Source organism: Amblyomma maculatum, chromosome 6 (genome assembly GCF_055883805.1).
Source record: "Amblyomma maculatum isolate TAMU_Amacu chromosome 6, ASM5588380v1, whole genome shotgun sequence".
Taxonomy (NCBI): Eukaryota; Metazoa; Arthropoda; class Arachnida; order Ixodida; family Ixodidae; genus Amblyomma; species Amblyomma maculatum.
The window spans coordinates 67,692,894-67,764,243 of record NC_139349.1 but is presented as its reverse complement, the minus strand read 5'-3'; the positions used below and the strand labels follow the sequence as shown (position 1 = coordinate 67,764,243).

General features: G+C 45.7%; 4 protein-coding genes across 7 annotated transcripts in view; 3 read left to right on the top strand and 1 right to left on the bottom strand.

The window, feature by feature from the left end:
* The window catches only part of CdGAPr (GTPase-activating protein CdGAPr), a 236,132-nt gene extending 217,692 nt beyond the window's left edge, over positions 1 to 18,440 (top strand). For 2 of the 4 annotated variants that reach the window (XM_084606871.1, XM_084606872.1), the window contains exons 9-17: positions 1,190 to 1,339; positions 3,309 to 3,411; positions 4,208 to 4,352; positions 5,570 to 5,757; positions 6,372 to 6,517; positions 7,422 to 7,617; positions 12,636 to 12,798; positions 13,576 to 13,717; positions 14,109 to 18,439. In XM_084606871.1, coding sequence (XP_084462997.1) covers positions 1,190 to 1,339; positions 3,309 to 3,411; positions 4,208 to 4,352; positions 5,570 to 5,757; positions 6,372 to 6,517; positions 7,422 to 7,617; positions 12,636 to 12,798; positions 13,576 to 13,717; positions 14,109 to 17,377 — 4,502 coding nt within the window. In that variant the 3' untranslated portion in view covers positions 17,378 to 18,439. Of the gene's footprint in view, positions 1 to 1,189; positions 1,340 to 3,308; positions 3,412 to 4,207; positions 4,353 to 5,569; positions 5,758 to 6,371; positions 6,518 to 7,421; positions 7,618 to 12,635; positions 12,799 to 13,575; positions 13,718 to 14,108 lie in introns of all 4 variants that reach the window. The other 2 variants (XM_084606870.1, XM_084606873.1) reach the window with 2 other exon arrangements.
* A 19,865-nt stretch (positions 18,441 to 38,305) lies between these two features.
* On the top strand, positions 38,306 to 43,459 carry LOC146185947 (tsukushi-like). The gene is made up of 3 exons (XM_084606868.1): positions 38,306 to 38,377; positions 41,208 to 42,249; positions 42,836 to 43,459. Exons 2-3 carry the CDS (start codon positions 41,210 to 41,212, stop codon positions 43,104 to 43,106), a joined length of 1,311 nt encoding a protein of 436 aa, XP_084462994.1. The 5' UTR covers positions 38,306 to 38,377; positions 41,208 to 41,209; the 3' UTR covers positions 43,107 to 43,459.
* Positions 43,460 to 44,413: 954 nt separating this feature from the next.
* Positions 44,414 to 55,705, top strand: LOC146185946 (uncharacterized). The gene is made up of 3 exons (XM_084606867.1): positions 44,414 to 44,709; positions 49,835 to 50,923; positions 54,487 to 55,705. The coding sequence occupies exons 2-3, from the start codon at positions 49,842 to 49,844 to the stop codon at positions 54,791 to 54,793; spliced, it is 1,389 nt and encodes a 462-aa protein (XP_084462993.1). The 5' UTR covers positions 44,414 to 44,709; positions 49,835 to 49,841; the 3' UTR covers positions 54,794 to 55,705.
* Positions 55,706 to 69,304: 13,599 nt separating this feature from the next.
* Positions 69,305 to 71,350, bottom strand: part of LOC146185945 (uncharacterized) — a 4,302-nt gene continuing 2,256 nt past the window's right edge. Inside the window, exon 2 of the mRNA XM_084606866.1 lies at positions 69,305 to 71,350. This exon is cut by the window's right edge and continues 255 nt beyond it. Within this exon, the coding sequence (XP_084462992.1) occupies positions 69,533 to 71,350 (1,818 nt within the window). The 3' untranslated portion in view covers positions 69,305 to 69,532.

The following is a 71,350-nucleotide window of genomic DNA, read 5'->3' as shown; positions in this document are numbered from 1 at the left end:
AACTTATTTTTGATGCCCGCTTCTTCTTTTTTTTTTTTTCTTTAATTATTGGTATTCATGTTCATAACGGATAAATTCATAGGTATATTTCATGCTGTAACACTTGTGTGGGTACAGTATTAACATCATATAGATGCAAGTAGTACTGCAAAATTATTCTGCAAAATTGAACATTTAGCTGCTATGTATTACAATGTATTTCTCTTGCTGCGTTAGCGCAGTATTTGTCGTGCAGTAATGTTGAGCTGAAGATGCTTTCGATACAGTGTGCTAGATTTGCCTAAAGTACTATGGCAAGGGGTATTTGAGTTACTATATTCTATTGAGGTTAGTATCATCTCATTCTCATTTTCCTTTGAATAAAACATTTTTATTGTCATCATTGTCATTTCTGATTACTTAAAAAATTTAGTAGCTATGCATTGTCTCATTTTTGCGCAAGTTTGCCATTTCCATAGCCTCAGCTCAGATGATTTCTAGGGGCAACACTATTTACTGCATCACAGGCATCAACAGCACATTAATAATCGTTTGCTGCAAAATTAGAGGCCTATGCTCTGTCATCTCTGTCATTTCCTGTCACTGTTTTCAGCAACTGCTACAGCCAATATGTGCATATGTAACTTTCTGGTAATTTTGTAATGTTATCGCTGTGTCTAGCAAAAAACATTGTTTTAGGCCACATACTGAATTTGACTGCTAATTTTTCGCTTTTTGAAGAATTCCGCTGGGTATTTTTTTAAATAGTTCTTTGTGGCAGCGAGAGGGGGCACTCCCTTATTGAAGCAGTTGTTTTGCATATCTATGAAACTTTAAGTTTTCCCAAATGTTGTTTACCTTGCTTGTTTTGAGCCTTGAGAGTTATTGGTTGTTTGACCATTTCATGCAGCTGTCTAATCCTGAAAAACTGTTTTCGTTTGAAATGAGCTAGTTACCTAAATGTCATTTTGTCAAGCACCGTGATTGCAGCATGTGGTAGCAAGCATGGCTGTAGTGGATTGTTCCTTGCACAAGGCAGCAGAGAACAAGAAGAGCATTCGCTGAAGAGGCAACACCAAAGAGATGGCCCAAAGATATCTTTAGTGCCTTTAGTACTCCATCTTTTCCCACATTCAGTGGGTCAAAGACTACTGTAACCTATTGTGCGGCATTTGTCTCTTTCTTTTTTTCCCCCCAACAAATTTTGCAGTGTTACGGAAGCACGGCAAGCTTATTGCCTTTTTCCGGTCATTCCTGCTGTCGCGGCCCTCGCGGAGGAAACTCAAGCAAAGTGGGATCTTGAGGGAGCGGGTTTTTGGCTGCGATCTTGGCGAGCACCTCACCAACTCGGGGAGAGATGGTGAGTCCATTTTCATCAAGCTTTGGTACCCGTTAGTTTGCTCCTTCACTGTGCACAGTTGGGTGGTGTTACACTTAACACTTCTAAGACATTCCCGGGGTCTTAACTTTGTGTAGTGCAGTTTCTTTGGCATTATATGCCAAGGTGATGGGCTTGTTGTTGAATGAGCTAAACATGTGCATGGGTTTGAAAGTATTCTGTGCTGTGACACGCTGCAGGTCACTGTGATTGTGATTTGGTTGGCGCTGTTTGTTTCTCTTGCAAGCTTTTTTGTTTATATTTCTTTTCTTGACCACAATACCATGAATAATTAGCCGATGATAGCACTCCTGTGAAAAGTGTTTCAGGCATAATACTATTGCACGCTGTACTGACTACTAAATGAAGTGTTCTATAAACTAGAAAACATTTTTAAAGGGCACCTGTCATATTAGTCTGTGAAAGTTCAGAAAAAGTTGTTTATTCAAAGCACTCTGCTAGAAAGGCAATAGAAATAGGCTAGATGCATTGCTTATTCACTGTGTTGCAGTTAGCACTGTACTGTAGTAGTTTAATCCCACATGAAACAAGTGAAGAGTGGTGTCCACAAACCTTCTTTGTTTGGTGTTCTGGGACAAGGCAACAAAGCATCGACACTCTGAAAACATTTCTGATGTTTTCGTTTTGGTTTCACTGTGTGTGTGGCTGGACATGCAACACTGTAGAGCACCTGAAAACCATGTGTTACTGTTATCAAGCAGACAAGGAAAAGAGGCCATCAGTCATTGAATCCAAGGAAGGCATAGATTAGCGGAATGTCTTTCTGTTTTTTATTTGTGGTATTGATAAATGGGAAATTAACAGTGTAACCATTTGTTGGCTTATTGAAACTGAAGCTTAAAGGTAAACTTTCATTGCCAGTGCGTGCATTGTTGCCTAGCAGCAAGGTAATTTTTGGAGTAAACTTTTCTTTTTCTTTTTTTAGGAATGGAAGTATGCAGTAACTTTCTTGTCGACACACTCCTCAGTCGTAGTGAAGGCCTCCGGATTAATTTTGACTGCCGGGGTTCTCTAACATGCATTGTCATAGTAAAGCACATGGGCACCTTATGCTTAAAGAACAGGGTTGCGCACTTGTTTAGTATGCACGACTGAAATTGCAGTCAATTTTTATGATGACCCAACTTTTCAATGCATTTGTACTTCAATAATATCGAAACTCGCTGTCCAGACAATGGACCAGGTTAGAAATGTACAGAGCCCATTAGTGTCCATGTACATTGCCCCTTTAGTGGGGACAGCAATGCAAACAAAGCATTGACTGCCCCCACCATATTTTTCTTTTCTTGTATTGCAAATGGAGAACATCAACAAAAGGTATTACAAAAGTGGAAATGCCTCATGATAGGCTTTGTGATGAATGGTGAACTGACTGATGCACTTCTAGCTCAAAGGGTTCTCTTCGATTTCAACTTCACTGCTCATCGTGTATATACAGAGCCAGATCTTAAGACATTTTTTTCTTAACATGCTTCTTTTTTTTTTTTCTTCACTCATTATTGTGGATAGTTTACATTATGGACAGTTTTCTCTGCTTACCAAAGTCTCCATATGACAGTGCATATATATCTTTACCAAATGCTGCTCGTATGAACCACCCAATCCTCATTTGCATCTATACTATTTGAATTCTATCCTTATCATACTATTACTCTCGTATCGTCAGTATTATGCATGTTCACGCAAATATAGCTGGCAATTAAATTGCGTCTAGTCGTAGCTTATGCTTGTTGTTTGGATATTAACTTTTGGAAAGCAGTCATACACACATATAAATATTAAAGATGTCATTAATGTAAGTGCTGCCTCTAGTGCTTTCATTTTGACATTTTTGCAGGATTTTGTTCATTTGCTAAATTGTTCATATTTTGAAACCCATATTGTTGTTTGAACTAGTTTTACAATTAAAGGTAACTTTTTTTTCTTTCAGTGCCCTTGGTGCTCACAAGTTGTGCCAAATTCATTGAACAGTTTGGCATTGTGGATGGCATTTATAGGTTGTCAGGCGTGACATCTAACATCCAGAAGCTGAGGTGGGTCGTAGCAACTTCTTGTTTTTATTGTTCTTTTTTTTGTCATATGACTTAACTTCTTGGCTTCTCTGCGCAGCTGCTTATCATGGTTTACATGATGTAATTTTTTGCATTCAAACTCAAGTTCATTGAGTTGACTTGTTTAATGGAAAAAAAAAAAATTCATTGCTGGTAGTGTAGGAAGGTGTATGCTGAGGTGCCTCTGTCTTCTTTGTTTTATATTCTCTGTTACAGGAAAGCAGCTCCGCTATGGTGGAATCTTTATTCATGGCACTTTGAAAAGTAAACCTGTCAAACTCTGTTCATGCTGCAGTTTTTAACAAAGTTCCTCCAGCAGAACTGTATTCGACTGCGAAATTTATCTGAACGTGATGAGCACTGTGTATGTACTTTAACACATTAAAGTGGCTTCATAGCAGCAGTTTTATTCAAGCGTAATAATATATGTCATGGTCTAAAAAGCATATCTGCTGGTGTGCTGTATTGTGGTGCATCTTGTGCTCTTATGCCCTTTGCTTGGCCGTACTATTCACTATCGCTGTACCTCTCACTTGTCACCTTTTAGTGCCATACGTTGAGGCAGGACAGGCTGAGGAAGGTTTTGTGTGGTCTAAGTGCTGACTCAAACATGTACTTCATTTCAACACCAAAAGGTATAAAGCTAGGATTTGGTCTGTGTTGACATTTTCTTGAGAGCTATTAGTTTGCTGTCCATTGAAGATGAAGGGAAAAGGTTGTACTGTGTTTCTTTCTTTGGCGTCGTCACATAGCTCTTTCTTTCTCCCCGGTGCCACAGGGTAACCTTTGATGAGGATCGAGTGCCCGACCTGAATGAGGAGGAGATACGCCAAGACATACACTGCGTTGCTTCCCTGCTCAAGATGTACTTTCGGGAACTACCAAATCCACTGCTAACATACCAGCTCTACGACAAGTTTGTAGTAAGTGGATGTGCCCTGCCCTCCCGATACATGTTGCACTGTTACACCTTTAATGCATACCTGCCAACCCTCCCAATTCTTCTCTGAATATTTTTTGAACTTTTTGCGATGTTATACTTAAGGCGAGCATTTTGCACGATGTGTGGGCACGACGTCAGCATGTCACATGGTGGCAAAGGTGATTTGAAACTGAAATTAGAAATGCATTGAAAGTTTAAGCAACACCCCTCCCTTTCCCCCTGTTGGCATGAGTAAACATTTTCCTGATATTCGACCTCGCCGGGTTGGCAGGTATGATGCTGCTGTTTGTGATGGTAATAGAGTTAGTTTTACACAATAAGGCCGGAGCCAAAGCCGCACGCACCCAAGATTGCGGATCGAAGACTCCCTGATTAGGGCTGTGAAATGGGAAACCTTGGAATTCATTTCCGCTGCATCAAAACGTCAAACTGCTGTGAAATTATGTACAAATTACGACAAAACTGAGGAGACCATATCATGAAAGTTAGACCAAAGTCCAAGGAGCTTCAATGCCGAAGCTGCTCGTTAAGAATGTCTTTCGAGAAAAAAAAAAATATACTATATATAATAATATATATGTGCCGGAAGCTTCAAGTTTGCCTTTTGTCCTACAGTGATCCTGGAGAATAATTTTTCCTGCGATTTGTTCAGTTGACATTACCATTAGTAATAAAGATGCATTCATAGTTTGGATTAGAAGTATGCTGATTGTTGAACGGTTTTCTACCTTTGGTGCGAGTGCTTTCACCCATAATTATGCAAGAGCGAAGACAAGTCCCCTTGCCGAAACGTTGGCTTGGCTTGCGAACTGAGGCTCCCACTGCGACTCTCGTTCAGTGCTCTTTCATACTTTGTACCCATCTTCTTTCTCTCATTCTGCCCTTCACACATAATTGCCATTAAATTTTTGCTTAGAGTCTACGAACAAGTGCCTTCATCCGCTCTAGGCGGGTAGCCTTGCTACCAAATAACATGTCTTATGCTCTTCCTCTCTTTCTCTCTGAATATTATCTGTTCACTATGAGTAGAAAGCTGGATGGGCTACTTGCAAATTAGTATTTAGGCAAACAGTGGTTGTTCATAGTTTACCGTTTCATGGAGCCAGAATATGCGCTGCGCCTTTTCCTATGGTGCCAGAATATGCGCTGTGCCTTTTCCTCTATGCTTAATTAATGGTGCTCGCCGTGTTGTTGCAGGCGGCCATGCAACTGCAGGGGAACAACCAGCTGCTGCGCATCCGTGAGGTGGTGAAGGAGCTGCCGCCTCCCCACTACCGCACACTGGAGACGCTGGTGCGCCACCTGGCAGTCGTGGCTGCTCACGGAGACCGCACGGGCATGACCGCCAAGAACGTCGCTATCGTCTGGGCACCCAACCTGCTCAGGTAAGGCGCGTGCTTACATACTTGAATGTGACATGTTGGCTGGACCTCTCTCACTGGTGCTTGTGAACTTGGGGGAATACCTGACAGATTTGGTTATATTGCCCATCCTGTGTGACCAACAGCTCGGTACAAATTTTGGGGGTCTGCTGAACACTGTGAGGAAAGTTCTCCACCCATTCCCCTCTCCACATCTTCTTCTAGGAGATGGCGCATCCTCACGGGTATGTTCATCGGTTTACTTGTACAGTCAGGCATGGCAGGCGCATGGTTAGAAATATTAGTGGCAGAAGCAATTCGCATTTGAAAAATTAAGCAACATATTTATACATAGACCTGGAAGGAGCATGGACAAACTGAGTTATGCTGTTCGAGTTATCCAAGAATATTAAATTGTTCAATTTTAATTTATGAGTTTCCTCTGTAATAGGAGTGCGTTTTGTGGATGTCGCTGCTTCTTTGAATGAACTCCATTGACCCCTGAATTCTAGCAAAAGGATTCCCACCCAGTCTAACGGGACAGAAGTTTCACTTATATTGTTTTTCTCTCTCATAACTTCTTTAAGCTTACTGAGCAGTTTGTCATAACTGGCCTGATGTTGGTAACTGTGCTGCAGGTCCAAGGATTTGGAGGTGGCAAGCGTTGGTGCCCTGCACGTCATAGGTGTCCAGGCGGTGCTGACCGAGTACCTCATCTGCTACGTCGATCTCATTTTCAATGACAAGATGCCCACCTACCCCAGCAGTCCCGAATCTCTAGAGAGTGAGCCTGACCTCAATTTCCTCCTTGCCATCTTTCTTCTTTATCATTTTTTCCATCAAGTCAGTAATCCTCATCACCACTTTCTTCATCAAGTCACTAATCTGTGTAGAAAGTTGCACACTTTAGTTTGTAAAAGGAAAATGCTAGCTATGAGAGCGATAATGTGGCACACTTAAGAGGACTTTGAGGGGAAATTTAAATTGGCCTGCACCATTATATCGCAGCACACCAATGACAAATTGATTACTTTCACTGGAAATGGGGTTTTACTAACTCTAACGACCAAAAAAAAAGTCAAACTTTGATAAAACAAACATGCATAGGACGAATTATTGGCTTTATCAAACTCTTGCAGAATATTTTTTACAAAATTTTTTGTTACAAATTATGGATATAACGAACCATCTTGAAATTTTTCTAACTGTTCATTATAACGAGGTTTCACTGTATTGCCACCGCAGGCAGTTTTCACAAACGGCTGTATGTTTATGATAAAAGGGATAAAAGTAAAAATTATGTATGCTAAAAGTGAAGTGAGTTGTTAGTGCCCTTTAAAAATAAGTATTGCTTAAAGTCTTAAAGTCACTAGTCTTAGTGCTTAAAGTTACTAGTGATTCAAGCACAAGTGGAAAAGGAAATAAAGAGGGGGAGAGAAGAATTGGCTGTTACGATTCTTATTAAAACTTCCTGCAAAATTTCTGAAATGAAAAAGAAATCTTTTGGCGATCACTAACAAGAATAAAATATGACAGCTTGCTTTGCATTCATGCTGTCCTTATACATTAGAGTGCGGGTAGGGTAGGGGGGTGTGTCTTGGACCCCTCGAGACCCCTCCCTGACTTTCAGCCTTGGAAATAGCATTAGCTGATGTCCTAATTCTTGTGCATTGGCTTGTGGCACGCAGGCACCCCTCGAAGGGGTAGCAGACCCAAGTCTCTGGCCATCTCGACACCCACTAAGCTGCTGTCTTTGGAAGAGGCACGCTCACGAGCATTGTCATCCAACCTTCCTGGTAACCCGCAGCAGAAGTACATTGACGTGGGTGGAGGACCCGACAGCCTTCCTGCCAAGTACCACACAGTCATCGAGCTGCCTCATGGGTGAGCAACAGCATTGCATTTACTGTGGTGGCACCCGCAGTGAGAAATGCGGGTGCCACCTGACGATCTTCCAATATGCAAACAGCAACACATACCACAAAGGGCGCTAACGCACAAAGTAGTGCAGGACCCCCTTGGCCAAGGTTATCTCCCCTGTAAACTTGCTTAATGCATTACAGGTATGCATATTGCGCGAGTAAGTATGGTAGTATTGAGATTGCACAGCCATCGAAAAGACTGCTTTTGACGCAGCTTGCGTGCACTTCCGTCACTGCACGTTTAAATAGATGCCACATGTGCATTGAAAATAACAGTCTGGACAAAGCGCCATAAATATGTCTGCTCTGACTATTTGAAGAGATTTTATGTTAAGCACTACAGCCATGCATGCGACATGTGTTCCTGTTCAGACTCTATTTTACACTGCCACTGTTTGGCAGCAGTGTCTGTATTAGGCAGTCACATCATACAGAGGGGGGAAAAAAATGAAATCAAGCCTATGATTTGCCTGCAAAACGTATGCGAGACATAAATGTAACCACAATGGTGGTGCACTTCCTGCGGCGATGTGCAGCCCAGCCCGCCAGGCGACACTGCGGCACAAGCTCCATGGTGTTAGCCCTAATGGGCTCCTCCCCTGACGTAACAGCGGAAGGCACTTTCTAACTATCCACCGCACATCATAGACAGATGTAACCATGTTATCACCGGCATACAGTAACTTCACGTTTTGTGAACATAAAATTGATTTCTGTGATGACTTCACGGGCTATGTGCAGAGACCCGCCCCGCACCAACGGCCATAGGTCTCACACGTGGAGTCTGAGCCATCGGCAGAACTGTCACTGCAAGCCATCATATTCTGAACTGTATCGATGCGCGCACTTGTCCCCTTCTTAATTGCAATTCGAAACAGTGATGTGACGCCTGGCAATGAAGTGCTCCGCCATTTTCTCTCATTCCAGACAGTTCATGTCGGTCATTGTACGAAGGGAGCTGTGCTTAATTTTTTGCCGCGTAATCGAAGGTTTTTGTGCATTATTCTTATGAGGGATTTGCTGGGTCCGGGCCGATTCGTCGTAAAATATGTGGATTGCCACATAAACGGAAGACTCATAATCGGGGTTTTACTGTAAAAGTTACCTCTGAGATAATAAATGATTTTCCCAATTGACCATATTAAAATTTCATTGGTCAACACAAAAGATTTAAAGGAAAAGAATAGAAACATTCTTCTATGTTATTCATTGTGGATTGTGAGTTTTATTTCAAAGGGAATATGGAGTGGATAGCTATTCGTTTGGACAGTTTCGAAGCGAACTGAATAGTTTGTGACTAGAAATATAGTACTAGTAAAAAAAAAAAAAAAGAAAGAAGCAGTTCAGTAGCATTTCCTGCGGCTCCCCAGCTATGACAGAAACACCGACAGAGTACTTGCATCAGTCAGAGTGGCATAGCTTTGTATTCTTATTTTTTTCTTCTTATTTAAGGCCTTCTGTGCAGCGGGTGTAACACGGTTCTTGCCGCGGCATACTTACTTTCTTGCATCTGGACCTTGTATTCGTCCCATGAAGTGCACTTGCCACTGGAAGTGCTGAAGTGTGCAGCCATCGAAAACAGAGTTGCTGTCTTCGCACCATATGCGCGGCACGTGCAGCCATTGAGAGTGCGGAAGTCGCAGAAGTGTCAGGGCGAACATAAAACAACTGACAGCTTCTTCCAACAGTTTATTTTTCTTAATCCTCGAACTTCAAAATACTTTGAAGCATATTTGAACTTCAGAATACAGTCAAACCCGGTTCAATCAAACTCGCAAAAAAACAGCAATTAATTCAATGTAAATCATTTAAAGAATTTGACAATGTACAAACTACACCCCATTAAAAAGCGTTCTTTATTTATTAAATACATGTACCGTAGGAGTATTAGCGCGAGAAATAACCGCTGATCTTCTTCTGCTTTTTAACTTTGAAAGTGTGTGTACTTCTCAGTGTTGTCAAGTGACTGAGAACAGCTGAGCCCACAACCTTCTGTGCACGCACGGTGGCGGCAAACAATGCTCAGCGCATGGAGTGCATCGGAACATGATGGCGGGTCGAAACTCGTTGGGTTCTCGCATTTACTGTTGCCAGCCAAGATCCCTAGCCAAATCAGCAGCGACGTCTTCGTCAAAGAGCTCTCCGGTAGTCACAACATGCTCGTCGACGCAGATGAAGTCTGTTGCTGCAGTCCCATCGTAAACAGCACCTTGGAACTCGGACAGCTGGCCAAACAAATCATCAAGTTCCTTGAGCGGTTTGCTGCTTTCTAAGGGTTCATTGCAATTTTCAGATGAACTCACGCCAGCCTCGCCGGAAACGCAGAGTCCACAGTGACGGAAGCAATGCTGGATTGTTTCTTTTTTCTCGTTGTTCTATGATACATTCAACATCATTGTTGCACCCAGGATGTCAATTTTCAATTCCCGGCCAGTGCAAAGGTTTAGCAATAGCCAGAGTTTTGTTTGGAAGCATTTGCCAGCGCAAAGCAGTCTCATCGGCATTAAAAATATCACGGGAATGGCATCTTGTCGTAATGTCACTTCATTTTTCTTCAGTCCACTTGTTCGTGCTATCGACGTTCACCGCGTGGCTTTCAACACTGACAGCGGTGCTGATAATGCTGTGGTGCTCTTCGAAACGCTGCAGCCAACCTGAGCTGCCTTTGAAGTCGGGTCAGGTTGAGCATGAAAGTGAAATCCTTTGCTTTCTCTTCAGTGGGCCTGAAAAAGGAATATTTCTTGAGCTAACATTCACAAACCGCTTATACACTGCTGCCTCCATGTCTTCATATGCAGCTGTTTGTACTCGTCGAGCACTGGTTGCAGCAGGCCTCTTGTCCGCCTTAGCCCTAATGTCTGCCTTATTTTTCAGTATCATACTCTGCATGCTTCTAAGGGCACTGTACGCTGCGGCGACATCCGGCTTCTCGTCTCCACGTTCAGTGAACACGAGAGAGGAAGAGAGCGGTCGAACTACTTTTGCTAAGGGTGGCCGTGTGGCTGTCTGAGGGTGCAAGAGCAGCGCCGCACGAGTGCAGGTGTGCTAAACCACTTTGGTGAAGGGGTGGGGAAGTGCTGGCGAAGGTTGCCTGGTCGCTGCATGGGAAAGCCAACTTCTGGGCACGGTTTTGCGCTGCTTAAAGTTTGATATATTGCACGCGGCTGCTATTTTTGTTCGATTTATCCGTACATTTTGCTATATATTGTTACGGGGAAGATCCACAGTTCAATAGCTGTCCGTACAACTAACGCTGATGACAGCACAGATCTCGGCGTTGTCGTCTTCTGAAAGTCTGTCGCACTTTATCATCCTCAGCACAACCAGCGAATACTGCTAAGTAACACTAACCCTTCTCGGGAAAAGCACAGTCCTGGTGCGTTCTACGTTAGTGAAATAAAACATGCATAATAGGGCTTTGGACGGGACACATGCACTATTTCGGAGTGTGGCGCTGTGGACGAGAACTTTGGATACACAGATTCAACTTCGTATGCGACGTCTGTCACGGGGCGCAAAACACTGTAAGGGCCTGTGTAATGGGCCAAAATTTTTTCGCACAACCCCACTCGACGGTACGGGAGCCACAGCGAGACTAGAGATCCAGGAGTGTAGTGGACATCACATAGGCGACTGTTGTACTGGACTTTTTGGGGGTCTTGGGGCGCAGAGAGCCTGGCGCGAGCTATCCAGCGGGCATCATGAGCACCCGATGACGGCATCACTGGCGTAAGTACTGGTGGCGTCTGCCGTGGGTAGTGAGGTGTCGATGGGCAGTAACGGGTGTCGGCCAAATAACAGATATAATGGAGAGTATCCAGCGGTAGAACGGACAGATGAGTTGTAGGCGAATGTCACAAAGGGTAGATGAACGTTCCAATCCTGGTGGTCGTCAGACACATACATGGCCAGCATATCTGTGAGTGTATGGTTTATACGTTCCATGAGGCCGTTGGTCTTGGGGTGATAGGCGGTGGTGAATTTGTGGCGGACGGAGCACAAGCGGGGAATTTCGTCAACCACTCGCGATAGAAAGCAGCGGCCACGATCAATGAGTAGTTCACGAGGGGCACCATGATGAAGAAGCACGTTTTCTAGAACATCACCTCCACCAAGTGATGTTACAGGGAAGATCCACAGTTAGTTAACTGTCCGCACAACTCACGTTGATGACAGCACAGATCTCAGCGTCGTCTTCTTCTGGGAGTCTGTCGCACTTCATCATCCTCAGCACGACCAGCGAATACCGCTAAGTAACAATGTTCTTATTGTAACATTACGGTGTTCATAAATTGTTCGATGCACGTAAACGTGTTCAATATAGTCGGGTTTGACTGCTATTCATTTCTAAGCCCAAATCGAATAGCACCCTGCTGCAGTTGTGCAGTGGTCAAGATGCCCAACTACTGTGAAGGGGTTCCCGTGTTCGATCCCGACTGCCGGCGGCTGCATTTCGGTGGAAGCGAAACGAAGAGGCGTCTGAGTGCTGTGCAATGTTAGTGCACATTAAGGATCCCCACGTGGTCGAAATTACTCCGTAGTCCTCTACTACGGCTCCTCTTTCTCTCCCTCTCTTTACCACTTTCACTCTGACCTTTCTCCCTTCCCTTACGGCACGGTTCAGGTGTCCACAGAAACAAGTGTGACAGATACTGCGTCTTTCCCTTCCTGTGAACCATTTGTTATCGTTCGCTACGTCATTCGAAGCATTCAAATATTTGCGCAACCTACCTATATGCTTTCCTCAGCTTACTGCTCGCTTTCTTATTATACGAAACTAATAAGCACTGATTCATGAGACAATCAAATGGATCAGAGCTTAGGCACGGAATTCGCTGTGCAAGATGCACTTTGAGAGTACAGGTGACGCATCATCACAATGTTGTACATTCAGCCTTGTGCAAGTCTCACAGGTTATTGGCTTGGTTTTCTTTTTTTTCTCTCTCTCATTTTTCTCCGGTCCTCTTTTCTGTGCTGCAGCAAACGGGGTAGTGGCAAGCTGAAGAAGTCGCCTATGGGCTGGAAGTCATTCTTCGCCCGCGGCTGGCACTCGGGCAGCACCAGGGAGAAGGACAAGCACGGACCAGGACTTCGCAAGGCCAGCACTGGGTCACTGCCACACCACCAGAGCCTGCCCATACAGGTAGCAGCAATCTCGATGAAATCCAGTCACTGCTGTGTGACAAATCTTTCATTGATCTAGATGACCATCAGATTGATGGTCCATCTTCACACATATGACATATTAAAGAAAATGACTCATAAGATTGCAAAATAATAGGCAGTGTGTATTGCTCTAGCAGTTTATTGTAGAACACATTTACTTAGTCACAAAATAATGCTTCATTAGCTAAAGGAAACTGCAATTGAGCAGGTTCATTGTTCTTTTGCACATCTTGTGTCATGCTTCATGAATTCGTTGAATTTTTGCCCTGGTAGCATCTGCTTTTTTTTTTTTTTTTTTTTTGTATTTACCATACTTTTGGCTTTTGCTTCCTGTTTTCTTCCTCAAACTTGTTGGCGTGAGAACCGCAGATGAAACTCGTGTTGAATCCTTATTTGGAACTGCTTTCAGAATTTGTTGGCTTCAAGTTAGTGCTAAAGCAACTGATCTATACGTTCAGAAATTAGTGTGTCCACTAAGTTCTGGTACATACCACAGTTTCTGCAAGACTGCCATTGGGTGAATGTAGAAGGGGAGGGGGCGTTCTGTTTCCTGCTTCAGAACTGCTCTTGCTTATGAGAAAGATGGGTGTTCTCATTCAGAGTTTAGGAGGGCAGATATGTCGGCCAGTTGATAAGACATCCGAGATTAAAAACTGCCGCTGACCTCATTCAGAGGTCAGTGTCAGTTTGTTGCTATATGCATGCATTATCTCACTGATAGTTTCCATTCCTTTTTCATTTTTTTTTTTTTCAGGACAAGGCACTCACAGAGGCAGACCTAACACACAGTGCTTCCAAACAGCTGAGGAGTGTGAAGAGTGCCGAGTCCCTTATATCAAGTGGAGGCCACTCGGGTAGAAATTCTGATGTCTTGGACTCATGCAACTCGTCTTCAGGTAAGGACAAACTGCTCACTTTTTGGTTTGGCCTTGGGATCTTCTGAACTTTCTCAGTTTTTTTGCAATGATTTAAATCTGTTTTGTCTGCCAGTTTGTCTGTTTGTTGTAATTTCTGGCCATAGAAAAAAAAAAAAAAAACTCTCCAGACTGCTTGTAACATGCTCTTTCCAAGCACCATTAGTTATGAGAATAGTGCCAATTTAAAGTATATCGCTGAATTAGGTTGCCATAGCTACTTCACAATGCAGCTTTCTTTCCTTTCTTCAAAGCATGTTGGCATGAAATGAGGAGGTGCTAGAAGTTTTGATATTGCGCAGTTTTAAGTTTGGTATCATTGCTGCTGCTACGCTTTTCTTTAATCTGCAACATCACATGTTCCACTTTGCAGACGCTTCAAGAGTGCAGCCATTCCAGTGGCTCCCAGAGGGCACGCCGGCCTCATCCCCAAGTGGCCTACACAAGCACGTGCGCTCTGTATCGCACGACTCTTACTTCGAACGGGGTGGGCTGGACATGTCTCTGGAGGACGTGCACGCCGCCTTTGGGCTCGGCTCCCAGCTTCCTGCTGGGGCGCCAGGAGTCTACAAGGCAGCGGGCAGTCAAACCACCATTGGCCCACACAAGTCGCCACGGAAGCAGAAACTGTGTTCCGACAGTAGCGACGGTGCCAGTCCCAAAGTGCAGCGGCTCAGCGATTGCACCCAGGCACCCACATTCCACTCTAGTCAGGAGGCCGCTGTGGAAGGCACGTTCAACAAGATGGACACTGCTCCTTCCAGCGACCACGCTTCCTCTCATCCTCAGTTTTCAACGTATGCAGCAGTCTCCAGCGAACAGGGTTCCGACAGGCGACAGCAGTCGACTCGTTCACTGACCCCTTTTTCGAGCCGACAACCAATGGCTGTGTCCAGCCCTGACGATATCGAACCGTACACGTCCCCATCGCCGCAAGAGCACTCGTCGCAACCACCAAGCCAGTTTCGAAGTGTGGTATCGCCAACTCATCTTGGCAACGAAAAGATGGTCCTAGTGGAGGTCCATGCGACCGAAGAAAGTAACGACCAACAACGAGAAACTATTGATGGTGGGCTGGTCTTCCATCGCCCTTTTGTCGAGGACGTGGAAGATGCGGATGGCCCTTGTGGGAGCACCGGTGGTTCGACCGAATTTGACGAATCCGAAAGTCACGCGGGAACGAGTTTGTCTCTCGCTGAGGACATTGCGACATCGCTTAAGATGAGCTGCTGCCAGTTTGACACGGACTTCTTAGTTGGAGACTCCTGTGGCCAGGGTCTCGAAACTAGCTTTCTTAACCGCATGAGTGCCTCGCTTCCATACATAGAGGACACTGACACGTCAGCGTCACCATTGTCATCACCATGTGCCGGCTGTGAACTGCTTCCTCTGGAGATGTCAACAACAAGGTCAACACCGTCACCCTCTGATGTGCCGCAGAGTGGTGCTTGTGATGGTAGCGGCAGCGAACAGATGAGCTCGTCATTTTTGGCGGCTTCGGTTGTGGACGAGAGTCTTGATACTCCTGTTTCTGTGATGCCAGAGGACGATGGCCTTCGGACGTTTGTGGACAGTGAAGTGCATAGTCTCTGTGGTGTGGTTGATGTGGTTCAGAGGGTAGAGGCGCTGAACAGCAGTGTTGTTCCTGCTGACACAGCAAGTGCTACGGCTGTTGATGAGGAAAGCTCATCTTCAGATGGGGAAGAGGACAATGAGGAAGCTATGCCTTACTCTTACTTGGACGAGAGTCCACTGTTGAGTGATGCTTGCGGTGGCATGCTGCATTCTCAGAGCCAGGACCAAAACCTATGCCTTCTCTCCCCTCGGGAGCCTGCAGTACTTGAGGGAGAGAGAGAGCTCCCAGACCCAGGTGAGACATGTGAAATGGCCCAAGAAATGTTGGGCTCTTCAGAAGAATGCAAAATGCAGGTTGAGTCTTGCATAACAGAAACAGTGGCAATGGTGTGTGACGTGGCTGTAGGTTCAGAAGCTGGTGTGCCTGACAATGCGGAATTCGAGTTATTAGATTTTAGCAGCAGCTCTGTCGGAGGACCAAAAGATTCTGGTGATCAGGATTTACTTGATGTTTCAGAGAATCGTCTACTTAATTCTAGTCCTGAAATTTCACTTAACTCTACTCGCTTACCTGACCATGACATTGTGGCAGCAGACTCCAATTTGCCCAGTGTTGCTTCATCCAATTCTCAGAAACCCATTGATATCATAGACGTTAGCCAAGTACGCTCACATAATAAAGAGACTGTAGCGGCTGAGAAGTCATTAGTGGAGCTCCAACAAGGTGAAACCGTTCATGCAGCTCACAAGAAGGAAGCTGAATCAATTGAGTATGTTAATGAACCTGTGGCTGATTCTGGTGTGGTAAACGACTCGAAGCCATTGATTGATTTTAGCGACGATGAGGTGCAGCTTAGATCATCCCCACGCCAAGTGAGAGTCATTGAAGCAAAACGAAAGTCTGAAGTGATGAAACCAAATGCTGCAGGTACAGATATAGACAGAAAGCGTCTCTCTGAGCCGCCCCAGTATTCACGCTCGGAAAAGAGAGGTTCAGTGAAAGAACTCTTGTCCAAGTTTGAACCAGCTGATGCACATGGCGGCAGTGCAGACTTAAGTCCATCAAAGACTTGCCAACCTAGCCTTTTTACTCAGCTTAAGGTTATGCGGCTCCAGTCACTTAAGAACCCTTCTTCTCCGTCGACCAATTATGATCCCTGGTCTGACCCCATTCTTGACCAAGAGGACCAGGATGACAATTTGTGCCACAGAGAAGAAACCATCGCTGTTGGCACAGCCGCTAAAAATAATACTGTTCACAATGAAGTGGGAACAACAGTGGCAGTCCAACCTTCAGCTTCAGAACCCAACGTCACGAGTGGCGCAGCAGAAATTGTCCTGGATGCTGCTGTAACTGATAGCAGCACCAGGCCATCTACTCTGGAGCTGCGGAAGGTTAATGTGCCAAACCAGGTCGAGGAGAAGCAGACTAACCAGGCACCATTTAAGACTGAAGCAACGCGCAGTTCTTCGGTTCCTTCTGTTGAGAGCGAAGTGAGTCGTAGGCGGATCGAGAAGATCAAGGAGGAACGCCGTGCCCAGCTGAGAGAAAAGCTAAAGTCCGAAGGTTGCCGCTCCCACTCGGATGAGGCAGTCATCACCAAAGCAGAAGTAAAGCTTAGGAGGACTTCGGACGACGTCGCGCTGTGGAATGTGGACATTGTGCCACTGCGACAGGCAAACCGTGAGAACGAGAGGCAGCAGCTGCCTGCAGTTAAAAGCTGGCCGAAGCAAGCAGTGTCAGGGGACCAGAAGAGGAGGGACTCTGCTAAGCAAACTACCATCGATGTCGTAGACAGAAAACCGCCAGCAGGTAGGACTTCACCAGTCAAGACATCTCCTGTCAAAAACTCTCCGACAAAGGCTTCGCCCATTAAGTCATCGCCCATCAAGTCGCAGCCTGCCAGGTCTCCAGCCCAGCAGGCAGAGACCATCATCCGAAAGCAGGACCTCTCCCCACCCAAGCGGATCCGCGACAGGGCGGCCATGTTTGAATGTCGTAGCCAGAAGGAGCAGACGCGCCCTCCTCCGCCACGGCTTGCTCGTGCCGACCTTTCCTCATTCTGAGAAATGGGCCACCATTCCACAGCACCTGCTGCACGTCGTACTCTCAACCTCTTTGTTTCCTTTCTTCCTTTTTAATCTTCTGCTGAATGATAAGCGTCCCAAGTAATTGGGTCCCCATTGTAATGTTAAAAATGACCAATGGAGAGAAAGGTTTGGTGCTACTCTGCCATAGTCCTGTTTGTGTATACGTCATAGGGCACCGCATTGTTGTTCATATATGCCTCAACTTCATTCAGTAAACTCATCAGAAAGTAGGTGGCGAAAATCACATGGTACACTCAGTTCAGCGTTGTGAACAAGAGTAAGGGACCTTTGGTGCCGTTTGAATTTCGTCAGGTGCTCGCTGAGAGCTTGCTGAATAGGGCCTATGCTGTTCTCCCTGTCTGCGAGGCCAAACAGCTTCCAACTAAAAAGCCAAAGTATGCGTAGTGACAACGACAGGAAGCTTGCATTGCTGTACAGTGGCTGCTGCTTTTCTTTTTCTGGTATGCTGGTGTCACGCTCAGTGAACGTACATGTTTGTATGCTCGTCTTCTTTGTTGGCAATGATGCACTGAGATTTTGTCTCTTTTATTGAGAAACTTTTTATACAATGCCCACAACCTTTTCTGTTCGCGCCTGGGTAGAAAACAGGGGTTCAAGAGGTGGAGTGCACTTGTTGCATCTTTGTTCTCTTCAAATCTTAATTTTGTTTTTTGCTTTTCATGAATGCTGTGTACATACTTGTTGCTGGTTTTTACGCTGTAATAAGATTATATATATATTATAGATATATACATATGAACATTTATGAGAAATATATATATGTATGTGACATCATCATAACTTGCCTGTGACCTGGTTTCTTTTGCAAGCAATATTTGTGAGTGTTTTTCAAGTAGGTCACTGTTGGAAATGTAGGGCTTTGTAGTGTGGTGAGGAAACGCATTTGTAATCAACATATGCGAGGAGCTGCATAAGATGGCGCCATCATACTTCTGCATGAAGAGCAAGTAAAAGCTTAGAGCTAAGCCCATCGGATTGCAGTTTCAAAGTATTATACACACTATTCATTACCGTTGTAGTCCAAGTGGTGTCATATTGTCTCCCGATGACAGCAGGAACCAAAGGAATATAGGACAGTGACCAGCAAACATGATCTGAAACTCAAGCAGCTATTATGCTGAAGTCCTTCGGACTGTTATGGCAAGCTGCAGTTTGTAAAGAGTAATGAGGGAACAAGAAAATTGGTAAGTTTCTTGGAAGTATGGACGTAGTTGGTGATATATTCTCTCTGATTGTCAGTGGCACCTTGAGGCATACGGAATGACCATATTGTGTTGAAGATACATGAGATTATCTTGAAAGCTCTGCTTGCAAGTTCTACAAAGGTTTGTGCCAATCACAAGTTTTCTGTCTCTTTGCAAAAGACACAGCTCCTAATTTCTTGCCAGCATGCTATGCACCCTTAATACTAATACTTAATACTGATTAGGGAGCCAACCTTATACATGCACTTCATACATAACATGCGAAAGTTCTAAACCATTTTTTTGCAGTTTTGTTTTCAATAAGAGAAATTGCCTTGTACTGGCAACATTGGGCCTGACATTACTGCTTGAGTGGAAAGTATTTTCACCTCTGCCCAGAAAATGCCACAAAACTAAATATGAAACTTTCGTACCATCAGCGAATTCTACCAAGTGACTGCGTGTGTATGCATTTGCTACCTTTGTTGGATGCACAGTTTTTTTCTTTTCAAAGATAACTGTCCTCACAAAAAAAAAAATAGGGACAGCGCACAACTTACTCTAAGTGTAATCGAATGAGCACACATATGAGTTCCAGCTTCGTTTTGTCATTGCAAAAGTACTGCACAGGCTTATCTGGAGCCACACTTGGTTAACGTTGCATGTGGTCAATGAAAATGGGCTTGCTTATGAATGAAGCAACCCTGGTGGACGTCAATGCTACCATGGATGTCTTGTTCAGTTTGAGTTCATTGGATCACCCACAAGTGACCTGGATATATAGCCGTACTTGCCATAACAAAGCCGACAAACCTGTTTGGGACCTTTGCTGTGTTTGCGAGAAATGCGAGGATGTAACTTATATTTATTTATTTCTAAGATACAGCCAGCTTTCTTAGGCATGAGTGGGAAGTGCAAAAAGATTGAAATGGAACACTGTATAGATGCAGAGTAAAGACATTCTCGACGCATGCTGCGAAGGCAAAAATAGGGAGAAATCAGTGCTACTTGTGCATCGCGGATGTAAAAGAAGAGAGTATACATTATGGTAACACCAAATGCAGAAAAAAATTTAATGGGCAGGGTACTGTTAAACCACCATGCAAAGATATTTTGCATGCTTGAGTTTTGCTTAAGTGCGCCGCAGAATGGCTCGACCAAGGACCTTTTCGTAGTGTCTGAATTTAATGAGCTCCAATCTTGGACCGTTCAAGGGGGGGGGATGCAAATTTTTGAAAGCATCATTTGCAACTATATTCGAATGCATTATTTTTAAGGCTGTGACCATATTGACTGATCCAATATATTGTCACAGTGCAGAAGAGTCGAGACAATGTGTTCAGCACCATTGCAGGTCCGATAGTGCGTGTCCTCCTCCTCTTTCAAAAACATCGTCTTTGGGTGCCACCTCCCAGTAAAAAATAGTCAGTGGGTCCAACTGAGAATTTTCCAACTGAAATGAATTGGTCAAAAACCAATTGTGTTTTCATCACTCATTGGGCCTGAACATTTGATATGAATTAGTGCTTCCAACTGTAAATAATTGGTCACCCATGAAAACCAAATGGTTCACCGATTGAACTCAAATGGCGTACCCGTTGAGCCCAAATGGTTTGAACTCACATAGCTGAAAATAGAATAGATGTGCAATTTCAATGTTTTCTTTCGAGGAGTTACAGGGGAGCTGGCTTTTAGACAAGTGGACTGAAATTACAGGTTCTTACAGAAATTATGAGGGACAAGCATGCATCACACACACAGAACTAACATAGATTAAATGCATACATCGACAGGATGCTTTGCAGAGACTTATATACTCCATTCGTTGAACAGTGCTGCTGGGACCAGTGACATATCTCTGTTATTCAGAGTTAACTTATTTAATATTGCGTGCACTTACAGTGGACACGATAAAATCAATAAGGTTAAGTGGTATATACTTTTTAAGAGAACTTAAATTTTTCACTGTTGTCAAGAATATCACTGACTTGACTTTCCCAATTGGGAATGTTCCCTTTGGACCAGTTAGAACCAATGGGTAGCTCAGTTGTTTTCTCTCCCTATTGGATTTGTGACTCCAAACTGGGAGTGAAGAAGCCAATTGGGCATCCCAATTGCAAGTGCAAGTGAAGAAACCAATTGGGATTGAAGAAACCATTGGGCTTTCCAATTGGTGGTGAAGAAACCAGTTGCATGGGTTGGACTGGACCCATTGGACAAACCATTTGGGATTGGCAGAACCAATTCAACCTGACCGGTCGCTCCAATTGGACCCACTAATTTTTTTTTACTGGGATAAAGACACTTAGTGGCATTATCCTCCTCCATAAAGAAAAATTTTAAACAGTGGCGGGATGGAAGCTTTCTGGTGCGAGTAAGAGAACGGAATAAATCTGAATTAAACAAATGGCAGGTAGAACCCGGAGCACGTGCGGTACCTCAGGCTGAGGTTGACGGCGTGGACTATGCACAGTGCCATCAGGGAGAGCATAAGTCATGAAAGTGACGACGCAGCACTTCGTAGGGCGCCTCAAAGTAGCGGAATCAGCAACTTCTCCGACAATCCTGGGCAACGGACAGAAGTCCACACCCACATTTAGTCATCGAGGTGACACTAGACGTGTCTGTGGCGTTGGTTATAGTATAGTTAGCGACGTGCATCCGTCGCCCGTGGCATTGCCTCCTCTAGAAAGACGCCTGCGGCATCGCTCGCTTCAGTTGCGCGCGGTCGTCGAGAGATGGCGCCAGATACGCCCCTATTTCTCAAAGGGGATTGGGGTGGTGCGGTGTCTAAGCGGGAACGGTTGTCAGGAAAGTGCATGCACAAATGCGTGTCACAGGCGGGCGCCGCAAGGATCGCTATTTACCACCTCATGTGGAAAGGAGAAAAAGGGAAAGGTAAGGGCAGCAGGTTTTCGGCGCATACAGCAGGCATCTTTCTAGAGGAGGCGAAACCCGTGGCACGGCCGCTCGATGGAAGCGCACTAGGTGCGGCCTGCTGCGTCGCCCGAAACCGGCGGGAGGCGTCCATTTCCCGTCGCCGCCGCCGCGGCGCCACCGCTCGGGGACAGCCGCGCGCGGAGAGCTGCGCCTGGCTGCGCTTTGAGTGGGGCGTCGGCGTGTTAGGAGCCTGTTATTTTAAGGATATACGAGCTCCCCTTCATACAATTTGGCAACACGAATTCGTATATACTGTCATGTCTTAATGCGAGCATGTCAGCACTTATCGCTTGCTCGGCAAGGATGTATACTAGAGTGTACCCCGAAGAACTTAATGTGATGGTTCAAGGCCACTCGATTGAAGTGCTCGCATTACCGTGATGTTGCATTCAGATCAAGTTGATCGTCAAATGAAAATGTCACCCGGCTGTGAGCAATTCTGTTCAGCTCCATGGTAGCCTAATGCATAACCACTTAAATCACTATGTCGCGAATTCCGTATGTCATTTTCACACCATTTACTCATTCCTGCATACAGCTTTTATACATAAATTGATGTCAACCTGCTCGAAACTGCTAGCGCTATCCAATAAAAAAAAAAATTCCTACTGTGAGCAACCTCTGTGAAAATGCGACAGGTAACCAACCAATGTTACGGTGAAAATATGAAGGTGTTTATTAGGTAAAATCTAGATGATAACCTGGTATAGTCGACTTAGTTGGAGACCTTAAACTTTGTACGCCAGAACGCTATCCGTCATGGCTTCCCAAATTTTGCATGACCGGTCAAAGTAAGCGCGCTTCATACTGCCGGTCTGTCTCAAGGTGCTAAGTATATGCGCAGAAAGTTTTTATTACTATTATTTTGGCTGCTCGCAAACCCATATAATTTTGCTGGTTTGTAATTTTCAATGGAAGAACGCGCATCGAGTGTTCCTGTTGTGAAACTAATTCTTACCTGCGATCACAAGAATGTTCACGCTTCAGAGCGCAACTGCAGGAGATTCAGTGAGCAGCCTAGTACGCTTATTGAATGGCCACACACAAAAAAAGGAAGAAAATTATCATTCACAGACGGACAACCTTTCTTGAGAGCGGTTTATGCCATAGCCATAAACGTCGCTCCACTGTTGAGTTGACATTTCCAGCCCAGCTCGCTATCATTGGGTGCAACAAGTTAACGATATCTTGCATAGCTCTTCAGCATGCGCTCAAACAAGTATAACGCGCTGGCTACTATCCCAATTGTGTCAAACATTATAGAGCATTTCTTATTTTGAGAACTCTTCGCCGGTATGTTTATGTACGGATGTTAGGTTATGTACGGACTTCACACATCGTTGAAAATCCTAGTTCACTGACTAGCTCCCTGGTAACTGAATAGGTTAAACAACATGACGGGAACACAGGAAAAGAGGACGACACAACTAGCGCAGTTGTGCCGTCTTCTCCTGTGATCCCGTTACGTTGTTTGCGCTGTTAACCTATAATTAATCACCAACGAGTCCGAGTCTGCTGCCCCTTGTAGCAAGTTCAACGGCAGCTGGTAGGGGATTATGCTTCAGCATCTGGACTTTTTGACCTCAGAGCCGCTTTCATTCATGAGGAAGCGAGTGCATTTCCACTCCTCGCTGCTGCCTTTGCCTGAAGCGAGCTCAACAGATAAAATCAGAGGGTCTATTACATGTCTCTTAAGCGGAGGACGGTGAAAGCCTACCCTTCTCCTATCGTTTCCCTCTCATCGTTTGCCACAGTTGCAGTCATTTCAACTCGTCGTTTGATATATTGGTTGTTTCCCAGTCATGATAAGTCTGCCTGCGTAGTCATTGTAGTTCTTACCACTCATAACTAAGCAGGTTACTCATCTAGAATCAGTAGTGGTCATTACAAGTTGTCGTTTGACATATTGGTCATTTTGTAGTCATTAGCAGTAATGATGAGTCATGCCTAGCTATTATAGTCATCACCACGCACCGGTAAGCATTTTTACTCATTTCTAATCAGTTGCTCTCATTACATGTCGTAGTTTAACATACCATTGCAAATCATTTAGTCATTATTAATCATTATTACTTATAGCATTAGTCGTTACCTCTATCAATGTCTATAACTTTTATTGATTACCTATAATCAATCACTTTCATTCTTAACTTCTCTCCTTGCATGTCCGCTTTTTGCGACTGACACACCAGCACACATATGCGACACACAGATTACAGGCACAGCTTCTGCGCACAGATTTTCACTCCATGAGCCTAGACGGCTTTCGCCTTAAAAAACAAACGCGTCCCGTCTCAACGTTAACGTGCTAGCACACGTGCACACAAAAAAAGTTTGCGTTGACCACATATATGCAAGGCGAACGCGTCCAGAAAGGAAGCAAACCGCGCGCTCAGAGCCGGCGATCCCGGCGGCGACGTGACCCCGAGCAGTGGCGCCCTCACCAGAAATAGCGGGCGCAACTGTAAACTCCCCAAGGACGCGCCACGGCCGGTCTCGAGGGAGAGAGCGCTTCTCTTCTCTTACGGCCTCTCCAATGGGGTCTGTTTCCACCGCCCGCCGCGCCTCGGTGGGGTCGCCACCGCCCCACTGCTGCTCCTCCGCTAGAGCCGTTCACGTGCAAGGGAAACGCGCGCTCGCTCTTAGCTTCGCCCGCGTCAGTTGCAACCGGCAGGTCCTGACATTTCACCCCTTATGGTTTATACAAAGTCCGTCATCATCATCGAACATTCATCGTGCACGAGGAATCAAATACAGTCAACAATCCGCTCACGCGCGCGCTCCTCCGTCAGTGCGGCCGTGCACGGTCGAATGAAGCTTCGGGTACACTTCAACATTTTTTACCCCTAAGTTCTGTACAAAAATAAATTTACCAGTCTATGCAATCTGCCTTTGAATGTTTTAAGCAGGTGTAGCGCGACCTGACGTGAGTGCATGGTGAACTGTAGGGTGGAGATTCTGTCAACCGCTACCGTTTTCGTTTAGATCAGAAGAGGCACCGGCAAAAATTCATGGCGCGTCTCAGATTCAGAGTAAAGAACAAAAATTTACGTATATAATAAAAATTTCACTTGTCTTGTGGAGTAGGCTGTTCTAGCTTTGTTCAAAGCATATCAGTCGGTTGAAACACCGAAGATGTACATGTAGTCTCGCGACTACTTTTAATCAAGGAAATGGGCATAAACAGTTAAGCAGAATCGAAAAGAGCGGCAAACAATAAAAAAAAATTATCCTTCAAAGTTACACATTGCACTATATATTAATAAATACATCAAAATGCGACCTGCGTCTAGAAAATTCAGTCTCAAAATCTTCCTGCACGGCTTGTGCACATAAGGAGTTGGCCTCTCTGTCTTCTCTGTCACTTTCTTGGTATAATTGAGAAGAAGAATTCTGAGAAATTTTTTCAAATATCACAGCGGACCTGATAACATAGCTGTTGTCAATTTCTTTCGGGAAACTCAGTGTTGAGTTCTGAAATGCTGACTGAATCAAGATCTTCAGTACTTCGAGAACATTCGTGTGTAGTAGGTGCACGGCAGCTTTTCAAAAAAAAAAAAAGCTTGTCCAATAGGGCAACAAGCTCTGATTTCGGATAATGCAGTCCACTAGAACATTGTCCTCGTAGAAGAGCGCACTACATGGGGCTGCTTCTTTCACTAGTTTCAAGAAGAATAGCGCAAGCGTCACACCCGAAGTTGAATAACTAAACGATATATCCAGCGACGTAAGGTGAGCCGGAATATGTGACAGTGGTAAATGGGATGGTAGGAGATGCCATCACTTCCTTCAGTGCCTTGATTTTGCTCTCAGATGAAACGTCCGTCTTGACAATGTAGTCATGTGCCGCTAGCTGTTACGGCCCTCGCATCTAGCATATGTCATTCCCTTCCGCACATTAACCTTACTTTCCCGAAGACAGCCTCAATGGGTCGCTATATAAGGCTTGAAATGAGTCTTCAGTGAGAGTGTCCTTCTTTAACGCTTTAGAAGTTTCTTGCATACTTTCGATACAGCAGGTGAACTCATTTGTAAGTCACTGCATCGAGTATCACCTTCATCATTTACTGGCCTCTTTTTACCACTCGAGCACTAGTGGTGTCATGAATATCAAACCATGTTTTGTTTTCATAATAAGCATAATATCATGTAAAAATTTCATTAAAACTGTTTATTTCCAAAATTAAAATAATGTTTATAATACCACACATTGCGTAATATATGCATTGTAATAACATTTAAAACTCAACCCTACAACGTTTTCTTTGACTGTTATACTAATACTTTATATCATGCAAGCATTTTGCAATTTACATTACATTTTTGTGAAATTATTTTCATCTTCGCTGCTACATCAATGGTTTCGCATCTAGCGCTGAAAGACGGTTTTGCTGTTGCAAACGAGTTGCTGTTACGTTAGCCTTGAAGAAGCTTCGATGTGATCACTGCTCATTCAGTTTTCTTTTTGTTCCTATTCTTGTACAGGCTTGGGGAAAATTTGGATTAAAATGGACTAACGTAGCTACCGTGCCGCAATGGATACCATGCTTGCCGAACGTTTGCTGAACGACAGTGTTTTTTATATCCGTTCACGTGTGGTACGTTGACGACATGCCGCTGCAGCATCTACCTTCTGTGCTCTTTAATTTCGGGGCTGCACTCACCACGAAACTCGCGAGCGACAGCGCGAAACCAGGCAAAAGCAACCCGCCGCCGCTGAAGCAGACGCGGAGCGAACAGTGAGCAGGTCGCGCCCCTTGCGGTGGCGGAGAGCGTAACTCAAGGAGAAAAGTTCCCATTGTTCCCGCGGCGATTGAGAAGGCCGTAAGAAAGAGCGCGCGCTCTCTCCCTCGAGACCGGCAGTGGCATAGGTTTTGTAGTTCCTCTCCGCTCCGCTGGAAACCGAGCGCTGGCGTGGCGGAGCAAACTCCAGCCACGGCCGGTTTCGAGGGAGAGCGCGTTTCTCTCTTCTCTTACGGCCTCTCCAATGGGGTCTGTTTCCACCGCCCGCCGCGCCTCGGTGGGGTCGCCTCCGCCCCACTGCTGTTTAAAGCCCCTCTATCTTTACTGCTGCTAACTGCTGCTCCTCCGCTACAGCCGTTCACGCGCAAGGGAAGAAGCCGTAATCAGCGTCTGATTTATCGTGTATGAGCAATAAAATAGTCAATAATGCGCGTGCGCGCGAGAGCGCGCGTGCCTTCGTCAGTGCTGTCGAGCACGTCGAATGAAGTTTCGGGTGCACTTACATCAACACTTTTTGCCCCTAAATTTTTCACAAAACTATATGCACCATTTTATGCAGTGTGCCTTTGAAAGCTGTAAGCAGGTATAGCGCGACCTGACGCTAGTCTGCATGGCAAGCTGTTCGGTGGATATTCAAAGTATTCTGTCAACCGCTGCCGTTTTCGTTTAGAGCAAAACAGGCACTGACGAAAATTCATAGCACGTCTCAGATTCAGAGTAAGGAACAAAAATTTACGCATACAGTTAAAATTTCAGTTGTCTAGTGGAGTGAGCTGTTCTAGCTTCGCTTAAAATAAATCAGTAGGTTGAAAGACAGCAGATGTATACGTAGTCTCGCGACTGACGCACACGTAGACAGTCGTAGTCAGTTTAATACCAGTAATAAAAAAACATTTAATCGAGGAAATATGGGCATAAACAGATATGCATAATTGAAAAGAGCAGCAAGCAATGAAAAAAATATCCTTCAAACTCAACACATTGCACTCATTCATCAAAACGGTGCATGCGGCTAGAAAATTAAAGACTCAAAATCTTTTTGGACGGTTTGTGCACATATAAGGAGCTGGACTTTAGCTCCTATCTGTCACCTTCTTAGCATAATTGACAAGAAGGAGTCTGAGAAATTTCCCACATATTAAAGAAGCGGACCTTGCTATTGTCAATGCCTTCCGGGCAACTCAGCAAAGGTGAGTTCTCAAGTGCTGGCTGGATTAGATTTGAAGGACTTCAAGGACATTTGTGTGTGGTAGGTGCACGGCAGCTTTTTTAAAAAAAAAGACACAACCTTGTCCAAGAGGGCTACAAACTCTGGTTTTGGATAATGCAGTCCGCTAGAATCTTGTCCTCTCAGAATAGTGTACATGGGGCTGCTTCTTTCGCTGGTTTCAAGAAGGATAGCACAAGCGTCACACCCGAAGTCACTGATTAACTTCACAATGTATCCAGCGACGTAAGCTAAACCTGAATACATGACAGTGGGTAATGGGATGACAGGAGATACCATCACTTCTTTCAGTTCCTCAGTTACTGATTGCGGTAGAGCTGAAATGATTTCGTCGGTGTCGACACTAGGTGCCTAGGCGCGCAATACAGCGCGAACTCCTATAGTCACCTCTGAATAAATAGCACAGAGAAAAGCTTTTATATCCATTATTGAGGAGTGTGCCTTGAGTAACAGTGGCGAATGTGTAATAAGCAACGCATTCTACCAAAATAATGGGGCAGCGATTGCTCTCTAAGGCAGGCATTACTGCACAGATAGTTACAAGGAATTATTAGTTCAAACACATACTAGAAAAAGAAAGAAAATATTGCTAGGAATTTAGTGCTTGAAATAGATTTCCTGTTTTTTTCATGAAATAATCATGATATCATGTAAACATTTCATTAAACCAATTGCGTTTATTTGCAAAATTAAAATAATGTTTATAATACAACATAAAACATTTGCTGGTCTATAAATTATAGCAAAATTGAAAACAAAACTTAAAATCGTTTACTCTGACGTTATACTACTAACACTTTATGTCATGTAAGCATTGTGCAACTTACATTACATTTTTATAAAATTATATTCATCTTCGGTGTTACCTCGATGGTTTCTCATCTAGCGCTGAAAGACGGTTTTGTCATTGTTGCTGTTATGTTTGCCTTGAAGAAGCTTCGATGTTATCACTGCTCATTCACTTTTTTTATTCATCTTCTTGTACAGGCTTGGGCAAAAATTCAGATTAAAATGAACAAAAGTAGATACAATGCCGCAATACATGTCATATGCTTGTCGAGCGTTTGCTGAGCGACAGTGTTTTTTAGTATAAAGACTCCATTCACGTGTGTAGCACGCTGACAGGATGCCGCTGCAGCATCTACCTTCTGTAATCTTTCATTAAGGGGCTGCACTCACCACGAAACCCGCGGGCGACAGAACGAAACCAGGCAAAAGCCACCCGCCGCCACTGAAGCAGATGCGGAGCGAACAGTGAGCAGATCGCGCCCCTTGCGGCGCCGGAGAGCGTGACTCAAGGAGAAACGTTCCCATTGTTCACGCGGCGATTGAGAAGGTCGTAAGAAAGAGCGCGCGCTCTCTCCCTCGAGACTAACTCGAGACCGGCCGTGGACGCGCCTGCCCATTGACGGCGGCGCGACGCAGCAGGCCGCACCCAGTGCGCTTCCATCGAGCGGCAGTGCCCGTGGTCGCTTGATGTGCACGCGGGCCGGGCGTCATCTGCGTACTGAGTAAATTCCTCGGCGTATGGCGTGAGCGGCCTGTTGTCGCGGTTGCATATGGCATCCAACATGCATGGCTTGTACGTCGCGGCCACAGAAAAGGCGAAACGGCGCAAACCGAGTGGCTTTCTGTACGGCCATGTTATAAACAAAATGGCATGCGTACTCCGGGAGACCGTCCCACATCCGCTATGGTTTTTTTTTTTTTAGGCGTTCCGAGAGCCCACTTAACTTCTGGCAGTAGTTGTGCGGTGGCACGTACTTTTGCCGCCACCTTTTGTCTCATCTCACTAACAGCGCGAGTGTAATATCGCGTGATAACTACGTGGGCCGTAAAAGCCCTGTTTGCATGGACCGACAGCGGAGGGTCGAGTTGGAGAGTTCAGTGTACTTGACCCTACAGGGTTTACATGGACCCGACCCGACGAGCGCAGAACCGGCTCTGGATGAGCGTAAAGTCCCTTGATAGCTTTAGATGAGCGTAGATGAGCGGTGATTACGGCGACACCTCGCTTCGAGGCGAAGAACTAGAAGACGGCACCCGATTCCGGTTTTCCCCCACGGATTTGTCGCGTTTTCCGTACTGCTCTCCTCTCCCACTGTGCAACCCGACAGTGTTTACATGCTTCCTGCAGCGGGGTCAAATCCACTCAATTCACTCTTTGCGCGGGAGTTCGATATTCTTTCGACCAGATTTAGAGCCGCTCTCGCGTACAGTCATTTCCTGCTGACTAGTGCACCGCCATCCGGATCTCTCTCTCTGGGGACCGCGGGACTGCGGAATCTCCAAGGCCGCGCCTGCACTGCGATTTGCCGGCATTCGGGCGCTGTAAAATATTTTCAGATATTTTCACTGTACCATTGTGTCCCTGCAAGGTTATTTGCGTTATCCCAAATTAAAAATTGTGTCCCTTTCAACGAGGGATATTTGTAATTGATGTCATTCGCGGAATGTCACACTGTGAAATTCAGTTACACCCGCACAAAAGTCGCTGGCCCTGTGGTGAGTGTGATGCGTGACCTACGTCACTGGCTTCGGCCGGGCGAGTGTGTATATAGTCTCTGGAGATACAATGAATCTCCAGTCCCATTGTAGCGGCGTTTACATGGACCAGACAGGAGTGAGTTGAGTTGAATTATCGGGTCGAAAACCGGTTACCGGGTTCATGTAAACCCCGTCGAGTCGGGTCGAGGAGACGACGGGCCGAGTTTATGCCCAGACTTGGGCTCCCGGCTTGCACTCTGCTTCGCGTCGTCGTAATTGTATCATCGGGCGTTGGTGCGTTCTCGACCTTTAATGCGCACCAGTGCGAGTCGTCAAGCTTCCTCTGCACGCTGAAGGTATACGGCGACGTCCAGGTTCTCATCGTCTGCTACGTGCGGCAGCATTGCGTCCAGCGTGGTCCCGGGATCCCTGCCATACACAAGCTGGAATGGGGTCGCCCATGGTCGTCTCCTGGACGCCGGTGTTATACGCTAAAATCACGTAAGGCAGGATGGAGTCCCATGTCTTGTGCTCAGCATCGACGTACATGGAGGAATGTAGCCGAGTGTAACGAAGCTTTCGCTCTTCGTTCAGAAGAGGTAGAACTCTGTTTTTATTTGAGTAGTATCAAAAGCTCCGTCGGAGAAAAAAAAAAAACTGCGTCCTCTGTCGTCTCCACAAAAATGGTACATGTTTCGAACCCGTGTACTCCGGAACAGTAGTCGGGCGTCTTACTCCTGCATCACCCCGGCTTTTTTTTTTCTTTATTACCAATTTTTTTAAAGCACACAGCATACACTCTGAATACACAACAACAAAGCAAAACAAAAGGAATGCTAAAAGCACTAGGCACGTTCTGCCTAAAGCGCTAGATTTAAAAGGGCTTTACTGAAGCCAGCGGGACTATATTCACCAATACTCACGTGGCGAGAAGCGTAGGAATGTTGCGATGCCATGCAAGATCACGTAGCAATGTTACAACTGGACCTGCACAAGGCCTTTGATCGAGTTGGGCATGATATCTTGTATGCACTTTTGGAGCATGTAAATGTCGGGAGTGTAATCACAAATGGTGGTAAAATGGTTTACAAAGACTGCGTTGCAAAATTAGTCATAAATAGTAAATTGAGTGAATGCATACCGGTGCTATCTTCTGTTCGACAAGGGTGTCCATTGTCACCCCTTCTCTTTGCCTTATACTTGGAACCTTTCTGTTTAAGGCTTCTCTCCAGCCAAGCTATTACATGGTACACATTTTTCAATGTTGCAGTTAAGGTCCTAGCCTACGCTGACGACATCGCTGTGTTTTGTGCGGACCAAGACAGCGTAAAGGAAGTTGCCAAAGAAGCTGTGGAGTACTGTAAGGCTACTGGCAGTGCAATTAACTGGACTAAATGTTTAGGTTTCTGGTATGGAGACTGGGAACACACACCGGAATACTTTTGTAACATCAGATGGACGATAACACCGGGCAAATACCTTGGTGTGCCACTTGATCAGCACAAGAACACGAAAGAGTACTGGGAGGAAGAAACGCTGCATCACCCCGGCGGGGCTCGTGTTCGGTTTCATTGACCTGTGTTAATGTGTAAAAGCGTTCAACTTGACTATCAGAGGGATGATAAATGACACGCGGAATGTTACACCACCACCCTGAACGCTGATTAAAGAATGGTTGCGTTACAGTTTTGATGCGGAATCGGGTGCGCATTTTTTTTTTCTTCGACGCGTTTTTCTCAATTCTGGGTCACGGTGACAGCGATGCTTTTTAGACCGAGCGAACAGTGTGCGCTATCGCGTAAAATTCGCTGACTGGTCGGGGGGGTTTGTGAAGCCATGAGACCAACGAGATGGCCGAGTTGACATGTGTGGTGGTCACGTGACTGTCATGGCCGCGCGCGGTGTCTGGCTCGCCGCTAGATGGTGCGCAGACGTTCGTAGATTGTCGTAGCAGACGCAGATAGTTGTATGCATAGTACCAGAGGTGCTAGGATTGAACGGAAAGATGGAAAAGGACGTGGTGACAGTTAATCAGGACATAAAGTTAAGCCTGGAGAAGCGTTTCGAAGTGGTTGAGGTAAACAGGGAGGTACATAAAGCAGGTTTTGGTAGGGCTTTTCAGCGAGATGGCATTCATTTTAACAGAAGGGTGGGAGCAGAGATCGGCTGGCGCCTGGCAGGCAGGGCTGTAGCTTTTTTAGGGGGTCCGCGAGGACTCCGCGCACAGAGCTAGTTAGAAGTGAAGCAGAAGAAAGTGTAATAATGGAGGCTGAGCCCCCAAAAATGGCAAAGAGTAGGTCGAGAAAGAAAAGTACAAAAAAAGAAATTTAACACTAGGATCAGCTACATAAACATGCAAGGAGGTAGAAAAAGAGCGAAATGGCTAGAGATAGAACAGCAGTTGAAGGATGACAAAATAGGTGTGTACGCTCTTTGCGAGACTCATCTCAGGGATCTAGAAGATCCGCCGTTTATAGAAGGCTACGTCTGGGAAGGTTGCAACAGAACGAGAACGGAAAGAAAGGGTGGAGGGGTAGGTATGTTGATACACCAGGGAACAAATTGGCAAATAATTAAATCATCTTGTAAAGAACATATCTGGGTTTCAGGAACAATTGCCGGCATAAGGACATAGCTAGGGGTAGTTTATTTAGGAACAGGACATCAATGCAGGTAAGAAAACAGGGATCTTGTTGAATGTCTCAGTGACGATATAAGCCAGTTTGGAAACGGGGCCAATATTATTCTACTGGGGGACATGAACGGCCACATCGACGATCTGGATGGATACACGGATTGTAACGGCAAGCTAATGCTAGATTTCTATGAGCGACACGATCTAGTTATAGTAAATAGAGAAACAAAATGTGAAGGCCAAATCACGTGGGAATTCCGCAACAGGCAGACGACCATTGACTATTGTCTAATGTCACAGGAAATTTATAGCAAGGTCACAAAAATGGAAATAGACGAAGAAGGGGAGTGTAGTCTGGGAAGCGATCATAAACGTATTAGTCTGCAGATGGGGCCCTTGATGAAAAGAGAAATGGAACTTAGAGAAAACTTAAACGCAAAATTAAACGACGATCAAATAGCGCAGATAGCAGCAGACATAGAGGAAGCAATAGAGGAAAGCCCCATGGAAGACTGGGATTATGAACAGGTAGAACTACTCATAAGGAGTAAAATTCAGGAGGTTAAAGTAGCAAACCGCTGGAATGGAAAGAGGAAGCCACGGAGCTGGTGGAATAAGGAAATCAGGGAAGCTATTGAACAACGACGGGCTGCTTCAAGGGAACACCGAATGGCAAAGAAAGCACAGGCTTCTCAGGAGGAAATCGACCAAAAATGGGAATCATATCGACAAAAGAAACTTCAAGTGCAGGCCCTCGTCCAAAGTAAAATAAGACAGTCCACTGATCGCTGGATGGCTGATATACACGATGCCTCTAGAGGCGGAGCAAGAAAATTCTGGAACCATATAAGCTGGCTAGGGAAGAAGAATCAAAGAAAGCAAGATCGGATTCAAGATTCAAATCCTACAGGCCGATTACCATAACATCTGTAATGTACAGGTTAGCCATGCAGGCGGTGAAATTAAAGGTGCAAGTATGGGTTGAAAGTAACAAGATACTCGGAGAACTTCAGAACGGTTTTAGAAATGGTAGGCGCTTAGATGATAGCCTGTTCGTGCTTACCCAATGCATCGAAATATCTAGAGTGGAAAATAGACCTTTGTATTTGGCCTTCCTGGACATAAACGGGGCGTACGACAACGTAAGCAGGGAACTCCTGTGGAACATATTAAAAGAAGAAGGTATCGGTTATGAGATAATAGAGTTCCTACAGGAAATATACCGGGATAACAAAGTAGAAATTACGTGGGAAGGGATAAGAAGTACGGAGGATGTCAAAGTATGCAAAGGATTAAGACAAGGCTGTCCTCTATCACCGGTGCTGTTCATGCTTTATGTGATAAACCTGGAACGGAGGATACAAGACAGGAACCTAGGCTTTAACCTGTCATATAGATTAGGTGGAAAGGCAGTAGAGCAGCGCACCCCCCCCCCCCCCCCCCCCCCCCCGGTTTGATGTATGCAGACGATATTGTGCTGCTAGCTGAGAGTCTGGAAGAATTGCAAACTCTAGTTAAGTAATGCGGAGACGAAGAGGACGCTCTAGGCTTCAGTTTCAGCGCCGTTAAGTCGGGTCTGATGATTTTCAACGGCTCAACTGATCAGGGTCTTAAAATACAAGGCCATGAAATACCTAGAGTAGCAGAATATAAATATCTGGGGGTATGGGTAAACGAAGGATTGGCATACATTGGAAAGCACGAGCAATCACTTAAGGCCAAAGGGGCGAAGGAATGCCGGGATAATGAAGCATAAGGCATTGTGGGGATACAAAAGGCATGAGGTTTTGAGGGGTATTTGGAAAGGAATTATGGTGCCCGGATTTACTTTCGGAAATGCGGTTTTGTGCCTAAAATCAGAGGTACAGTCGACATTAGAAACAAATCAGAGATCCGTTGGACGATTAGCACTAGGTGCCCACGGCAAAACTACAAATGAGGCGGTACAGGGAGATATGGGCTGGACATCTTTCGAAGTACGGGAAGCTCAGAGTAAAATATTATATGAGCAACGCCTGAGAAAATTGGACAGTAACAGATGGGCAGCTAAAGTATTTAAATACCTTTACCTAAAAAGCGTTGACTCACAATGGAGGAAAAGAACTAGGAAACTAACTAGTAAGTATGCTAGTAGCAAGGACGGAGAAATAAAGAGCATTAAGCAACAGGTGAAAAACACAGAAGGTAAAAATTGGATAAATTCGATGGAAAAGAAACAGAGTGTGGAATTATACCGAAAGTGGAAAATGCAGATCAGGAAGGAAGATTTCTTTGATAACTAAAGAGGCAGTGCCCTACTTTTTGAAGCTAGATCAGGGTGCCTTAGAACACGCAGCTACAAAAAGAAATTTAACAATGGAGATGACGCATGTGCTGTATGTGGAAACTCCAGTGAAACAATTGACCATATTATACTCGAATGTAATGGTATCCATCCGGAAGTTGGTGCAGGCGCAATCACTGTTTCTGAAGCTCTGGGGTTTAGAGATAACAGTGGCCGGGTGAATAAACCGGCGGTGGAAACTAGCAAAAAACGACTGGAAGATTGGTGGCTTAAAAGCAGAGAAGTGACATAATGTTAGTAATGTAGGAACAAAATTTAATAAATAGAATGATGAATTAGTTAACCAATCTAAATCAATAATAGGATATAGGGAGAAAAATGAGCATGATAGCTACTGCTACCACCCCGTTTCAAAGGGGACGCTCCTATATTCCATCCATCCATCCATTTGAGCGGCGGCAGAATAGTTGTGGAAAATTTACACAGACGGCGGGGCGACGACGGAAGTATATCTCTAAAAAGGCAGTTCCGGCGGCTGCTTTGGCTCGGCGTATATGCGACGAGAAGCAGGATTGATGGACTGTCAAGGGACGGATAAGCCCGTTATACTTTGTGGCACTGGCAGAGGCTCTTTATTTTTCTTTCCTTTTCATGCCTCAACCTAATATATGTCAAGGGACGGAGGAGGAGATCGAAGCAGGAAGAGCAGACTTCAGGCATGAATACTGTCACGCTCTCAACACGTTTTTACTCATTTTTACACTCACTTTTTTTTTTTTTTTTAATTGCCAATGTTCCGAAACTGAAACGTATCAGTCAGCTGAAATTTTTGTTTTCGCATAACGGTATCATTGTTGTAAAAACACCACAGCTGTAATATTCATTACTGACTTGTTTAATGATTGAATTGTTAATGGCAAATGGACATATTTAGTGCATCGGAATTACCGTCGATTGTTTGTGCAGTCATTTCACAAGAAAAAGAAAGTGCAATCAACAACACAATTAAATGGGCACTCAAGCTCCGACTTAAAAGCTTGGCGCGACAGCGGCCTGTGGTCCTCTCTAATCACACACACAATCATTGGCATACAGTATTAGCCTACCACTGCACGCGAGAGACTGCATTACACGTGTATAAATATCCGCTTGTCGCCAAGCTGAAACCGCATTTCGATGCCACCTGAAGCCTTAAATTATTTTCCTTAAATGAAATCAGTTCTTTCTAAAAGTTACATCGTCACTTGAGATATGTGGTGACCATTCACAACGCATGTTATGTATTAACCACTTTCGTTCACGCATCACGTCACGTTTACCGTAATGGAGTGTTTGAAATTACAGCGCGATGATTGTGGTTGAGACGTCATGGATTTGTCAACCAATCACGGTTATTTGTTCACGGCCAACTACATCGGCGACAGTCGGCGACGCCTTTTTTGCGACGCATTTAGGCTATTGCGCGAAATAATGACAAATGGAGGGTGATCTCACGAAAGAAAAAATTAAGAACAAGGCCCTGTATGTCTTTCACTGGCCATGATTCCATTCCCAATTGGGGTTCTTTTTCCTAACAGTGCGGTTTGACGGTAGGAAAACTCAAACATGATATGAAAATGACATTTTGGTTTCTACGGAATTAAAGGCGTGCAGTAACTGCCTTGCTGGGTTACAAGCTGGATGTGGTCGGCCATACCGAAGCCTTACTTCAGATCAGAATTTAAAGCAGGATGGACTCCAAGAGCAGGGCTCAGAATTTGGACGCGCACAGACTGAGGTGGCGACCAAGAAATAATTTGTGCGTTAAACTCTCCTTTTCATTTTCTACAACCGCACATGAAATAACAGCACTACCGGGCAAAATGATATCGGGGTCCGGAAATAATTCCTGCCAATCGCGATGCTCCCTGCGTATTTTTTAAAGTGTGCCCAAAGTTGGAGCCAGACATTAAATTTACCGCAACGCGAAGAGGTATACCATAAACAAGCTGGATGAAACTTACCGTGCTGCTAACTACGAACTCTGAGACCATCTTTCAGCTTAAGCATTGCTTAAGTTTGTAACAAAGTCTGTTTGTTGATACTGCGAATTATATTGGCCCAGCCTTCACTCACTGTACGGAAGGTTCGTGCCCCAGATTAAAAAAAAAAACAAACAAAAAAAAAACATTTAATACGGTTAAACTTATGACGCCTGTGTCGAAACGATGGTGCATGCACTCTAACCGGCACGCATCTCAGCCATGGCGAAAGTGAGCCACCAATCTTCGGCAAAGGTTGTTAAACCCCTGGCCCCTAGCTTAGTCACGTGGTGTCACAGCGGAGAGCCTTCGAGCTCGTGCCGCAGCTGCTCATATGGCCTCTCCGCACCCCGTCACGTGGGGTGACATCATTGACCGCGTCTCCGCTCCGGCTGCTGTAGGTAAAACGCGCGCGTAAATGGCCATGGAGGTTACAGTAAGGTCTAGTTGCAGTGCGAAGAGTATATAGCTGAGGCTTTAAAGAGAAGAGTCTATGTGCACTCCATGTGCTGTTATCGCATTCTTACTGAGTTTTCCACGCCAGTCCCGAACTGCATAGCGACGTTATGTAAGTCACGATATACGAGCGGCATCGTGTAACTAAACGGAGCACAGTTCGGAGCTCCCCGTCGCGTAGCGCTGTGTATATGTCGACCACTAGAATGTGCCAGACACGTAGCCGAGAATTTCCGGAAGGGGCGAAAGGTATTTTTTTTTTTTTTTTTTTTGTATTCAGCACGGGGGGGGGGGGGGGGGGGGGGGGTCGAGTTGGATTTCGTGCGAGTGTGGGGTCTCGGGCACTCCCTTCGATTAGTACGCGCCTGTGCGTATTGTGCGTTTCAGTGCTAAGGCTGATAGAACCGTCATTGTGTCACTGAAATTAAATTACAACACCATGTTTTTTTTTTTAATTCACACGTATATAGATGAGGTGTTTGTGCCACGAAACTGAATTGCAAAAAGTGCAATGTTATGTGGCTGATACTCGTTTGTACTATAACTGGTCCTGACGGCAACATCCTGTCACTTGCAGAAAGCGCCACTTCTGGTCGCATGTATATGGTGAACGGTCATCTATTTGCTCTATACACACGTCGGTTTTCGCCTGTTTAATGCCAACTACGCCTCAACGTCCCAGGCTGCCTCGTGATCCGGTGCGGCTGTTCAATGAAAGCTCCCGCCGTGGGAGCGGAAACGCACGGGAATTCTTGGCGTTCAGGCATGTCCTCAGGTGGGGCAGCAGCAACGCATCCGAGTTTGCCTCTGCGCGGCTGTGTGTTGGAGAAGCCTCCATGAGGCGAGATAAGGGGCGATAACGACGCTCGTGGCGCCCGTAACTCTCGAGCCGCTTTATCGACGAAGGCGGCGACCACACACCGGCGCTGCTGCCAAATCCACAGCCTGGGACGCGGCTTGACGCACAATCTAGTCAGGTACGTAGGTCTCCTCGTGGGCATACATATGCGCCTAGCATTGTAGTGCGAAATCTGAGAGCACCTCAGGTAGCATTGTTTATCAGTTCCTCAAGTGTGAGGTATGCAGTCGGACAACAAAAGCAATTCCCAGCGCTATTGTCTAAATACACTGTGCGGTTCGTATGCTAGGACAGTTACATTTAGCTGCTGCGTTTGGGTTACAGTGCTCTTGTTTGGGTTGCTTGCTCGTTTCTGTGCATGCCCTTGCGTTCAAGCGTTGGACATGCATAGCAGGCACGGTGAGATTTCGCCCTGCTTTCTTCGCTCGTCAACCTGTGTCCTATCTTGACAGGAACGAGAGACTGCATAACTTACTAAGGCAAAGACCATTGTACGTGCTATCATGTCGGGAAGTTTTTCACCGAAGCGTTCTAGATGTGTGCGTTTTAACCGAGAGATCAGTTTTAGCGCCATACAAGCTAATGTGAAAGGTTGATTACATGTGTCATGCATACGTGAAACGATGGCACAAAGAAAGTATCTGCGGTGCTTCGTCGGGTTTTCTTCGGGCATCTGTCGGTCCTGCTCAGATGGCTCAATTATGTTGTTGCAATGAAAAAAAGAACACGCAAACTAAGCACTGGTGGTGTACGTTCAGATGCAGGTGAAGACATCTACATTGCCCTTAACTAAGCTATCCTCCAGAACAAATTAGCCACTTACACTAATACGAAACGAAATGACGTCGGTGGAAAACAACATATCATTGCGAAGGTTCAAAAATTTCGAAAAGCAAATCGAATGTCATTTTATTAAATTCCTCCAACAAATCAAATAATGTTGGTTAATTCAATTCAAAACGTATCGAATAGGTTCTAAACTTGCCGAATAATTGGGACAAGGTTAGAACGAGGCCCTACGTATTTTTATGCCTATTCTAGAAACAAGATATGACACCTCATCCTCGTAGTCGACAAGCCCCAATCTCGCTGATATTTCCTACTGTGTTGAATTAGTAATTTCTAGTTCCGTCAAGCAAAATAACCCAATATATTCAATCTGCCAGTACAAAACAAAATTGCCGAATTACGGGAGTGGTACGTATACGACAGACAGTTCGGAGATACAGGTGTAATCTGGCAGTAATAAGGACCCCGCCCCCCATTGCTGTCAGATTATATATGGAGGACACTGTCTCTGCACAACGAAGCATCTACTGCTGCTTCGACGCACGTATTCTTCATTCATTCGCCAGTCTTCTGTCATTCACATAAATCAGCGTGGAAGCAATAATCGCCACTTAAATGGACATAAGAGAATTGTGTATAATTCCCTTAGCTTTGCACGTTTTCACTGTAACGGAAAGTTATCGTTTCTCGTTTGATTTCACTTTGAAGTCATGTACAGTGACACGAGAGGTGGCTGTACTATGATTATCATCAGGCATCGCCATTGTTAGCATCATGCTCGCCGTTGTCATCAGGCATTGCCCTAGAAGGCCACACCGGCGAAGAGTTCTCAAAATAAGAAATGTCCTGTGATGTTTGACATAATTGGGATAGTAGCCTGCGCGTAATACTTGCTTGAGAATAAATTTCTTAATTTTTCATAATCACAATTTCAAATATTTTCACTTTATCCCCGAAAAAAAAAGGGGGGGAATGGCTGTGAGAGCTGCATATCACCATATGCTTACTATAGAGCTCGTATGGTTCATAACATCTATTATAACCCCCTCCCCCCCTTCACACACGCACACACGCTTTTGCTTGGATCACGTTACTATACAGGTGCTGTATTATCATTGCCCAACATTTTCATTTGGCAGACCACTGAACCGGATCATATAATTTATAATTGGTCAGTGGTTACGCCAGTCAAGTTCTCGTTTGCGGCATTTTATACTGACAAAGAACGGTAACTACAATGTTAACTACTCTGATTAGCGCTAAAACCGCCTATAAATGCAGATATCGTAACAAACATAAGCTCTATAGGAATAACGCACTCTAGCGACGATGATTTTAAACACTACATATAATATTAACACCGCTTTCTAGATTTTTCGAGTAAGTAGGAATTCTGTGGTGCTCAAAATAACCTAAAATACATGTCACGTTGTTTGAGAACCTTTAATTCAGTTTTGACGTTAAGAAAGAAGTGAATCACGATGAGGACTGCTTGCTGCTATATTTTTAATTTTGCCGTGAAGCGTGATCCTAAACAAATTTCCGTGTGCTGAATCCAAGGGATCTAAACACTTTCTCTTCTATCTCTTTCATTCTCTCTCTTTCTCCCTCTCTCTCTACTCTTAATTCTCTTCTTGGCATGGTCATTCGGTGGCAGCGAGCACACATACTGGGGCATCCTTTGTCGCTAACTGATGACAAACTCGGTTTTGGTGATTGGAAAATTTTTAACGTATCTAATTTCGGCAGTTAGCTTAACAGGACGATCGGACATGTGGTCTAAATCTTGTACAAAAACAGCCAGCGCATGATACCAAGTGTCCTTGGAAATAGAACACTGACGATATTGTTTTATAAAGTCGGGATGAACTTTTCGCGGCAGAAGGCTTTTGGTGATAGCTGGTTTTTGTATTATTGTGCCAGACAATAAAACGAATGTTGAAAGACAAAATAAAAATAAGCAGTTGGAATGAATCATTCATGCTATATCGTTCCAGTCAGAAACTAACGCAAGGTATACGAAAGTTGTAGTTGGTAAATTAAAATTATTCTCTCCCTGACCGTTGTCCGGATAAATGTAAATGAAAAATCAGTATGCTTTAAGTTGAGGACAGAGTTTCTACTAAAAAGCCATTGACCTCTGATTCTTTCTCCTGCAGGAATGAAGATCACTTTTCTTGCTTTCATTGTGGTCTGGTCATCAGCTCACGGAGGTCTTGTATCCACTGCGGTTTGTCCGCGTTCCTGTCAGTGCTGGGACAACTTAACAGTGATCTCATGCGCACACCAGCAACTGCATAGTTTTCCCCAGCCGATCCCTGAAAACACTGAAGAACTCGACGTCAGCTTCAATTCTATTGACAGCGTTCCATCACTCGGCGCCCGCAGTCTTATCAAGGTCACGCTATGCCACAACCACGTAAGAGCAATATTGCGTGGCACTTTTGCCCACGCAAATTTCCTGCAGAACCTCGACATCAGCCACAACTGTCTAGCTTCACTAGCTGCCGACGATCTGGACGGCTTGGAATCCCTTCGAAACTTGGACCTTAGTTGGAACGACCTTCGGAAATTGGAGCGTTACGTTTTCCACAGGGTTCCAAATCTGAAGGTACTGAGACTGTCTGGGAACCAGCTGAAATACGTTGACAACTCGTGGTTCAAGAACCTGGACGTGCTCGAAGTACTGGAACTGCGTGCTATAGGCGCTTACAACTTGGCTGCCGATGCCTTTCTGCTCGCTCCCAGGCTGCACGCGATTGACCTTTCTGAAAACGACTTCACCGACGTTCCGAACGCTCTGGTGAGCGCACGAAATCTTCGGATTCTCAGGATGGACCAGAATCCCGTTGTGAGCTTGAGCAGGACGTCCCTGTCCGGCGCAAGAAACTTGGAAGAGCTTCACTTGAGTCTCATGCCACGCCTTGAAAGCGTCGATAAGGGCAGCCTATGGAACATGAAGCGCCTGGCTCTTGTCAACATAAGCAACAATGTGCGGTTGAAGGTGATAAGTGACTCTGCTTTTCAGTGGGTAAAGTCGCCAGTGCTCAGGCTCTTGGCGACCAATAACAGCTTGCAGACGCTAGATTACGCGTTCAGTGGACTTTGTGACGCAGGATTGCTCAACCTTGAGGGCAATCCGTGGCTATGCGACTGCCAGCTGCTCTGGATGAGAAGCTGTAATGTGACGCAATATTTAAGGTAAGCAAAAACCTCTTATAGATATTAGGATTATTGGAGACAGCCATTGATATAGTGAGAATGATGGTACATGCCAAAGATGTTGATTCAGCTGTCTTCAGAAGGCTGGTGTGTTTCCTGCTAGTCCAAGATTAGTGATCAAAGTTTCCAAGTTAATTGGACATAAGTACCCAAGACATAACGGTGCTATAGCTACTCACGATGCTTCTGTTTTTAGCTCGCTTTCTTAGAATAAGTAAAGTGGGAACAAATTGGGGCGCAAACATTCTAATCTTCAAGAGGTGATTCGTGCGTGATTGTTTATGCAGGAAAAAAGTTCGCTTCGTTTTCTCACACTGTTGCATTTGCATCATTTAAGTACTGATTAGTTCAGCTGAGCTATTCCACCGTGTTTGGCATCTATGTCCGCCCATCATGTTGTAGTTTATGATGTGGCCAGGTATACCAATTTCTGGCTCACTTTGACACGATTGCTGTCAGAGGCAGTAAGAGAATCATTCCACGCCCAGTGTATCACACCGTCGCTTCTGACTGCACGACTTTTGATAGCTTCCCTCCTTGGATGTTGTGCTCTTGTGTTTGCCAGATGTAGCGGTCCAGCGCCCCTGGCTGGAAGGGCCATTGGACACGTGAAACCGTCTGAAATGAGCTGCCCTCTAAGCCAAAGACTGCTGCAACGGTTCGAGGAGACTGCCAGCAACAAGCTGGTGTTGGCGACTGCTGGTGTGTGCGCGCTCTCTGTCACGTTGGCCGCCGCCGTGTGCATCTGGCGGGGGAGGAGGCGTCGCCTACAAAAGGACGCTCGGTACAGCACTGTCCACTACTCACACGTCAATCCCAAGAACGATGCTTCGTGAGTGCGCGCACCTGGTTGTCGATCACGCAGTGTGTTGGGGCATACGGCCGGGAGAAATTTATTATCTTGTGCTAACCTAGAAGGGTCAATACGCCGGTAACAAGAAGATATATACTGCTAGAGAAAAAGCCATTCCGAACAATGCTTTCGAGATGGAAAGACTCGAAATCAATACTGCATGACGCGTGTGACCAACTGTAGCAATCTGTAAGAGCAGTTCAGGACTCGGAACATCTAAGCACATAGGGTTGAAGCATAATAGCGTGCGGTGGATGACGTACATAGTCGCTCCCAATTGTCTAGAAGGCTTCGACAGTGATGTGTGGTGGAATAAATTTGAATTTCTGAATGAGGTACTGATTTTTTACTCATACTTGTGCTGCAGCGCAGCAGCAAAGTCACTTGGATCGCACAGACAGACGCTCGTTGCCCCTAACAAAACAGCTACATGAAGAATTTGCCCTGCAGCACCCCGTATGCATGGAGCGCTGGAAAAATATGATCGGCTCTGTAAATAACATTTACGCACAAAACGGCATGCAAAACTGCTTCGCGAGAACAAAAGCAATACAAAGCAAGAAAATTAGCATCTTGGCACATCGTAATGTAAGAAAAACGCGAAGCTCTTTTGATTAAATGCTAGACGTATATCTCTGTTTCTTCTTTAAAGCTCTAATTTAGAGTGTGATGCGAACACCTATTTCAATAACCACCATCATTAGCTAGCTGCTGGCTTTGTAAAATCACTATTACACGTGCAGGAATATAGTAAACCTGAAACAACAATAGCCCTGTCCTATTATGCATCATGTTATTTCTGTACCAGGTCTGTTTGCTTTGGGTCTTTCACGTATACTTTTATCAACTAGACCAGTTATCTTCCCTGCTACTATGCATGGTTATGTCGTACAACATAAGACAAGAAGCGAACAAAGCATATGGGCAGTGAAGGTAAATATAAGTGCGAGCAATTTTTAAAGCGCTAATTATAGCGGATGTATAAGTTAAAACCTTAGTTTTATGCTGAGTGACTTGATCTAATGATGTCCGCCTGCTGCGTCATGTCTTCCATAGTTCCTCATGCAAATAAAATGCGACCGTTTTCTCGCTTGAACGGCAATTAGGTATCGCTCTACAATGCAAGCTCCATACTGCACGCCTGCTGCGTTCCATCAACACTCTGTATCTTGGCATTATAGTGCGTCACGTTCTTATCTTGTGTGCCGTCACCTATACGGCTCTCTTAGCCGAGCCTATCTCCGTCCTCGGTGTCTACCGACGGGGGCACTTATGGGCCGAGCAGCGAGATTATCTGCACCGCGCGCGGGCCTTCCTCTTCGGACGGTCCGCCGATATGTGCTGCATTTGAGAGCCTTAGCTGTTGCCTCAGGAGGGGCGAAAACTTGTACTCTGGAGTCTGGGCGGGAGGCGATAACCGCGGGCAAAACACGCCGTGCGTTTGTCTTCACGCCGAAGCAGGAGCCCATAGGTGGACACCTACCAAGCCAACAAAGGCTGCGCCTATGAAACACATCCCCTTCTTTCGGACTGCGTTGAACATGTGAATACACTCTGACAATCTCAGCGCTTGATTCTTACAAAAGGTAACGTGATTTTCCTTCTTTTAATTTTTTGTACCCCAGTGAACGCACGCTGAAGTAGTTTGCTTTCCATTTGCTATCATGAAGAGTGTTTCGTATGTATTACGAAATCAGTATGGCCTATAATATGTCTGCTTAACTGCTTCGGCTTTGTGTTGGATTAGCGAGGTCTGTCGACCAAAGCCCGATAGCATCATTGTTTTTTAACGTAGTTGAAACAATGTGGTTTCCTGTGTCACAAGGAAACAAGTAAAAAGAAACAAAGTTTGGTGCTACTACTAGACACCGCGGTGCCAACCGCGTGGACCTTGTTGAAACTTTCTCCTTTGTTCACGCGTGAAGTTCTACCTAGGTTCCAGAATGGCCGCCGCAGGAGTTCGGACACGATAACGACAGAAGTCGTCACAAATGATTTCCTTATTCTTGAATAATTATCTGCCATATAAGGTTGCTCAACAAAATTTATCTTCTGAAAAACGCAAGATCAGGCCAAAATTTTTTTTCTTTATATGAATCGCGTTTCAACAAGATTGCTTCAGGATATGAGGCTTTGGAGTCTTGCACTATGCCACCCATAGCAAAAAACGGTGCTCGCATATATTTTAGCCGATAGTGAAAGCAAATACGAAGTGTTAAGGGCGCTTGTTTTCGGTATCTTTATCGGCCGTAATCAAGAACATTAAACTATAGCAGAAGCGTTTTAGCTTTCTGCACGAGCCTGCGCGCAAACGAGTCAACGCGAGATTACGTAGCGAGATGGGTTGGCTGATAAAAGCACACATCTCGTGATACGGTAGTGTCTGGCTGGACCACTGCCGGCAAACACTGTTATCTTTTTATATAGGAACCCTCAGGAGAGTTACATACGATTTTCCTTTACAAGCTTGCTTGTGGTGATTTTGGTGCGAGAGCTTGTTCAGGCTTAATTTCTGAACTTTCGTTTCAGAGAAAACTTCCCTAGTCAGTTTGTTTTTTCTGAAAATATGTCGTGCATATTGCTACGGTAAGGGTACGACGAAGTGGGCAGCGGCGTGGGCATGGAATGCCCGTGCTATATATAGGCCCGCTGGCCATTACAGCTTACCTCATATTCATGTCATCACGTCGTCCTGTTTCTACCATGTCACAGTGTCACATCGCTGCACCGCGTAACAATATGCAGAGTTGACACTTCCACTGAAAGATTATCTAAACATATTTCGAGGCTTTATGCCCTCTTTCTCGAATTCACTGAGAATTGCGCTGCTCTACTTGTTATTGATGTTTTGGACTATGAGATATTTTACGGGGGGGGACTAAATCACCGCTACTTCAGTTTTTCGCTTTCTCCATCTGTTCTCTCTTTTCCTCGTAATTTAATTGAAAAATGCACAGAGGCAGATGCCTGGTACACTATGTGTTCTTTTTTGAATTGCTTTGCCTTTTTTCCACGCTTTTGTCTTGATTTACGGGTTTTGCTTACAACGTTTTTTTTTTTTTATCATTTGGCCAGCTCAGTGTTTTATTGTCCGCGTTTTTTTGTGTGTGTGTTTGCGTGTAATAACGTTTCTACGTTGTTTTGTATATCGTGCTCCAGTCAAAGACCTTAGCCTTATCCTTGGTCACTTCAAATAAATGTTGATTATCATTGTAATATTGAGATTATTTTAATGCCGTTGAGTCTAGCTAGACACAGTATACTCATTCCCGAGTTCTATCAACATCTTGTATCGGAAAAATGATGAACTTAAAGAGAAAGAGTTACTGCGCAACGGCGTTAGCTATATTAACTGGCAGAGCTGTAACGGCCGGTGGGTTTATTCACTTGGACAGAAAAATATGCGCGGTAGCGTCCTGCTAATATAGAACTTTTTGGTAAATGATATATAGAAAGAATAGATAGTACTTCTATACTCCTCTGCACAGTTCTGCGCGGTTTAAACCTCCTCTAAACCAAACGAAGCTTAGAACTTCCACGGTTGCTACTAAAAACCCAGTATATAACGGGTGATAATCAAACACCTTGCGCTCTAAATGTTTGACAAGGCGTTACATGAGCAGTGATGTTGATTCTCTCTTAATAATGCAATATCACTAGTGGGGCCTCTGCCGCCGTTTTTCACACGTGGCCACTATCTGGCAAGTGACAACTGACATGTGATGTGGCCGAGTGCTGACTGGTCACAGGGGTGTATACCGTCAGGAAACCCACGGTGTCCCTCAAAAAGTGGCGTCACTTCAAGAAGCGACATCATAAAATCACCTGCCAACAGTCACCTGCTCGTACGACTTAGTCAATGATTTTCAGTGAATTGAAACTGAATATAAACCAACCTCTACATGCCACAACTAGCAGCTAGGTGCACCGGCAGGTTACATAGACTAGCGCTGATTGGTTACCGGAGTGCGTGACGTCACGCGACCAGCTTTGTCAGGTGCCTTGGCAGGTGGTTGTCAACAAGTGACACCTCCAAATGCTTGGTCCTTGGAATATATGAAGTCGGTAAATCGGGCGTCCTCAAAAGCGGTGTCATAATTAAGTCATCTTAAAAAGCCACTTTCCGCAATCAATTGAATCAGTTAAAGTTAATTGTAGTTCATATAAACTACCTGCTTTATGCCACTGCTGAAAAGTCGCAGGTATTCTGGCGGGTGACGTGACCGAACGCTGATATGCCGGCAGAGTGTGTTGTGTCACGACTCACGAGACTACACGACATGGCTCAATTGACAGGTGCTTGTTGGTGTCAGGTGATACCACTGAGCGTTCATTGGTCGCCGGTATGTGTGACGTACACCATGAAACCATTAGACATGGTCAAGCTTGCAGGTACGCTGGTAGCGTGATATATGGCCGGAGCGATGATGGTAATGCTAAAAAAAAATAAAAAAAAAAAGAAATGCTAAAAAAAGTGTCAAAAACATTTTTGTCTGCGATTACAGAAATCTGTAGCAGCTATAGACCGTTTATCATGGGCGCTGCCATTTTGTGTATGTGGCGCCATCTAGCGGCCGAGTTGTGAGCAACCGCCATGCTGGTATGTGGGGTCCCATCCGCGGAACAGGCGACAAGTAGCGGAAATCGGCATTTTGGAGCTTTCGCGTGCAAATGTCTGCTTTCTGAAAGTACCTAGCTGAAAGAAAAAAAAAGTTTTCAGTAGCAGCGAAGCCATTCGGTCAGGAATGACAAAAAAAATTGTTTCTGATCAGGTCGGCTGAAGGCTACAAGCCTGATTACAATTAGTGTGTAACTTTTATGTGGCACAGAGAGGCGGCGGCGCACTACTGGCAGTGATGGCAGCTTTCGATCTACTTTTTATTTTTAAAAGATTTCTAGAGACGGCTTACCGTAACAATTTGAGGAAAGAAAGAAAGCGAATGTAGCCGTTTCATGTCACGTTTAGGAGCAATGCTAATCGCGCTAGATTTGTTGGGATCATTCATATACTCTTTACTGCTTGAGCGGCTACTGCGGAAGTTCCCACACCTCCACTGGGGTTCTATTCCTAAGTATCCATTATCCATTTCGGATCCATTTACTCTACCCTGGCTACTTTTGTTGGGTTACAATCAGGCAGGGTGTTCAAGCGTCCACTACCAGGCAATCGGATTTCAGCATTGCCTACATGACTCAACCACCTGTTTGCCGGTATGTGCGGGGAGTGGCGATGACTTGTCAACAGCGGAAGCTGCTATCCTGCAATTTCTCTGACTGAGCGTTAGTTGCGTTTGTCTGACGCTGCCATCATGCTGACATTAAAATACAAGATAAAATGGACAAATGATACCTATGGAATAGGGACCTTAAATTATGTCCCATAATGACCTCATCGAAAGTTGCTTTTGTCGACAATTATATAGTCCATTTTTCGTCGCAAGGTTTGCTTACTGCAAGCAATCGCTGCTATTCCTATGATCATATTCCCATTTATTATCGGCAGCAAATTCTTACGAGATGCGTGTTTAAAAAAAAATATTTTAGCGTTGTTTCACTAAATAAGTTGACAACCAATTTATTAGGATATCGTTGTCTTGAAGTGGGACAGGTTCTTACATACTTGCATTAACCTCGGGTGACTGAATCGAAATAGTTCTTTACCTGGCGGCATCTCGTAAATATTTGCCGCAAGGAATATCATCCGCTTGTCGCCCAAAGTCTGCCGTTGTTGCACGGATATTCAGTTTTTCCGGTCCCTACTCTACAAACACAGTGTTCGGAACTCACACGAAAGGCTGCCAAAGCGAAACATTTTCGGTTGGGGCTTGAAATTCAGAAGCTGCTCGTCTTCACCCAATTGAGTGAGTTGCAAGTGGAACAGTGTAGAGCGACGCACGCGCATACCACCGCTGTTAATCTTTTATCTTCTGTTAATCATCTCCTTTTGGTTGTTATTTTTTGGTTAATGCAAACAACTGAGTAAAAAAAAAAAAAAAGATTGCGTTAACCGCGGCAGCTCTTAGCAGCTAAACTGCGGCCGGCGGAAATGAAACGATCAGGGAAATGAAGGAAAGAAAGGGGCGAAAGAAGAAAGAACAGGGAAAGAAAGCACATCGCTCACATCAGCTAATCGGCTTAGATACTTTGTGGCTATTCAATACACTCTGTGCGCAAAAGACTGCAACGTGTGCCCTTTCTCCGTAGAATGCCCTGCCGCCCCCGCTGCTATCCCCGAGTCCCCACATACAGACAGGAGGAGCCGCGCACCGCGTTCCGGTTCGAGGTTATTTTCCTCCTCGCCGCGAAAACGGTCTATAGTTGAGGTTAATCTGGCAGATCGAAGACCCGAAAGATATACGTCTCCATGCATCTTATGCTGTTGCATTCGACTCTTAGCCGAATTAACCCTCCCATATTTATTTTACTGCAACCTTATTGTGGCAATGTTGGAAATAAAAAGAAAACAGTGTTCAACTAATACCTTAGTGTAAAATTGAGTCTACAGTGTTTTTAAGCAAGAGAAATAGTTAAAATACACGATTGCAAACAGGCTGCAAAACCAAAATCGAATTTAAAAGCGTTCGCCAACTAACACTTACTGCAGCGAAAAGCATATGCATAGTTCGAAAAGCTTTCAGAGATCGTGAAACATCTTATTTGGACGTTTTCGAGCTTACTGACTACTTGCTCTGCGTGATGATTGCCTTTTAGGTTAACCATGGATAAAAAGGCAGTTCTACCTCTGTCGCTACTCGTGCTGCTCGCTTCACCTTCCACGGCGAACACCAAGGACATGTGCCAGGCCTCCGGTTGCACGTGCACCGTGTTCGACGATGCCGGGGAAGTCTTCCTCCGGTGCGCGAACCACACTCTTCAGAGGCTTCCAGAAATGGACGATACTGTGGTAGGGATCGACGCCAGCCACAACATAATTAGCGAATTAACTAGGTTCCCGAAGCTACAAGCACTTGAAGTGCTTGACTTGCACTTTAATCGCATCAGCGAGCTGCCAGGTGGCACTTTTTCAGCTCTGGAATCACTCGAAGTTCTAGATCTGAGTCACAACAACATCGCTTATGTGCGTCCGGAGTGCTTCGAGGGACTCAAGAACCTTTTGGTGTTGAACCTGACCGACAACTTCATAGAGACTCTGCAGCCCAAAATATTTTCCGGGCTTCCCTCTCTCAAGAAGCTCGTGCTTGCTGGAAACACTCTGAAGTCCATTGACTCCTCGTGGCTTAGCAGCTTGCACAGACTGGAACACCTGGACTTGCGTATGCTCGGCCTTCGTTCCCTTCCGAGAGACGTGTTCCACGAGTTACCGGCGCTAAAGCTCCTCGAGCTCTCCGACAACGATTTTGAGGACGTACCTGCCAAGGCGCTGAGTAGTGCGAAGTCCCTGAAGATTTTACACCTGGAACACAATCCTATCACGATTCTCACTCCCAAGTCCTTCGTCAGTGTCGACGGCATAGAAGAACTCCATCTGTCGGCTATGCCCAAGCTGGAGGCTGTGGAGGATGGGACCTTCGTGGGCCTCACTCATTTGAAAGTGTTGGATCTCTCCAACAACCCTGTCCTGAGCTTCATCGGCGCAGGGGCTTTTGACATCGATCCAGAAAACAAGTCCCTTGAAGAGATGTACCTGGCCTACGCCAACCTAACGTCGCTTTCGTTCGCCGCCTTCGAGTGGTGCAGCATAAGAGTTTTGGACCTGCGGGGCAACCCTTGGCACTGCAACTGCTCGCTGCAATGGATCAAGGGCTGCCACTTCGCTCCGGAACTTACCACCAAATTTACGTAAGAGACGACCGCTTCTAAGGTTCCTTCGCAGATTATGCATTATTCTCGAGTGCTTTCTTCTGCCGGTGCGGCTGTTTCACGTCGTTCAGTTTCGATAGTATTGAAACCCGAGCTGGCAGGCCAGCACATTCGGTTTTTAGCGCCGCAGAATTTCAATGCATTTTAATTGTTGAGCGAATTAGTAATTGGTGGCTGGGCTTTCCGCTCATTCTTTTTCGTTTACGATATGTTCCTGCTGCGTACTTTGTATTAATTCCTACAGAAACTATTTCCCCTCTTTTTTTTTTTTTTTTTTGCATTCTCATGCGCCATGGAAGTCGCTCGCACCGCCAGATAGAGCAATGATAGATTGTTTTGCGTAAGATAACTTCCTTGTCCACCCGTACCTGGGACTGCAGTTGTCACTTTGTACACTGTTGAAGCATGCATCCTAGGAAGCGGGCTTCAAATTTTTATTCAACGTCGAGGAGGATGAAGAATGGAACCACGGTGGCATTATTTCAAACGTTTTCCCCCTGGCTTTCACTGCATAAACGTAAAATAATATAAAAGTGCCGCTTGCCTTTATTACATATTTGCCTAGCTGCACAATTTGCAAGAGTGGTGCAGGGCGCTTTAAATATTCTCAGGCCACAAAGATTTTCAAAGGATATAATGTTACTTCCACCCAGCACAATCATCTCGAGGTTCGAGGGTGTCGCAAATGACTCACAACATAACACTCGCACGGACACTATGGGCTGGGAACAATTGACATGCCCCATACGTCATCTAAGAAAGGTTGGCGAATTTACGGCGCTAAAATATATGCAAGAATCAACGTTACTGGCAGTTAGGTGTAAATTAAATGATCAGACCACCACCTGAGTGACTATCACTATGCAGCCATTGCCAGTGTAGGTGAAACGTTAACATGGCGACATTTCATAGCGGTGTGTTCTGTAACGTCATAGCCAAATGAACATTATTATGCATGAAAGTGAGGAACATGAGCGAGGGAAAGGAAATCAGACAACAATATGTCAAGAACTTCTTACGACATACACATATCTTTTCTGGATGCTTCTGGTTGATATGTTTCGCCGTAGGTTGTGAGCAACAGTGCACCGCTTTTGTTATGTGCTATATTAAATACATCCGACAGTTACATCAAGCTCTCTCCATACTTCAGTTATCAATTATTGTCACATGAGTGTGTGAGTAACATTCTTAAACGGGGTCACGCTGACATCAGATGGGCTGCCAATAATTTAAACCCATAGTTTGTGAAGGCAAACGTGCGCCCACAAACAAAGGACAGCTCGTCGTCGGCAAAGGTAGCGAGTTCACTCGTCAATCGTCGAGTTCAGATTCCGAGTGGCTCTCGTATATTATGACCGCAACACCGCGGACAAAACCGAGTTATAATACCCGAACGTCGTTCAGAATCTCACATGGTTGACCTGGTTGTGTCTCGCGTAGCATGCAGGAAGTCATAAGGAAGCGTGGCGGAAGCGATGGGCAAGGGGGTATGAAATAAGCAAACGTATAAGACAACGTTTCGTGGGTTTATTGGCGCTGATTCAGGTTACACATTCATTACCCTGTCAATGGCTGTGACTGGGAACGCTTCAAGCGTAAATGTTATTACTCTCAGAGAAATATGCCCACTTTCCTTTATTGTCCTTCTCCTGTTCTGCTTTCTCATTTGGGGCTGCTTGCTTACACTCGTATCGTTTAATTATTGTTAATGCGATATCTGCAATTATAAACGCTATTCGTCCAGGACAAGCAGTGAAAACGAGAATGCGTTTTCTGTGCATGCATCATACAGGAGAGCGTGGATAAAAAGAAACGAAGACCAAGTTCTAATGCACAAAAAGACTGCCGGTCTCTTTTCTCTCTCTCTCTCTCTGCCTTCGTACTTATAGTCATCTGTCCTGTTTTGAATTCACCGTCAGCTGACGGCCCGCTCGTCTACTTTTATTGTTTTATTATTACACAATTCACTCTGGTGCCAAAAAGCAACGGATGGGCTCTCGAATGACCGCCTTTTGGCAGCCACGATATTCAGCACGCGACAGCAGTAAGCCCCTCGGGGTGCCTCTGTGGTTATGGTATTTGTATAGTATTTGTCTCCTCAAGCCTAACTAAAGACGCAGCATCAAATCTCAGCCGCGGTCCGCGAGTTTCGATAGACGCGAAATGCAAAAAGAAAATGACAGTGTTTATCTTTGATGAGACCAGGGCCTAGTCGCGGGCGCGGAAAACCGAGGAGGTACGCCGCGGTGGAAGGGGATTTCCCTTTCACATTCTTAGGAAGTTTTAAGCTATCCCCGCAATCTTTAGTACACCTTTTTCAATATTTCTCCTCGCGTCTGCCAACTCTTCTTTGTCCACACGAGGCAGCGGTGGTGGCTCTATCGGAGCCAATTGGCAGTTCAGTACATTTTTCTTTTCCTTTTTTTTCCCCTCCAATAAACCCCAGGTGGTGCGCATTAATCTTCAGCCACTCCTTATGGCAATATTCGTTATTTTTTAACTTCCGTTTTTATCCCTACCCTGAACCTGGAAGAATATTACGGTGGCTCGATCACTCTGTGGTCCAGATTATTCCAGAACCCTCCGCTACAAAACCTTCTTATTTCTTCCTTCTTTCATTGCAATGTTTTTGCCTTACGGTGTTGTTGTGGTGCCCACCGATAAGGGAGCCAGTTACTGCGGCTTTCATTACCTAAAAGAAAAAAAAACTATTTTCATTTCCTTTTCCTTTCACTCCGTTCTTTACAACGCAGTAGAGGTGTCCACCGAAGAGAACTGCGAGTGCCGATTGTGAGATGCTATCGCTCCTTGCACTGCCGATATCCACCCCCGCCAAGGGCCTGATTAATGCGAGATAACGAATTCTACGCTTACTGGAAACATATCAGTAGCTCTGCCCTGTCATATTACAGCACTTTGGCCCGCGGTCACTGGCATGTGCAAGCATTGTGGTGAGACAGTTGATGTCTATGACATGGTGTGGTCTGGCAGGAAGAACACCCCCCCCCCCCCCCCGCTCCCCCCTCCCCAAAATCACCCAAAAGGACTAAGAGCCGACCTTGCTTAGCTGTTACGATCTCGGGGCCCAACAGGCTCCCATTACGCGGGCTATAACATCTATGACGTCCTGAAATGAGGATGCCCCAAGCCCCTTCGCGGGCAGTCATACGATAGGCGGTGAAGACCTAGTGAAGATCTTCACTGCCACCACCATACACATATCATATATTCCATGTTATAATGAACTAAAACGTCAGTTTTGTGAGGAATATAAGAATCCATGGCATACTGTGTGGGCATGTAAAAAAGATCAGGACGTATAGCTTATCAAAAACAGAAAAAAAAAATCCCACAGTTGAGGAGATGCTCACCAGCTCACGTCTGGAGAGCCAGAAAACACTGGTAGAACTGATGAGACAGATAATTGGGTTTCCTGGACTAAGGACTCCACTCACAATTTCTGGCTTAACAATTTTATTCGTTCATTCTGTTGCTTGAGGTCCTTTCGCCGTAACCAATTTTCATTTGTATTTCCATAGGTGCGCCTCGCCCGCCGAGCTGTCCGGTTTGTCGGTGCCGGATCTGACCCAGCGGGACCTGCACTGCGTGCAGCAGAGCCCGGTGGCCGCGGGCCAAGAAGAGGTGCACCACCACGGTCACATGACACTGCGGCTGCTCGTGGTCACCGCGGGACTCGTCACGCTGCTCATGGTGCTTGCGGTGGCGCTGGTCGCTTTCCGCCACAGGGACATCCGCGATTGGTTCCAGGACCGCAAGCGCATTGGCTCAGTCTACTACGTCAAGGCCAACGCGGCCCCGAATTCATCACGTTGCTCGCAGGTCTAACGAACGCAGATTAATATGCGTGCAGCAGCAACTGTCACAGGTGAAGCAAAAAAAAAAAAAAAAAAGCGCGAGAAACTGTTTTTGGTGCACCTCGGATGAGTGTTGGCCGTATGCATACAGCGCAGACATGCACCTGATGACGTACGCTGTGACGTTGAAATGCGTTCATGACTGCTGTGACTGGAGCATATACAAGCAGCTGGGATACCCTCACCTGGCCTCTGAGGAAGCTGCTCTATGTATTGCGCGCAGTTCTTCCACACGAAAGGACAGTCGTCGTATTCAGTCCATTCGCATTTGCTCATTGCACGTGCAGGACTTCGACGAGAAGCAAGAAGCACGCACTGGGACATTCGTCGAGTCATCACTTGTACAAGTGCGGTTAAAAGTAAACGGAGCACCCGATAGCCTTCCAACATTTTGACGCATTCCTTCATCGAAATATGGCACGTGCAACTTGCAAGCAGGTGCACGACAGTGGTACGCACGTGGTACGGGCATGCTGTAGTTGACATTATAGTGAGTTTTTTTCGTTGATAAACAGAGTTTCTGCATTTCTGGTTAAGAACACGCTATTACACTTACGGCAGAATGGCGTGCTCTGTTTACTTACGCCCGCACCTGTGCTTTCCTGTATATGTGCCCCTGTTTCCACCTTCAGTAATGTATGTGGTTGCGATTTTTCAGGATGACGTATTTCAGGAACTTCTCGTTCAGCAAATGCACTGGTAACCAAAGGTAGCCTGTTTGGCAGCCTTTTAGCAAGAGACATGCTGTCCCTGGGTAGACTATGTCTACGGTACCTGCAGTAAACTGTAGTGCGTTTTTGTGTGTGTGGGTCACTGCAAGTCTGGTTTTGAATTTCGCTTAAATGAATAAAGCATTGTCACAATTTCTTCAACAAAAATAAAACTTACCTTTTACTTGTTGGCAAAAAGAAAACGCATAAAACCATAAAGAAGCTCGTCACTTGCAATCAAGTTTCACGAATATGATTTGACGTTGGCACCCACAGGTGTCTCAGGCCTTCGGCTACTGATCCAGAGCACAAAGTTTCGAACCCGGCCACCTTTTGAAGGAGGCGAAATGCAAAGAACTCCAGTGTGATGTTGCGATGTCATTATCATAGTCATCATCCTCATCATCACCATAATCGCCACCAGCCTGAAATCGACTGCAGGGCCGCATGCATCTAATCCCCGCAAGGCTTCCTCATTATCTCCTCCGCCCGCCTAACTTTCTAGAGCCCCTTGCTGCACTTGTCTTCCTTTCGAGTTCAGTCTGTCATCCTTAGGTCACTGGATATTCTCCCTTCGCATTACATATGACCTCCACATGCCCATTTTTTCTCCTTAATTTCGACTAGAATGTCATGAGATCGCGTTATTTGCCTGACTCACTCTGCACGCTTCCGATATCTTAACACACAATCCCGGCCGTAATAATATGGAGCACGCCTCGGCGATAAAATATTTTGTTACGCGTCACGCAGCAAATATTAAGAAGTACCTTGCACATTCGTAAGCACATGCCATAGGTGCGCACACGAATGGATCCGAGTGGCCACCATGTGTTCTCTACAGAAGGAGTGATAATTTTTGAAACACGAGAAGCATGCTCCATTATATTATGGCCGCACCTGTACCTTCCCTTTTCTTACACCTGTAGCGGGGAAGGAGCAGTATCCAGGAAGTAGCGTTTTTAACCTCGAAAAGTCCATTTTTAAAGCAGTAATGTGTTTTTAAACACGCGACTGTTTAAGACGCAGGTGCCAGTTCTAGTTTATCGCGCAGCCTTTACGTTCCTCATTGCCACACTACAGCCTGAGCGCTGATTTATTTTCGTGAGGAAAATTACAGAGAAACGTAACATGCTAATATACCTCATTCACAGTACAAAAGGCCTTCAGACACGTCACTCGATCGGCATATTTTTTTCCACGGTGCTTAATTTAGTGTTTGGAGACATTGCATAGACCCTCAAGAATAAAATCGCTTTCAGAATGGCAGAACTACATATATGTGAACTTCCTTCTCGTAGAAGCACGACCACAGAAACAGCAACCAAATAAAAATAAGGAAGTACTGGCGGTGGCTCTTGTTCCTTGCCGTGCTGAAACCCAGAGACTGCAACGTTGGCAGAGAAGATCCCGTCCGCGCTGCCGATTTCATCGCTGGCCAAAAGCGTCGCAGTCGCCGCTGCATGTGAACGCTGGGTGCGGTAGCGGTAGGCTTAATTGCAAGTCTTGGCCGCACACCGACTACCGAAAGCCGCTGCCAAGTAGCTTAGGTGGTGGTGGTGAACTCTTATTGTGCCCAAAAACATTAGACCAGTCTTAAAGGACCGGTTGCGCTGGCTTAGAAGAGGTCGGCGGGGATCCCTTGGGATGTCGCGGCCTCCACCGCGCGTTGGATAAGCCGGCGTTGGTCTACTAGCTCGGAAGTACGCAGGGAGGGACTCCCACATCTCTGGGGTGTTTGAGTTGTTTGTTTTGTAGTGTGTACAAGTCCACGCCATGTGTATGAGAGTGGCCGGAGTTTAGCAGTGTTTGCACATGGGGGCTATCTGTTCCGGAAAGCTGCCGAGCCGAGAGTACGATCAGCCACCCTGCTTCCCCTGAGAATATCTCACGGGCTTCTCTATACTCACCACTTACACGGACATACTCCAGCACTACCGACTCGAAAGATGGTCATATAATCCTGCACACCGCGATCTAACAAGACGAGAGGCCGTCCAATGGCACAAACTACAAACTGGCAGCTTCCCACACCCCCTCTTATACAGCAAGTAGCTTATAGGCCGATTCACAGAATGGCCTCGGCCCAGAAGATTTGCGAACTCCAATACAAGTGAGAGTTCCGAAACGAGTAACATGAAAATTAGCGCGTGCAGACCGTAATTAATCTGATGGATGAATGCGTGTATTCACGAGATGCAATGCATACTTCACGCTGTGCAAGCAGTTTTCGCTTGTATTTTAGAACCTCAGTAACATTCAAGGCGACCCAAATGTACACTGTGGGCTTGTGCATATTTGTAAATGCAGCATTTGATATATCATGAAAAAAAAAAGGAACAAATATAATTATGGGTCCTTTAAAATTAAAGGCGGTCATTTCATATGTTTTGGCAAAAGTGTCGGGAAACATTGGTAACGATATGTTCGAATGTATGTCGAGAAATACAGTTTGAGCCATAATATAAAAGCTTATAGCTTTAGAGCACGCACTTAAAATGTTAGATATTTTACGCGATAATGCCTCAGCTCGTTGGACCGGGAAGGCGTCAGAAACATTTCGAAAAAAAAAAAAAAAAAAAAACGCGATTCAGTAAGAAATTTGTCGCTATTAGGGTTCGAACCCAGGCCCTTTCCGGCAAGATTGTCTTACTAGCTGACAGCTGGAAAATAAAAAGCATATACCGTATCATATTTTTTTCTTTTTCGAGAACACATGCAAGGACAACGAATGTTTTTCAACTGTACCTTTATTTCATTCCGGTAGTCGAAGCACGATATCTTGCCGTCCTAAAACAAAATAAATGCCGCCGAGGCGGCTAACACTGTATCAGCGATAGTGGCTCCGAGGGCTGGTTTTTTGGATTCTCTCTCTAAACTGAAACGCAGCGCCACGCTTACGACGACGGCTGGGACTGGGGCGATGGCTGCTCTTTCGGCGTCGTCCTGGCTAAGATGACTTGGTCGTACTCTGCCGGCCTGAATATGCTGGGGCGCCTGCGTCGCGCCTTTCTGTCTCCGTTGCGGCCGGAACCGAAGAAGTTGAGTCGCAGCCCCGTTGGACGCAGAAGGTGCGGTCCTCCGGTGTCTAGCTGCATGTTGAAGATGGCTGGCACATTGAGACCCAGACCGGTGCTGGTTGGCCCCGTCAGGAGCTTCATGTTGAAGATGTACGGAATGTTGATGCCCAGGTTGAACGGCGCCAGGCCCAAGTGCCTCGGCGTTGTCTGTACCGTCGGGTCCTCGACCTCAGTGACCGTGGCCCGGACGCCGAACTGGTGGCCAGCACTCTGAAGCAGCACTACAGTCACTGCTACCGGCAACACGGCTCTCAAGAGCTCGGAGACTGAACGCGGCCACATGTTGCGTGAACTGAGAAAAAATGGCAGCGGGACGGAGAGCACGCAAGCGGCAAAGGACCCTCGGAGGAACGATCGGCCTTCCGGTAATTTGCTCGGCCTGGAAACGTGCTCGGGTATGAGGACCGCAAAAGTACAGGTAGAGAGAGGAAGAAACAAAACAAGCGGGTCTTGAGCCTTTCTCTTATTATTTTTTTTTTAATCTCTCTTTTCTTTTTGCACGTTGCCCGATGAGGCTAGCTGCCTATAGAACGGTTGAGCAACCTAGCAAATTTGTAAAAGAAATAGAGAGCTTCAATTGACGAAATGGACAGGAAGAGGTCCGTTGAAAACGAGCGATACCTTTGCACGGCCGTTGAAATATCGGCACAACTTCGGTGAAAGGACGCCGGCGCTAAAATTGCGATCAAGTTGCGCAAGGCTGGCGATATATCCCGGATTTGGCGTTTTGCACCACGCCCACCCTCACGCCAGTCCAGTTTGAGAGAAACAGGAATAGACCGAGAACGGGTGTATGTGGTGCTGCGAACCGTGGCGTGCTGAAAGGTCCGCAGTGCGGCCCCGTGCCCGTCGTGCTTGGGTGAGCGAGGGCCGTCGGCCGCTTGAACAGCTGTCCGTTTCCTTCATTTCGCTTTCGCTCTTTGTCAGACCAAAGCAACGCGGTAGCCAGCTGAATTGTCAATTGTCGAGAAGGTGGAGGCAAACTTGATGGATTATACCAAGGCGGTCGCAAAGACTATGGCACCCGCCAATCCTGCTTTTGCACCTGTTCTAGCTTCGTTAGTTTCGCCGCACATAAACCTGATGCATTTCCTAATTACCCGACAGAGTAGCGTACAAGCGCCCTGTCGGAAGCGTATTGTGGGATTGAGGTCACTCGGGTCCTTTGCTTCGGGTCGCTGCCCGTCGCGTGGGTGCTGCGTAGGATACAAGGCACGCACTTATGTAAATATTATTTGCACAGCGTAAGTGCGCACACACAAGGAATTCGTATTAGCGTGCCCAACTTGTAAAACAGAAGAACCCGGAAATTCGCAACCGGGAACTATCCGGGTGGCCGTTTCGGGACCACTTATTGAGAAGGGTGAGCGTCCCCGAGCATAGATGTTTAGAAATCCCTGCCCAAACCGTTTTCAACGGCGTTGTAAAGCACACTATTCAGCAAAATTCGCAACAGATGCACCCTACCTAAGATACACCAGCGAATGTGCATACTGGAACTGAGCTTTATAAAATCAGCGACTGTTGTTTGGTATTGTAGAGGGCTCAACTTTATGAGCTAATTCGTAATACATGTGTACACAGAGTTCGTTCGGTGAAATAAAGAATGAAATTGTCAGAACGACACTCGTCAACAACGAGCGCAATGATGTGAGGTCGGTTCGAATGACGCTCATCAGTTAAAAAGTGGTTGCGAATGAACCAAAGCGTCCAATACATGCTGTTGCGGACTGAATCAGCGTTTATGGAAAACGCGGACAAAAGGTATTACTTATATGTAACAGGCCAATACTAGCCGCTGCCATTGTGGAGCAAAGCCCGCTATGCCTTCAGAAATGGTAGTATTCTCAATAGAACAACTCAAGTGAACGTTAATTGCCAAATAACGTGAGCCATTGCCGTATCAGTGACGGAACGCAAATGGCCGCCACGCAGTACATGATTGGTTGAAGTATTCATTAACTGCTTTATTCCTTCACAAAATTCGGACTCTGCCAGACTGCTACCGAAAAGACACCTTCAAGAGAATGTAGTTTTTCGGCGCATAAAGCTGAAAACTTCACGCGGGCACTATCCGATATATATATATATATACTTTATTTTATTTTTGAGTCATGTTTTTAATTGACTGTTAATTTAGAAATAATTTTAAAAATATTGCCCTAATCCGATTTCAAGTCCGAAAAGTGGGTAGAAGAGCAAGAACGTAACAGTAGCATAGAAGCACTCAATCGCGGACATATCATTGGCCCCATTCTGTCGAGCACTATCCATTCTGGCGGTCTTTCGCTTCAAAGCTTCATGCGTTTAAACAGCAGCCATTTTGTTGGAAAAAATATATATATTAGAAAGTACAAACAAAGGTGGCAGGTCCAGAACAGACGCTGGAATGACATGTGTATGTAGAACGAAACAATTGAAATTAATGAAATAATAAACATTCTATGTAAACACACTTTCTTGGAGAAACATATCATTTATACGCAGTTTGCTAAGTTTGTGAAAACAATGAGCAGGAACCAAAGTGTTTAACGTCACCCACAATTAAGCGAGCACTCCCACGTTTTCTAAGGAAACAAACCAGAAAAAAAAAAAAAAACGAACAAGACTCTCTTTTCTGAATGAACCCGACTTTTCCCTAAATTTGAATGAAGAAAAACATAGGGCCGAAGTTTTAACCCCAGAATATCGAAAAAAAAAAGAAGAAAATAACACTCAAATTAATAGCCACTATAGAATGCACATCAAAAAAAAAAAAAAAGCTGCGCCCTTCAGATTATTGCCCATGACTGGAAGATATCTGTAACCATGTCACTTCGGCTTGCTGGAAAGATTGGAAATCTGCCCTAAATCGCCTAGTTGATCCCTGAAAATTCTTATGACCACTGTCTGAGATATATTCCGGTTGGCATTCACTTACAACTTCGCACATTATTTGCTTACTCAAGCAGCGCCCATTGAAATGCAAGTGTTTTCGCCGCCGAAGCAGCGCTGAGTCTTGCACGGGTTTGCTGAATACTTTTTAAGCCCATTTCCTCGCTTCTCTTATACCGCAGTGATAGCAAAGCAAGAGAATATCATAGGCCCCAGTGAGCTGTGCAAAATCACTATCTGCCCCAAATTTCCTCACAAGCATCTCGAGGCCTCGCAGCGCTGCAGAAAATGGAGCACATATAGCAACAGCGGTGAGGTAGCAAGATATGGTGGTTAGCATGTCAACCAATGACTTGACACTGTAGGATGGATATCTTGATGATTTGAAGGGCAGATTCTATTCATGTGTCACGATAAGAAGTTAGCTAGCTGACTCATACATTATCTTTTCCCTATTTCTGGTGCTACACTACTTTAACCACTTAGCCCAGCAGTGATTGTGTCGCTGCTATATATACCGAATACTCAGGCAGCTGCCTTCCCACCCTATGTCCACGTGTCCTCCTTGTAGAAGCAACGCTGCCGTATAGCAATATGCATCTCACTGTGACCTCCACTGTTGTTCTGCTTCTGACTCTGAGCTGCGCTGTGGCGGCACCGGTTGCCAACCAGGAACATGCGAGGCGCGGATCCGACCATGGAGGGCACGACATCATTCCTCTGGACATGGATATCGACGTACCGGGCCTACTCAAGTTGATCCTCAGCAGTGATCTAGAACGCTTGAAACTCGACCTCCAGTCTTCACCGATTCTGAAGTTCCAGGTGATTACAGATCCGGAATTGCCAGGTTTTACGTTACTGAAGCCCTTGAATGAAGCAAGCAAACAGTATTTGTCTTCGCCACAGCCGTTGGAAGTGCCCTCTCTGAACGACGTATTCAACAAAATTTTGCATTCGGCACAGGCGATGAATGAGTCGTATTTAAACTCTTTAATCGACCAGTCAGAACCTACGGGACCGCCATTGGATGTGTCATTTCTGCAAGCTGCACTCAGTCAGTTTGCGCCTGCGGAACAGTTGTCGAATGAGTCATTTCTACACGATGCAATCCACCACTTTGTGCCTACAGGACAGCCGTCGAATGAGTCATCCCTGCACGACGCAATCGACCAGTTTGTTCCAACGGGACTGCCTTTGAATGAGTCATCTCAGCACGCTGCCACCGACCAGTTTGTTCTAACGGGACTGCCGTCGAATCAGTCATCTCAGCATGCTGCCATCGACCAGTTTGTTCCTACGGGACTGCCGTCAAATGAGTCATCTCAACACGCTGCCATCGACCAGATTGTGCCTACGGAACAGTCATCGGATGAGTCACCTCTGCACGCTGTAATCGACCAGTTCGTACCGATGGGACTGCCGCCTCTGAACACTGCACTCAGTCAGTTTGTGAATACCACACTGCCGTTCGATGAGTCATCTCTGAACGCTGCAGCCAACCAGTTTGCGCCTGCCGTTCAGCCGTAGGATGAGTCATGTCTCCACGCTACACTCGACCAATTTGCGCATACGGGACAGCCGTTGGTTCTGCCACCCGCGAAAAATGTCCGCAAGCCCCATTCTCAGTAAACCCCCTTTTCGCCCATGCCTGCGTGGGACTGCATCCTCGCACCATCTCGAAAGCCAACGATAAGGAAGAACGATACATCTGAACTTGAACATGCTCGTAACTGGACGCGTGGAAATACTCAACTTTGTCTGTAATAGATTCTGGGACAGCAAAGAGCAAGCAACATTAACTCAGTATCGAGACAAGGCTTGAAGGAAAATGCCATTGCGCCTTATGGTTAAGGCTCGTGGAACGCCCGCAACGATGGCACTGAGAGAAGTCTTAAGATTTAGTCTTTCATGAAGTTGACTGAACGAGAATCCACGGCAAGAATCAGCTATCAACTCACTCTTCGAGGGTACGGCCTGTCTTGAGCGAAGAAGCTTAGACATTCGAAGATGGTCATTAAAGACGTTTTAAACTGAATCTTCAGTTCCTTTCTTTCACTCGCCGTAGTGGCTATGGCGATCGGCGACGGCGTATTAGGCTACCGAGTCTAAGGTCGCGGTGGCTGCGCATGCCAATTTAGGCGCGATGGAAAAGACCCAAGTGTTTTGTGATTTCAATGCGCGTTAATTGACGAAATTAAATAGGATACTCATGGAGTCCCTTCTAGCCCACGTATCACTAAGAGGCATTTTTATCAGGCAAGTTTAAAATAATGACGGAGCGGATAGTGGGGATGCTAACTATAAAGTCACCTTTCGCCCTTTCAGCGCAAAAGTCTGCACATGCGCAATGGCGAACCGCTATTCCCCTAACGAATAGGATCGCCCGGTTCTAAAACTCGAGGTGTTATTTAACGTGCACTGGCATCGCACGAAAAGCGACCGCCGGGGCCGGGATTCGCGTCCTTACAGTTCAGCAGTTGAGCGCCGTAACCATTGAGTCACCGCGGCAGGTCTTTAGAAAACCCTCGAAGATCTAAACTATAGATATTAGCTATAATTTAGATCTTCGAGGGTTTTCTAAAGACCTGCCGCGGTGGCTCAAGGGTTCCGGCGCTCAACTGCTGAACTATAAGGACGCGAATCTTGGCCGGCGGTCGCTTTTCGTGCGATGTCAAGCTATTAGCTGTAGTTTAGATCTTCGAGGGTTTTCTAAAGGCCTGCAGCGGTGACTCAATGGTTACGGCGCTCAACTGCAGAACTATAGGGACACGAATCCCGGCCCCGGCGGTCGCTTTTCGTGCGACGTCAGTGGGCGTTAAATAACAATTATTGATGGGAAAATGCTAGTGATGTCACCAGCGACGTCTTGTTACCGTTTCTGGCGGCAATATTCGCACTTGTCCACTGCACCGCCGATCGAGCAGAAACCTGAAACTGACTTGACCAAATCTGCTAAAAAAATTAGCTAGCGTCCCGCACTGCTGCTGAGGCCGTATATGATTGCGCCCACGTATAAATTGTGAATATTTCGTCGTTACTTGCTTGTTTACCTTCGGCCAAGTTAGTTATATTTGACGATTATAAAATGTTTGCCATTCCGACTGTGTCTCTTCATTCGTAGCCGAGGGTGGATCCTGACTACTGCCAAGATAATAGCCGGATGATAAACAAGTCCCTTTCCTCGTCCGACCAGCGTATAACTTACCTGTAGTGCTAGCACGTTACGTATCTGTGTTCTATTTTGCTGATAAAGTCGATTTTCCTGTGCCATCAGAGATGGATCATTCGATGGCTGTCCCGCAGGCACAAACTGATCGAGTGAATCGTGCAGAGATGACTCACCCGACAACTGTATGTCGCATAAGATCTCCACTGGTGACGTGACCCCAATCAGGCTTCCAGCGCCGGGTAATCAACGAACAGGATATATGGACATATGTGTTGAAGAAAGGGGTTATCCGGTAGTCCTCCAGACATTGGGCTCCTCCCGTCATATTGATGAGGAAGGAGAACAACTCAGGATTATTTTGCGTAAATTATATTCTGTTAAATGACTTTACAAAAAGAACGTTTACCCTCTTTCGCGTATCTACGATGTCGCCCAGTCGAAAAAAAACTACAGAACTGGGTCAAAAATACGACAAAATATCCTGTAGTTCTGTCGTAATCATCATTTTTCTGTAGTACTTTCCTGTAGTAGTTCTATAGTTTTTCTGTAGTATAATTCTGTTGTATGTAATTCTGTATAACTTTTCTGTTGTAACTACAGACATTTCTGATGTTACTACAGAATGTTCTGTTGTCACAAGTTTCCGTCAAAAACCGCACAGAAATTCTGTCGTAACATCAGAAATTGCTCTGTAGATTTTTCCGACTGGGCGTGGACTGTATTCAAGGATCCGCTTCTTGTTTCTCATCGGTGACCTGCGGTCTGGACACTGCCAGATACCGATGCATCCGTCGAACCGAGAAAAGAATTTGTGACCCCTGATAAACTTTGAGGATTTAATGTGACGTGATGTGTTTATATTGGGGGATTTCAGTTGATTTTCTATGGTGGCTTTACAGGGCATATATAAAGAAGCAAATGTAGACTCATACGTGATTTGCAGAAATACCGAAGTGGACTCCTTTCGGACAATATTTGAAAGCAAACGCAATGTTCTGCTTTACATGTACCGATATATTAGGCGTAAGATACAAGTACTGCGAAAAGGCATGTGTTGCGATAACTAGGAGTCGCTCATCCGAAGAACACAAAGCCAGCTTTTTCTAATCGCTTTGTTTTTATTGTCAACAAAGAAATGAAGGTGCTCAATCAACAGAATGTTGCATGTGAAGCTGATCAGTTGCACTACAAATAAGATAAATATATTCAGATGGATATTTTATGTAACTTTGCTGTTCGGCAGTGCACTAGCACACACGTCTTTTAGTTACAGTACATACGAAAAAGCAGCAGTCCATATGATATTATAGCTTCGTGCGTCTAACTGCTTTGTAACGTGCGAATGTTGGCGCATAATACAAAGGAGTAGTTCGTACTTTATATATATGCAACATATTGTGCGTGTCTAGAAAAAAACAACCTACAGTATTGAGTTTTGCGGAACACTATTAATTACAGGTTGCAGCAATAAAGTGTGAACGTCTCTGAAAATTGCTTCGGCCCACGGTCGTTCATCGAATACATTGATATGATTTTTTTAACCAGAGAAGATATTCGTGTGCTGAATCGTGTGCTGAATTCCAACATGGGTTCAACACGAAAAAAACTAGAAATAATGTTGAGAATGCCCAACTCCAGCCCAGTGGCCACTTTTACAGCGCGACGCACCAATTTCTCAGTTAATGCGGTTAAAAGGTTTTCATACTGATTTCTGAATTTGGGGATTAACTTGGACTTGTCAAGCTGGTGCCGCAGATTTTTGCTTCGCCTTCCCCACCTTTGATGGAAATAAATGGAATAATGACTTCAGTGTGTCAGGCAATGCTTTTTTGTTTTTCTTCTTGGTAGTTTTAGCATTGAATGATTAGCTCTTGCAGATCACCGGACATATTCTGTGATCCGCCTGTCGTGACGCTGAGGAGCCGTGTTCTTCTTGGTAGTTTTAGCATTGAATGATTAGCTCTTGCAGATCACCGGACATATTCTGTGATCCGCCTGTCGTGACGCTGAGGAGCCGTGAACACAATGTAATACATCATTTAAATGGTGCGAGGGGTAATGAGAGCACATAGTGGCTCTCCTTGGTCCCTTTTCTGGTCCTCTAACTGACCTGGATGTTGTAGTGGAACAGGAAACTTGCGGACTTGTGCGATTATTGATCGGGAATTTTCGCATTCCCGGTGAACGAGGCTCAACACAACGAAATACAGCCTACAGTGTCCTTAAACTTTCGTCTGGCCACATATTTGCAAATCGATTCAAGGAAGCCTGCCACTAATTCTTGAAGAAAGAAAAAGCCGTCTTTTTGAGATATGGAGAAGGCTTCTGCGCAGGTCAGTTGCAACAGTGTTGGCAGACATCAGGAAACAGGAGAACAATGTTAATTAGTGAGATTGTTAAAAATTCTGATAATGAATTTTTAGCTATTGCAGTCTGGTTGCAATTAGAAATTAGCTGGCCATTATAATTTTTCAAAATTTCGGAAACGCGATTATTCTCAGCGTTAAGTTAAAAAAAAATCGTGCTATCTCGCGCCAAAAGACCCCCGCTTTAGAAAAACACGCGATCTAAGGCACTGCCCCCCGCACTTGTCAATCAAAGGCGCAAGTGCCACGTCACCATTGTCCCGCGTAGCCTCAGAGCAAGCAGCGGCCAGTCCCTCATATGCAGAACAGAGTTGACGTGGCATTTGCGCCATTAATTGATGGCGCTGAGGGCAGTGCCTTGGAGCGCGGGATTTTCGAGAGTGGGTGCCTTTTGGAGCGAGGTATGGATATTACTAATAGCCAGCTACATATCTCTAACTGCAATTAGAAGCCAAGCTGCAATAGTTTAAAACTTTGTTATCGGGAATTAACCAGCTCGTTAGGAGTTTTAGCCGAGCGGGAGTACGACAGCGGCCCAGCCGCTGTGAAACTATACCTCTCTAACGCACTACTGCTTCTCAAGGCACGCAAATGGCGCGATGAAACGTGAGATGCACACTTGCTAATCTGGCTTTGCCAAAAGTGAGGAAACACGGACTTGTGGCTAAACGATTGGGTGAATGTTTCCTGCGGCACGGCGTCTGCAACTGTGCACGCGAATTATCAAGAACGATATGACAAAGCGGCAAATGCCCTAACTGATGGCGAACGCCTATTTCCAAGACGTCGCGATTAACCCCTCCGCCGCTTGGAGTAGAATGGCAGGTGGTTGAAAGGTGCGAAGGTTAAACCACAACGAGGGTTAAAGGAGCCCTCTACCTAAAGACCCCTTAGGTATGTCAGATTAACAATTTTAACCGAGATTTCATGAAAATCGGTCGACGCCATTGGCTGGAAGGTCTCCTTTGCGGGGCATTTGCTGCTTCTGCAAGCTGCATTTGAATTCAACAGGATAGTTAAGGGGGCGAGTTGGTGATACATCATCCAAAAAAACAGCGCAAACAAACGGGGGCGACAGGAAGAAATAACAGGAACAGGCGCTGTTCCTGTTGTTTCTTCCTGTCGTCCCCGTTTGTTTGCGCTGTTTTTTTGGATGATGCATTTGAATACCCACTGGACAAAAAGTGGGACCGTAATGTGCCAAAAAAATAATGAAAAAAAAAATCAGAAAATTCTAAAAAAATAAAATAAAGATGAAAGCCAGAGTTTTACTGCGCGCCCAAGAATTGCCGGTGCTGTAATTTTTTTCGTACCTACTAGCTGCTTTAATTAGGAACTCTACTAGCCGAGTTTTCGTTGAGTAAACAGACTAGGATGATGAAAATAATTTAGCATAAGCGTGCGTGCGTGTGTGTTACTAAAGCGTGTGGCGCACGCGAACTCCTATGTTTTTTTTAGCGATTCCCGTTTTAGCTTTCCAAAATAGTTCCAAGCACGCACGCACGCACGCACGCACGCACGCACGCACGCACGCACGCACGCACGCACGCACGCACGCACGCACGCACGCACGCACGCACGCACGCACACACACACACACACACACACACACACACACACACACACACACACACACACACACACACACACACACACACACACACACACACACACACACACACACACACACACACACACACACACACACACACACACACACACACACACACACACATTCTCGATACTACAGCTTTCGTGGCATAGCGTTGGGTGTTTTCTATACTCTCGCACGGAAAATTCTCTCAGATCTGAAGTACTTAATGACACACGTTTTGTTAAAGGCCGGCGACATGAAGCTGGTGGCGGAAATAGGAACATATGTGACTGAGAATGAGCACTAGTGTACAAGAAGCCACATTCAGTCCTCGGACCTCTTCCATATGGTGCGGGCGTGCCCCTCCAACCCATGCCTTTGCACCTAACCCAAACCCCACCCGGGAGGACTGGGAGGCGACCCTACTCGCCTGCTCCGACCTGAAAGTCCAAAAGGCGTTGGTCAAACGAGCAATGGCGGCAGCGGAAGCCATTGGAATCCCGTACTAGGGACTCCACCTAGTGTTTGTGAGGGAAAGGGCACTAAGCCTGACCCCAGAGCAACCTCCATGTAACTATATTTAATAAACGTTCTCACCACCACCACCAGGGAATGTGCAAAGGGGCTACTACGTGTTCTGACGCATTTTGCACTGTGACGATAATAATACACGCAGACCAGTGGTATCCGCATTTACGCAATCATTTTTCAAAGCGCTAAAGCAACACGAACAAAGAAAGAACAGAGTCAAGCGCTCCGAGCAGAACCGTATACGCAGTGCATAGCCGTCATGGGAAACCGCGATGTCTCGGGTTCCGAGCCAGCTAGATCCACGTTGGCAGTGCGAAAGCGAGGACGACGACCCTCGGCGGGAGAATATGATCGAGGCCCGGGCGAAGCCTGCTTTAAGGTCGTCACAGCAGCTTGTTTGACGTTTCGGTCACGATGTTCTCGCATTCAGCCGCCGTCTTTCCAGTAGCCTTTTTGAGCGCGCAAAGCAGAGAGTCTCGACCAGCGAGTGTCTTGAATGCTTTCATTGACTCGACATCGGCCGCAGTCTGTTGAGCGTACTTCACAGCTCGGCTCAGGAGGCACCTGTTTCTCCACAGCAAGTCTCGAAGCTGCCGCATGCCTTTTTCATCGAACAAGTAGTCAAATGACAAGTCGGTGAGAACGTTGTTTCCTTGAATACCGCTAACAAACCTAGCTAAAGACTTTGGGTGCAAGTTCAGGCTTCGAAACGCTATTGAGTGAAGTGTCCTGTTGACATTTAGCGCTATCTTCAAGGCGTTAGCAATGCTAGGGCTACTTAAGCTGCAGGCAAAGCGTGCCGTGCAGACAGTAGAATTGTGCTCAAAGGCACGCAGAATCACAACCACGACGTGGATCGAATTTATCGCTTCAGTTATCTCCAGCTTCTTCAGCGTTTTCGTCGAAATCAAAAGCGCCGCGATGGCTTCTGCGAAGCCGCGCTCATCGGAGTGGGTGCTTTCCAGAGTGAGTTCGTTGAGAAATGTTACACCGGAAGCGGCGCCAAGAACAGCGCGAACACCATCGATGTTCGTTCGGCGAGTCCAGCTCAGCCTCAGCAAACCTCCCTGCGGATGTAAGAGGAGCTCGCTACTGACAGCACTCATACAACTGGCAATCCGTTGGAGGCCCCAAGTGTTCCATGTCACTTCGAGACGCTCGTATATCATGGGAAAATCGCAATCATCGTTCCAGAGACGCCAATCTTCGGGCAGCGACACGATGCCAAGATTGACCCGCTCGAGGTGCTGGTTCTTGGAAAGTGTTCGAGCGAACTTCGTCACGGTGTCTTCGTCCAGCTGACTTTGCGTCAAGCAAATGATCTTCAACGAGCGATTGACCTCGAGGGCTTCGGCGAGCGCATTTCCGCCGAAGTCTTCCACGCAGCTACCCGAGAAATCAATTTCTTCCAGAGTCTCGTTGTCGCGTAGCAACTCGGCGAACGCCATAGCAGCGGGGTCGCCAAGTTCCAGGCGCGTTAATTTCAGCACCCTGAGACGTCGATTCGCGGCGAACGCGTAGATGGGCGCGATTGGCACGGGATAGTCGCCCAAAGCGGCGTCGCTAAGGCACAGTTCTTCGAGGGTATTGTTGCATGCCAAACAAAGTAGTATCTCGCCGACCAGCTCCCCCGTCACTCCCGATAACGAAACGCTTTGGAGAGTAAAGTTTTTCTTCAAAAGGAAAGCGGCTTCGGGAAGGCCTCTAACTCTGTCGTTTATAGCAAGCGAAGTAAGACATGTGCAGTTCCTCAGTGCCCGCGAAAGCTTTAGGGCAGCCTTCTTCTCCTGTGTGCAGTTCCCAAGTACCAAAACACGCAAACGGGCGATCTTAAGTAATGCAATGAGGCTGTCCACGATACTGCGATCGAGCGCCAGTCCACCCAAGTCTAGAGTTTCCAGGTCGACCATGTACTGGAGCGCGGACACCAGAACGGGAAGGGCCTGCAGAGTCCTTTGGACCGAACTGCGCAAACTCAGCTTAAGGTCAACTACACCCGAGCTGCGTCGCAACGTCCTACCGATAACCGTCGGCGAAAATTGACAGAGCAAGGTGCTGTTGTCTAAATGCACTGTCTGTACACATGAGTGGTAGCACAAGAGCCAAGACACGAGAAAGGTTGCGTCCGTGATCACATCGTCCGGATATTCGAACAGACCTCTCACGCTGAGAGTAACCAACGACAAGACACCAGGAACATC

What these genes read in the sequence shown, in the direction of transcription:
- LOC146185947 (XM_084606868.1), top strand. Translation starts at nt 41,210, where the DNA reads ATGAAGATCACTTTTCTTGCTTTCATTGTGGTCTGGTCATCAGCTCAC. An exon ending in AATGTGACGCAATATTTAAG is followed by an intron (nt 42,250 to 42,835) that starts GTAAGCAAAAAC and finishes TGTGTTTGCCAG; the next exon opens with ATGTAGCGGTCCAGCGCCCC.
- LOC146185946 (XM_084606867.1), top strand. Translation starts at nt 49,842, where the DNA reads ATGGATAAAAAGGCAGTTCTACCTCTGTCGCTACTCGTGCTGCTCGCT. An exon ending in GAACTTACCACCAAATTTAC is followed by an intron (nt 50,924 to 54,486) that starts GTAAGAGACGAC and finishes GTATTTCCATAG; the next exon opens with GTGCGCCTCGCCCGCCGAGC.